This window comes from Protomyctophum parallelum (assembly GCF_964188405.1).
Source record: "Protomyctophum parallelum genome assembly, chromosome: 1".
NCBI lineage: Eukaryota > Metazoa > Chordata > Actinopteri > Myctophiformes > Myctophidae > Protomyctophum > Protomyctophum parallelum.
Genome location: NC_139697.1, coordinates 76,907,212 through 76,967,915, shown reverse-complemented (window position 1 = coordinate 76,967,915; position 60,704 = coordinate 76,907,212). Strand labels below are relative to the sequence as shown.

Genomic DNA, 60,704 nt, shown 5'->3' with positions numbered 1-60,704 from the left:
CCCTCCTGTATCTCTCCTGTCCTCTGTTTTCCTCTTGATGATGATGATGACAAAATTAATTTGCATATCTTTCCTAGGGAACACTCATTAGAATGCATAAACTCGTAGCCTTCAAGTCTCCTGAGCAGGCTAGCATTCTGTCATTTGCTTCTTCTTGATGCAAAATGGGGCAGGGACAGAGTATACACACAGCATGTGGCTTGCGTACGGGTTGTGATTGGCATTTGAAATCAGTTTATCTGTCCCATTCTTAATCCAGGCATATAGGAATAAATTATGCGTCAGCCATTTCCTTTGTTTCTAAATCAGTTGTCACGCACGAGCATAATACGAATACGCCTATATTTATTTGGATAACATTTAGTCTAATTTACTTGAAATCTCCAAAATAAATGTTTAAAATTCCATACATTTCACAGTATTTAAGTTTCACCATGAAATAGGCTAGAAAGAAAGAACACACGAGCGTGCACGTATAGCCACGCACGCTCATGTCATTAAACATAATAGCCTACATTTTAGAGCATAGGCTATCATTTTGCTTCCATATAAAATTCTCTGTGATTATTTGTCATTGAGTTGGAGTCTAAACTTGAGGTCAAGATGTATGCTAACTGGTTACAGATTTGAATTACATTTATTATGTATTACTTTATTGCAACGCATTCAGATGATAATGAGTTGTCTTCCCTACCTTCTTGAGTAAACAATGTGCTGAAATAATCATTGCTAAATTATATATTTATTTTATATAAACACGGACAAGGGCATAACTTTAATGACATGACATGCCGCACCGCATATATCCATTACTTGACGTGTATATGCTACGTGTTTGACAATAATAGCCTCCATATAGCTTATAAAAAATCACAGAACATTTGAATAAACACATGATAATGACAATACACTATAGCTAATTAATGGCATTTCTGGCAGACACAGACATTGAACAGTATAGCCTATTGCATTGTGACGACAAGAGATAGATTCCGATGTGTTTAAGCAAGAGAGGACAAAACATCGATCGATCAACCATGAAGCCTGAGTTGGCAATCAAATGTTAAAACAAAATAAAAAAAACAATAGGTTATACAATATAGGCTATCATCATTATTATTATGTATTATTAGTAGTAGTATTTCAGAGAAGTTTGAGTTCACATGTTTATTTGAACCAAGTGACATCAAGTCGGCTCATGTAGTCGGTTGGAAGGTTTAGATGGGCACTGCATAGGCTAGAGCTAGACTGTAAAAGGGATGGGCACTCATACTCCCTAATTATCAACGATGAATCGATGATACACAATACAGTTGTTAGTTACAGTTATGTAAATAATCTCAATAAGACAATGCTTAAAGAAAATAATACTAATCTATAGTCAATAACGTTTATACTTTATATGCTTAATCCTCTAAAATGGTACATATTAGGCATATTCTCATTATAGCATGCATGGCAATCCTTAAGAGAGAAGTACATTTGATGGATACAAACAAACACACGCTCGTTCATGCCCAAGGCCAAACTGTCTCTACATATTACAATGTTGTGGGGGTCAAAATCATTGCCAAATTATGTAAACAATCACATTGTACAAGTCCCCATGCTCACATCAGATTTAGCATTCACGCTCCTGATTAGAATTTCAAAAACACGATCTTCTTCTTTTATGTAATCAAAGTACTAATTTGCAGGCATAGTTAACAATGGCTGAGGTGAATGGACAATAGTGTTGGCTGGTGGTGGGAAACGCCCACCAACACACTCCCATCACAGTTGTACAAGTGTTTTTCTCACCAGGCGATCCACTGTATATTGTCTCATTCATGTACTCCTTGCCTACTGTAGTACACTGGGGCTCTCCATAGTGAATTCAATACTATGGCAAAACACACTACTACTACTACCAGCGTGCTGCTCAGAGCGAGATGTTTTTGTATCCACGCGCCCCAGAAAAGTTACATGACGTTCCACAAAGGCGAGCCAATGGCGCATCGTGTTCTATTAGAACAATGAAAAGCTTCCGTCCAATCGCACGGGCCCTACTCCAGGCGCCGGCCAATGGGACGCGAGCCCCACCGGGAGTAATGTTAGAGAGTGTCGGGCTGAAGACACTGCGTACCGCTGCTGTTTGTTCTCTCACACAGCCATTGCAGAGCATTGAGAGATACATACAGACCATACAGACATACACCTAGTGGTAAGTATCCCATACCAGACAATTCAAAGTGTCGGGAATGATGAAAATGGCGTTAACATTCATGAAAAATCTTAGTCACGCGTTAATAGAATTCAAACGTGAATGCTTTTTCAGTTTCGAATTTTTCCGTTTTAACGGAACGTCAAAAAAAATAAAGAAATTAATTTCGCTAACGCTAAGCAGATACATGACTCCGACGGGGAGTGTGGACCGAGGAGCTTTGTGAAAGGAGGAAAATGGAAACTATTCATCGGCTCGAGCCAAAACGTAGATTTTTGTAAATAAGAATAATTTTTAATATTGTTGTCATGTGCTTTGGCCAGTATCGTGGCGATTCGCACGGTAGTAATCGTGTAAAAAATAAGGAATGTCGAACGGACAACTGGGCAGCGCTCAACACGGTTTAGCTAACTTACAATGCTAGCCATTGGCATTGCAGTGTAATGAGTATATTGCGAGGCTGAACGCCTGTAAATGGTGAACACTGTAAAAGCATATGGGAATTTAGGTAAGAAATACGAAACGTGGAAAAAGACACAACATCCTCGAATATATATATAGGGTGAGTTATTTGACCAAATGACTAAGTGAAAAAGATGAAAAAAATTCACCGAGAATCTGCGCTTTACTGTAATGGCTGACTGTATTCGCATAGGAAACAAGGCAGTCGAGGCGAACGGGAGAGGCGCAGTTGTGGTCCAACTTTTTCTAACCGGGTTTTCTAACGAAACCGACACGAAACTATGAAATGTAATAACAGCGAAAAAAAGCCCAGTCTTTCGTCGTTGCAATGGCGGCATCGCGTTATTTTTCCGATAATTTTAAAGTGTCCAAATCGCTGTTTGTAAAGAGGTTGGTGCGCCGCGGTCGCTCTGCCCTCTATTGCAGTGCAATGGCTGTGCGCTGCCGACACAAAGACAAGGAGCCATATTCTCCATGTTAGTGGATGAAGACAAGCGGCCATTCCGCGCTCATAGGAACCAACTCACTACAACATAGCCCACTGTATTACTATACAACACGGTCAGTGCAATGGGATTCTACCGGGGAAATTTGTTGCCAGCTTCGCGGGCGTCGTGGACGTGTTTGTCGAGTTAAAAACCGAACACGAAGACGGAGGGAGACATTTGAGGGGGACTTTCTTTCACGAAGAAGCCTTTCTCCCAAAATGGAAGAAGAAATATTGCCGTCGTGTTTGACCTCCTTTTCCTCAACGAGAAGCCTATGCGCCATTACTAGTTCAGACTCCACACATTACTTGCGAGTTACATAGCGGTTAACATGGACAGGGAGAAATATTATGAAATGTTAGAATTTTGATCAGATTTTGAAAAAAAATATCGAAATGTACTCGACTAAAAGGAAAGACGACTCGTCATACATGATGATCACGTAATAACAAATTAAGAGGTTTATATTGTTTTTTTTCTTCTTTTCTTTATTTTTTCTTTCTTTTTTAATAAACACATTTGTGACGTTTCCTGGTGTGATTCTTTTTCAAACGTTTACTGAAGCGAAAGTTATGCGCATTCACAATGCTGTTGCTTTATATAACACTTTGGGGGTTTAAAACATAATTGCGTAGAGAAGTCATTTGTGCTCTACTCTTGAACTTCATAAACTTTTATAGTTTAGCGCAGTGAACATGACTTTAAGTGCACACTTTATGTTCTAGTTACGAGGAAACAATTATAATATAAGTAGACTATTAGTGATTTTTCTATAGTGAGAGTGTCGTCATGTCTGAAACAATGATGTTTAGGTTTGACAGCCAGTGAATCACTGAGGTTTTTTTCCACGTAATGATGAGAGAAACGGGAAACAACAATGACAAGATGGTCGTTTTCATAACATTTTCCACCAGACCCTCCAAATCAGGATGTGTTTATTTAACGGTATGTTTACTGGGTAGTTTGACAGCGGGGAGAGGAGATCAAATTGTAGGCCGGCATAGTCCATTAATAGTGGATACATGATCTACTTTGGTGCACATCTGAACATGAGCTGAGCTGTAGGCTTTATGAATGTTAGGGTAACAATGAGAAAATCTACTACAGGGAATGCTTACATGTGCTTCCACAATAATAATAAAAAGGGATTGAACCTGAAAGGATCCTCTTTTGTTTAAAAGTAATAATAGTAGGGCCTACGAGGAGTACAGACACAAAAGTAGGATATACATAACTCAAATAGTGTAGTAAAGTGTATATAAATGAGAAATCCAGTTCTATCTTCAACCCTAAAGAAGAATGATGAGAGTAGGCATGATGATTGCAACGTAATTATATTACTTGATTTGCATCTTATTAAAATGGCCATATTTGTTTTTAAGGTACGATGGGTAAGATGGGTAAAGATCCGACCAAGCCAAGGGGGAAGATGTCCTCCTATGCCTACTTTGTTCAGACCTGTCGGGAGGAACACAAGAAAAAGCACCCAGAAGCCTCAGTCAACTTTGCAGAGTTTTCCAAGAAGTGCTCAGAGAGATGGAAGGTGGTTGTATGTACAAAGGAAGTTTTTTTACACATTTTATACACATAACCATAGTAGATCATTATTACACCTGATATATCTAGTGTATACATCTAGAGTAACTATGGGTACTTTAATCGCCATGTGTTATATGCCTTTTATAGACCTTGTCTCCCAAGGAGAAGGGCAAGTTTGAGGACATGGCCAAACTGGACAAGGCGCGATATGAGAGGGAGATGAAGTCCTATATTCCACCCAAGGGAGAGAAGAAGAAGCGGTTCAAGGACCCCAATGCCCCCAAGAGACCCCCGTGAGTCCAGCTGTCAACATTTCCTTTTGACTGAGCCTCATCTACAATGCAAGAGGCTGTTTTAAACACTTAAACCCTAAATACTTCTTCTTACTGCCCTCCTTTGTTCCTCTCTACACCATATCGCTTTGCCTAAAATAGTGGGCAATAATTGGAAGCTTTTGGATCTACTGTTGATCTATTTTCACCAAATGTTTGCATGTTTTTTTGCATGTTTGCATGCCCAGAATGGGGACTCATATGGTTAGAAAAGCCATATAGGTTAAGTGACACCTGCTGCCACAGCCCGCTCATTCTTGCCTTTTTCTTCAGATCTGCCTTCTTCATCTTCTGCGCGGAGTATCGCTCCAAGATCAAGGGTGAGACCCCTGGTGCGACCATTGGAGATGTTGCCAAGAAGCTGGGAGAGATGTGGAATGGCACCGCATCAGAGGATAAGGTGCCCTTTGAGAAGAAGGCAGCTAAACTGAAGGAGAAGTATGAGAAGGTATAAATAAATGGTCTTACTTTACATGGTCTTACAGTGTACTCTGCATTCTGCATGGTTTAAGTTGTTTAGTAGACACTTGTTTTTGGAAAGTAGGATAGTGTGCAGTGTTCATAGAGTAACTTATATTTAATTCCCGGCACTACAGGAAGTTGCAATTTACCGCGCTAGTACTGGTAAGGGGGGAAAACCAGGCGCTGTACCAGTGGCGAAACCCCCACCCAAGGTGGAGAAGAAGATGGATGATGATGATGACGACGATGAGGATGATGATGAAGATGAGGATGACGACGAGGATGATGACGAGTAAATTCAGTTACATATTGTGCTCAGTTCCTTGTTTATAAAGCATTTAATCCACTTGTACACACTTCACTTAATGGATAAAAAAACTAGTTAGTATGTTGGGGGAAAAAAACAAAATGAAAAGGCTGTGTATATCAGTTATTTTTAAGCTGTACAGTTGTTTTTTCTCCGTTTTTGTATAGTTAACACTACAAAAGTAACGTGTCTGTATCTTTCTGCCAGTCTTATATTTTCCAGTGGTAGTTCCTAGACCACTATCCCACCTGGTACAGTTGAAGGGGTTATAGCCCAGGGACAGGTGGGCTCAGTATTTACCCTAGCTAGAGGTGCACAGCACAAAAAAAAAACTTTTGAGTTCAGTCTGAGTGTGTCTTTTCCCTGTGTTCTTTTTTTCATGGCATATATCAAAATTGACGTATTCAAGTTAATTTTCTTTTGAGTACCACTGTAATTTCAAAAAAAGAAAAAAAAATACCTTGTTTATTGTTGGAATTTAAATTGCTTATGATGTCAATAAACATTTTGTAATAAATCTCCTTTTTATTTTGTTTTAAAGGCAGGACTAAATTATAGTTTTGGTTTCCAAAGGTTTCACGATATGCTTTTGAAAGAATGACATTCATGGCGTGCGAATTGCAGCAACAATGAACTGTCACTTGATATGTGTGTGGCGGTGGGGGGGGGGGGGGGGGTCACTATAGGCTAGATAAGATAGAAATAATAAAATATAATACACTTGTAGATATCTTTGCAATGACGTAGTATATTTGGCCAGTAACCTAGTGTTCCAAAACATGTTGGGCGTAGGCACATGGTTCTCGCAAAGAATGTTGGGTTTTTCTTATTTGTTTATGTCTGCAAAAAGCTGTCTGAGTGGGAGATGTCATTACCGGTACCTACTGTTATGCACACCATGTCCCGTGAAGCTGTTCTGGGTGAACACAGCCCAAATTGTACTTCGCCGTACGGTGGTGTGGTTTGAGCAAAACTGACGCACGCTCACAGCCATGGATGTATTGTTCACGAAGCGTTCTGCTTCGTGAGTTGAGCTTGTAGATCAGCTATTTTCGGCAAGTGAAGTGACACATAATATCATGGAGTAGGCTAGGCCTAGAAATGGGAGTGAGCCCGGGGTGGGCGGGGCTGTGTAATGTTCATCAAAACAGTCCATCAAAAGAGCGTCAAGCGAGGGATGGGCAGACACGATAACGAGCAGCTTACATTAATAGGCTATCGTGGTTATTTATTTTGCATTATTATATTTACATTTCTGATTTCTGGAGTGTGCTCTTTCTGTAAAATAGCCTAATCATCTGGGGCTGATCCCGAAACCATGAAGCGTGACACTCAGTAAGTCATGATTGAGAAAGATTGCAGTTTATTTGATACTTTTTTTTAATTGGGTTTAAAGACACAGCAATAGCTGCAAAAAAGTTGTGTCGACCGTATAGGTCTACTAACGGTAGGTTATATTTTGGGCATTGGCTAGCCTAATTACCACAGGATAAAGAAATCAGAAATGCCATTTCATCATAGCCTCGGATTATTCATCATCATACAAATCATACCCGTAGAGAAAATCGGAGCCCGGTCAGGTCAATGCGCCGCGCTCTTCAACTTTTTCTAAAGGTAGCCTACACCTGCAGCGACGGAAGAAGAAAGTCAGTCATCTACCATGCAGTAGAGTAGTCGACAGTGAAAGTCTATTTTAATCGTAGGTTAGGTTATTCTCAATTAGGCTATATGCACAAAGGAGCATTATTGCTTCCACGAAGACGTAGCCTTATCGACTCTACAACAGTATTTGTCTAATGTTGTCTATATAGTCTATATATTAGCCCATGTAATCACGAAATCGGTGGTCACTTTAATCATTCTGGATTTCTGTCCCAGCGCGTTCTTCTGAGGGAGAGGAGTCATAGCCTACTCTGGTCCATAGCGTTTCCTCGCCATGGACCAGCTGGGACAGTGCATGGGATGGGACATAGGCCTACAGTATAGTCTACTCTATACAAGTCATGTTATGTTACAATTTATTTAATTTTGATAGATTTAAACACTATACAGATGCTTGTCTTGTCTTGATTTTAAACGGACTTGCACCTCCACCACTGTACCATATAGATCGAAGGGACAGTGGTGCCAGAATAACCAGAGGGGACTGCGAAGTGCCAACCAGATGTAGCGTGTTTGGTAAAACAGTCTTCTCTGTTAAAGCTTCCCATCATTGGAACAGTCTCCCTACAGAAGTGAGAGAGATCTCCAACTATTTGACCTTCAAATGTAACCTTAAGAGGTGGCTTAAAGCAAACCACGAGTAATGTATCACTTTTTACTGTAAATGCTTTGTCCTCTGTGTTTATACTTATTGTGTATTGTATGTTTTTTGTATGGATACTTTTATTACCACTTTTAAGAGCCTTATGGATAACTGATAACTCTGGCTCATTTACATGGATTTGAAAAATGACATGTTGATTAATGTGCATTGTCCCTGATAAATAAATACACAAATAAAAAAGAAATATGATCATTTTGAACAAGGTAACAACAATACCTTCACTCTCCTCATGTGTAGGCTATTGATTTAGTTAATATATGCCATGTTTAAAATGTACCTCTAAGCGGTAGGCTATACAAGTCAAGATTAAGAGGTTCATGGACCCCAAGACCTACTGGGTATATGTGCCATATGCCCAGTATATACTGTCAGCATTTGCATTTGACTTGTCAAACAGTGCATTTGAACAATAAGTGGGTGAGTTTTGACTACCGTAGTTATGTTCTTTTAGGCTGATGATGAGTAAATGAGCAGAAAATGACCACAGTGCCATTGCTATTTCCCACCCTTTTATCAGATATACCTGGCCCGGCTGGATTTGTGAGATGTGAGGTCCCTGTCCTAACCAGAAGTTGCTAGAAAACTGAGAGATGAGAAGAAGACTGCTGAACCTAAAGAGAAATACGAGATGGTAGGTACATTAATATTAAAATGTTGTTTTATTATTGCTCCCATTTAACATTAACAAGAGGAATCTCAGTGCATGAGAGAAAAAACAACATGCTGTCCTTCGTTTTGCACTCTTTTTGATCAACATTGTAAATAAGACTGGACATCTCAGCACTGACAGACAGGCAAAACACCTTACTTTTCAGGAAATGAGAATAATAACTTGTTTCAATGGGTTCAAAAGAGTAAAAATAGCATATCTACAAGATCACAATGCATTGCATCGCTACATTGCAACCCTAACTACATTGGATCCATTAAGCCTTAAAACGGCTTTGCCTTTTTTATATTAAAATACTTAAATACTTAGCCAATAGCCAATCTACAAGCTCACAACTTGTCGGCTATAGTTGAACAAAACTAGGCAAAAATAGGTCCCAACGAGAAAAAGTGCCCCTCGGGGCACAGGTCTCCAGCAGGGCAGGTCTGCTGCACTATGTAACTTTCCTCTTCTACGATTTGAACCGGGTTTCCTGTGCAAACGTGACAGTTTTACCATTGCGCTAAAAGAGCCCGTCTTGACAATCAGGCCAAAGTTCGTGTCAGATCCTGCGGTGACACATGACCTTTCACACAAACTAAATGTCTCAATAGAAGAGCAGGGAGACAAGATACAACCACGTATATACATTATATTGTATTAACATACTCTACCATACAGATTATATATTTTTAAAGTGCAGCTTTAACTGATCAATAGTACTGATGCTCTGCATCATTTTTGTCTCCACCAGGCCGAAGGCATGGGGAGAGTAGCTTATGTTTTGTTGTCTCCGCCAGGGTGAAGGAATGGGGAGAGTATGTTTTGTTGTTTCCACCAGGGTGAAGGAATGGGGAGAGTATGTTTAGTTGTCTCCAGACTCCACCAGGCCGAAGGCATGCGGAGAGTATGTTGTGCACTCTGTCCGTCCGTCCGTGTACAGCTAATCTCGGGCACCGTTGGCCCAGCTCATGCCAAACTCTGCACACACACTCCTTGGATGCCAATGACTAACCTCTGCCCCAAATTCTGAACAGCGCCACCATGAGGCAGATCTTTGCTAAACACATTGCATTACATTATTCATACACATTTCATCCATACATCACGCAAATCGGTATACACTATCTCTATAGTCATGTGATCTATCCCATATTGCTAAAATTGTTGCCAAAAGAAAAACATGTTTATATTACACCTAAACATTTTGTCCAAACATTATAAACACTCCTATCCTCCTGGTGGAGACCTGTGTCCCAAGGGGCACTTTTTGTAGTTGATCATCTATTCCTTCCACTATGCAGTGAAAAAATAAGCAAAAAACATAAAAACATGAAACATGGAGCTGCGCAGTTTTGGCCTGACTTAAAATATTAAAATGTTGTGGATGATGTGTCTTATTCAGTTCAGATGATGATATGACTCATTTGTATGTGTTTATGCATGTCTGCTTTTGGCGTATAATGCAAACAAGACGTGCGTTCAGTCTTCTTGCCTCTATTAGAGGTACATTAAGTTGTAATCTCATATGTCTTCTCCACGTCAATGCACATCACTGACTTCCTGTTTTATTTAGAAACAGCTTCCTCTCTATCTCTCTCTCTCTGTCTGTCTCTCTCCTTTCTCTCTCTCTCTCTCTCTCTCTCTCTCTCTCTCTCTCTCTCTCTCTCTCTCTCTCTCTCTCTCTCTCTCTCTCTGTCTGTCTGTCTGTCTCTCTCCCCCCTCTCTCTCTCTCCTCTCTCTGTTCCATTCAGGATGAAAAGAGTCCATTTATATAAGAAGGATTATAAAACCCAGTGACATAAGGATATATTGTGTATATAAATACACTCAACTACTGTATACAGTGCTGCAAATCAGTGGTTCTCATGTCAAGGACCATTAAATTCATATGTATTTGGCTGCACACCCCCATTTGAAAATATGTTATGCCAGGGCGCCTCATAAGAGAAGTCTTGTCAGCATTCATAACATTGTTCAAAAGCTGCAGATCTACAAGCTCACGGCGTGGCACATCGTTGTGAGCTTGTAGTTGGGCAATTGGTTAAAGTGATTCCTCATTTTGCTCGGGACCCTCTGGAACCCCCTCAAAGACCCATGGGGCCACTTTGAGAATCATTGCACTATAAATCACAGAGCTCAAACCAAATATCTTCTTTGACAGTACAATGTCTTTGTATGACTGTCTCTTGAGGTATAAATCAGGAGAACACTGGCTTATGTGGTGTGTGTGTGTGTGTGTGTGTGTGTGTGTGTGTGTGTGTGTGTGTGTGTGTGTGTGTGTGTGTGTGTGTGTGTGTGTGTGTGTGTGTGTGTGTGTGCGTGTGCGTGTGCGTGTTTGTGCGATAACTCACGTTGCCTCTGTCTGCAGACGGCTGTAGGCTACTACTATCTGCTTAGCCTTGGACTGCTGAAAAGTCCTTTTGATATCAAACTGTCTGGGGAAAAGCAGACGCTGGGCTACTGCTGACCTCGGCACTGCTTTGATAGAAAAGAAGCCAGTCAGTCACTGGAGCTTTAATTGGACACTGCTGTTCCCCATGACTTCTTTTCACTCCTATTACGATTACGATTATGTCATTGTGCTTAATAGTGGAAAATTGTATTTCCGATTTAGAGGGATATGGCTATAGTGTCATCCAGGACAACAATGTTTGCATCTGGATAGAAAAGATTGTCTACTAAATTAATTAACCGCTAAAATGATGGGTACATTTTCTGTTCACAGATCTACTCTGGGAGGAAATCTACACTGGGAGGAAACTCTGGGGGAGGCCTGCAGCTGTGCAAATCGTCCGTCCGACCTGGGGCCAGGGGCGAAAGACTAATCGAACCATCAACCATTTAGTAGCTGGTTTCCTCCGAAGTTTCCCTCAGCAAAGCCCTGCTTTCTCATTTGGCAAGTAGAAGATGCTATATGTCACAGTCTAGACTAGTAAGGGAATCATGGCTATGGCCGCAGGCAAAGGGAAATAGATTGTTTGCTGTGTAGTGGCTGCCATCATCTGTTGATAACTAACTGTATAGACTTGTATAGAACAGGCAGTGCAAGAGAGCGGACAAATACAGCAAGCTTAGTTGCACAGCAACTCTCAAAGCCTTGTTAATCCTGGCCACCTGGACTGGTAGGTCTACTCTGTTTCTGGTGTCAGAGTGACATCTAGTGGTGTCATTGCTGCAACTGCATGAGCAAATGGTCATCACACAGAAGTCTTTCTTGAACTAGGGCCCACAGATAAGTGATAATGATTAATTGGAGCCCAGAGCTATATGGGGCCCATCATCATCCCCATCACATCTACACTATACAACAAAGACATGAGAAGTGTTTGTATATCTAGTGTTTAGTATCAAGACACCTCATGCTTTTAATACAGAACTACTGTACATAACGATCTCGTTTTAGTTATTATTTATTTTAGACTAGGCTACTAGATGTTCTGCACCTGGATGTTTCTCACCACTTTAATGACAGAGAAATATAGTATAATTTCTTTATTTTGTTCTTTGTTTAAAGTCCCTCTAAAATAAGTTAGTTATTTAACACATTATTCTGTATTGTGTGTGAAAGTTTTTGCTGTTCAGAATGAACTTCCAAAATGAGATCAACAGACACACGCACTATGCATACATGCATGCACACGCACACACACACACACACACACACACACACACACACACACACACACACACACACACACACACACACACACACACACACACACACACACACACACACACACACACACACACACACACACACACACACACACACACACACACACACACACATTCAAATTGTAACAATGGTTTTGTTCTGAAACGCCACTGTCCAGTTTGTTTGACTAACCTCTTCTACCACTTGGTGGTGCTGTTTTCAAATAGATACTTTGTTTGTGGGACATTACCCATGAATGCAGACCAGCCCCCAATGAAACAACCTGGATTTGAAGTGAACCAGGGACTCCCATGTGGAACCGCTCATCCAATGTCCCTTGGGCTTGAGGCACGTGTATTCTACACTTGCAAGTTGCAATATGCACTGATTTCACCCTATTAGAGAGTGACAAGTGGCTGTTATAAGATATCCATCTACCTGATGCCTAAGCTACGCTCCGACACACAACACAAATAGCCGATCTACAATCTCACAATATAATGCATGGAGAGCTTTTAGATCATCTATTGTCGGTGTCCAACACGAGGTATATAAAACCAGGCATTAGTCAGAGATACCCATGCCATGTTTAGCTTATGACAAACCATAATCATGTTTGAGCCTGAATGATCCACCCATACACCTCCACAGAGAGATTAAATGTAGCAAAACATGAGACTGTGATACTTATTATGTGTAATGATTTAGTTTAAGGGAAAACACCCGCAGCTCCTCTGGAGTGATGAGTGTCAGCCATGTGAAATCACTGTCTCAGTGGCCATTGTGGTTAGTGTCCTACCCTGAGACTGGGAGGCCGAGGCCGCATTGAATCCCTGGCCGACTCGCACAAAGACTATGAAAAGGAGACCCAATGCCTCCCTTCTTTCTTGGCACTCAGCATCAAGGGTTGGATACTAGTGTCATGTCGAGGGGGTATTCTTGAATATTAAGCTGCCTCACACTAAGGAAACAGTAGATAGGCCCCTGAACTTTATGCCCACATGGCTCGAGAAGCCTTGGTTTCCAAGGCTACTAACATATATGAAATCACAGATATTTCAGTGACAAATTCAGGAGAATATCCTGTTGTGTACTATATTGTGTATTTATATGTGGTCATAACATTATACAGCCTCTGGGAACAGCAGTCATAGTCTTATCTTATCCTCAAATATCAAACATCTGATAATGACACAAGTCATGAGACAAGATAACTGTCATTGTACCAGAGCCTGAGGCCATCTTTAAAACAGTAATCCATCTGTACTCACAGATGGCTCTATTGTCCAGAGCAGCCAAGGGAGGATGGTTTAATGTCATACACGCCCGCACATGCATGCACGCACGCACAGTCGCACACACAGAGAATGAGCTGTCCCGGGACTTGAGTGGTACAGTAAAAAAAAAAAGAACAGTCCACCGTTTTTCTCTGTGTGTGTGTGTGTGTGTGTGTGTGCGCGTGTGCAGAATAAAAAGAATAGTTGTATTCATGAATAACCCAGCCCACACTACGTCCATTGTGTGTACAGAGTAAGACTGGGCAGGCAGGGAAAGGGAAGAGAGAGAGAGAGGGATGAAGCATAGAGGATGAAGGGAAAAGAGAAACACCAACTAGAATTTCAATCAAGGCTAAAGGCTACGTCGACACTTTCTGTTGGACACATCATTCGAATGTAGTGCATTTAGTATGCACATGCACTGTAGAAAATAGTGTTGTTTTTTAAAAGAATAGGTTAGCTCTGCTAAGGACAAGGTGACTGAGCATTAACCACATACAGTATTCAATACACTGTACAAATAAATACAATAGATCATAGCCACTCACAAGCAAGCTCTCAATGTATCACAATGTATTTTAGCATCATTGTACTTTTAGCTGTTAATATAATAAAGTATTCAATCAACATTTTCAAGGTGCTGTAAGTGATAGTTTTGGCTAAAACATGTTTATGTTGTTGTTAAAAATGTTAAAAGCTCTATATTCTGATAGTAATCATAGGCATAGTAGTTGTTCAGTAACCAGAGTTTTCCTGTCTCTCCAGCTTTTTCATAAACTTAAAATACCAGGTTGGTCACCGATTTCATCCAATCAGGAGTGTGTGCTTATTGTCTGTTTCATCACTTCCAATTTATGGCTTATGGCTGTATCCTGGATGAGTTCTCTCTCCCGATTGGATGAAATTGGTATCCTGACCTGAAAATGAATTTTCTGTTTACGTAAGGGCTGGAGACGGGGAGGCCCCTGTTACTGAAACAAAACTCTCAATGACACTCTCAATGATTAATGTGGGATTATGAGATAATTACTCCTTTAAACAAAAAATATATCTTACAATCTGTGTGCCAGACAAATGAGACTTAATTCCAATGGTTTACATCTAATAACGGAGATATAAAGCTTGACGCTATAGTTACCTCACAATCAATCGTGACAAAGGCAACGCACTTCAATAATTTTTATTTAAGTTTAGAGATGTAATCCATTTGAAGTTCTTTAGAGGGAAAAGGGGAGGCATTAGTGCTATTTACAATTGGCTTGAAAACTTTTATTTCTGTACATTTTTGAAACCCTGATCAATATAAACAATATTCTTAAGACCTAGTGCTGTTACAAAGTGATTCTTTAAAGCAAAAAATAAAATACAAATTACATTAAATTATAAACAGCTGAAAATAACAAGACCAAAAACAGAGCACAGAAGAGAAACTAAAAAAAATCCGTCTGTCAATGATTAGGGGCGCTTTTGCTGCTGTTAAGTACAAGACATTGTCAGCGAATGAGAGTAAGAATTGGCTAGAGGCTAACCATATACACATTTGTAGACTAAACATCGATATACTGTATCTCAACAAGATCTAGAGTCATCATGTTCTATATATAATATTCATATTAAATATATTCTACATTATGTTACCTTAGTCTGGAACATTATTCCCCCATTGGAAAAATATAAAATAAAATAATATTTGTTTTTATGTACTGTATATATTTTGTATTCAATGAAGGAGCACATGCTTCGGTTGTGCAAAGAAAAATAAAATAAAACTCAGAGATAGAGGAGTAAAAGTAAGTGAATTTAAAACTAAAAAATAATAAGGAACATTTCATTCCAAGTTCATTTCCCTGCTTGGATTGCAAATGTCAGCAAGATCAACAACACTGTGTTAAAATGAGAAGATAATAATAATAATAATAATAATAATAATAATAGTAATGGAGAGATGTGTGTGTTCCTTTTCTTCCTACTGGGGAAGACGGGGATAGATGGATGGACAACAGTGTGAGGGTAGAAGGCCCAATTATACTCTCTTCTCTTTACTGTGGATAAAGAGAAGGACAGAGCTAATGCGCCCTTACTTGTCCGTGTTCATTTCATGTTGCATGTGTTGTCTGAAAGCTTACGTAGGCGCAATATACGTATCCGTAAGGTGCAATACCGCAGGGGACAGTGGGCATCCCATGCCAGACGGACACATAAAACAGTACACAGCGAAGACAAAATAAGGTAGAAGGGATATCTGCGTTGGCACCAATTACACTTTCCACCCCCGCTTTTTTGCCTCTTTCTCAGACGATACATCCACATCACCTCCTGTACCAGTCCCCATGTTTGTGTCAATATGGACGTACATGGATGTATAAGGGCATGTAGCATTACGGAGGAACTGTGTAGGGAGTAGGTCGTTGCCCTATCCTTCCCTCTTCTGTGTGAAATGGTTGAACCTCCATCTAGACACTAAAGTATGGAGCAAAAGAATGTGAGGAATACTGCTTGCGTTCTGAACGCATACATCGATGGGATCCATTCTGAACAGGAGTATAAATGGGCCAACAGGGGGATGGATTCAAGGGGACGAGGGTTGGAAGCTGGGTCAGGCATGAAAGAAGACCGACGAGAGCTTTCCCCAACTCAACACTGGTCGGTCAGTGATCTGTCATTGAAGCAACGTCACAGGCCAGTCAAAACAATGACAGCAACACCGGTTGTGTGTTTGTCTCGCGTGTTTGTCAAGTCTGTTTTACACGTATGTCTTATGGCCGTGTTGTGTGCTGAAAATAGCACGTCTACCAGCTCCCAACGCGTCTCGATGCGACGCGGTGAGAGCTTGTACATCTGCTATTTTCATTGCGCGGCACCGCCGACAGTCTCAACACTGCCGACAGCATTATGCATGGCCAAGTAGAATCGGCTTGTTCCGCTTCAAGCTAAAATCTATCTTTACTCTCGTGTGCACGTTAAGGGCACATGCAGAGGAGGGCAGTAGAAAAGGACACGTGTGTAAGTGTGTGCAATCCTATGTATGTGTCTTTGTCCGAGTTGTCTGGTCAGGCACATTATCGCATTATCAGTTACACCAAGCACATACGGCGGACAGCTTCTGAATATCTGTTTGTGTGCATGGATGGATGTCCGTGTGCTTGTGTGGGTGTGTTTTGGAGGAACTGTGCGTTGGTCAAACAAAAATCCTGATGGTCAATATGAGAGAACAAGACCAATGCACGCGAAAAGACCCTGGCAGGACTGTTACTACAACAGACCGGCTGGGGTTTGCTAAAAGAAAGAAAGAAAGAACGAAAGAAATAAATGGATTGCGAATACAGTATGTGTGTGTGTGTATGTCTGTGGGTGTGGTTTTTAGAAGGCTTAAAAACGTGTACACTTGAAACATAACACAACATGCGAAAACTCTACTGATCCAGTTCTTCCATTCCTGTCTGATAATCAATGGAGTAGTTACAACAAAGAAATCAATTCCATCATCAATGATGAATGCCCCATTCCTAAATCTGTGTCCCGGTGTCAGCCTGAGCCTGCCTTGTATGTGCTGTGCTGTGTGTGTGTGTGTGTGTGTGTGTGTGTGTGTGTGTGTGTGTGTGTGTGTGTGTGTGTATCCGTCAGCATTGTGGGACAGGCTGCAGAGCAGGGGCGAGCTTGCTAGGTGTCCAGGACTGCGAGGAAGAGGAGGAGGAAGGTGGTGTTGATGGCGGAGGTGTGTATTTACAGAATGACACAGCAGTTGCTCTCCCCAGTCTTTTCTCGATTCCTCTGACCTGCGAACACACACACACACACACACACACACACACACACACACACACACACACAGTCAGATCAATAGACCAGTGACTAAACATAAGGTCACGACCCATTCCCTACAAACGTTTCCTTATATATTATATATACTAGACCTTACTGTTCTGAATATATGAACACCAAGTTATTTACAGTGTGGGTAATGTGATATAATAGATCATATTACTGATTGGGAGGGAATTGTCCTATAGCGCACATAGGCTACTCTATCGCAAACATAGTAGATTTATCCTCTGAAAAACATGTTTTTGCTATAAACGTTTAAAAATTCCGCATTTGCGGAGCCCCCTATGGATGAAAATGGAATTGCTTTGGGCTCTCCGTTGGTTAAACCACCCTCGACATGTGAATGAAATTTGGGGTGGATTGGACATTCCGTTGGTGATTTGTGTCATTGTTTTGTAAAACAGGCCCCTCCCAATGCCGATCACAGCCAAACGATACGACTATGAATGCGAAGTGTAAAGTGGGCTGTTATAGCTCCACCATGAGGCCAACTGATGTAATTATTTATTACATACATTTTAATAATAATTATGAACCTCCCCTCCAAGTCTTAATTTTTTAAACGTTGTGTTTGCCTATAATGACAAAGTCGGGATGACAGGTTGAAAGTGATATTTGTCATAACTCGAGAATACAGAATCTGTCTTTTCTGAAGAGGGTTGAAGTGAGCAGAATTATTTTTTGTTCACATTTTAGATATTTTTATTCATGCACGTGAAGGGGGACTGCATACATTAACATTTACAATGAATATAGAAGAATACTGTACTTTGATCAACAACTAAATACTATACTGTAAGCCCCCCAATCCCAGTGCTGCTACTGTACACATTATGATTCCCCCTGCCCCCCCCCCCCCCACACACACCCCTGGCCTGCTGTAAGCAATTGACATACAATTACCCAGCATGGTGACCTTACATAACATTATGAATTCTAGACACCATGCTATGTCCCGCGGATACATTTGGAGAAACTGGTTATTTGCAGCAAAATGACTGTTGAGGAAACAAAAGCCATGTGTGGAGAGAGAAATCATGGCGGAGAATAGAGTGCTCAGAGTTGTTTGGCGTGTGAAAGGCATGCTGAAAAGAGAGAGGAGAGGGGGGGGGGGGGGGGGCTATAGCGGCGGTGGAAAGCTGGTTACCTTGGGAATTTGGCTCAGGCAAGGTCTCTCTGGCGACTAAGTGCATCACTGTGGTCTTCCCCAAGGGCAGTTTGAGAGCTGGCAGAGAGAGAGAGAGAGAGAGAGAGAGAGAGAGAGAGAGAGAGAGAGACATGTGATGAAGATGTGAGCCACATCCATGATTATAAAAGTCATACATCCTCGTCTATCATCATCTGACGCACTCACAATAATGCCAGTGACGCATGTGTGCGTGTTTATGCGTGTTTGTGTGTCTGGCGCAGTTTGCTGCCATTGTTGGACTTTGTGTCTCAAAAAGATCCTAACAGCGTGATGTACACAGCCTTTTATGGCATGGGCTAGACATCAAGAACATGGTTCGTCTTCACAGTCTGTTTGTCTGTCTATAGTATATAGCGGCGATGGTGTTACATAAGACTCTGAATGGGAAATAGAGGGTGGGAAATGGAATTGGAAGGGTTTTCTAATAACTTTGTAAAGCTACTACTGCCTTTTCTTGAAGTATTGCATTGTGGGTTTGAGCTGACAGGTCCTTTTTGGTGTCAATCAAGTCAATTTAATTCAAGTGGCAGATGCCAAAAATAGTTATTGTTAATATATATAAGTTATATATTTTTAGGGGAATGTCATGTGATCTTCCTTTGTAATCTATCTACTTGTAGATCATGATCTACCTTTTGGGCACCCCTGGTATACAGTGGCTTGCAAAAATATACTCACAATGCACTGTGGTCGGATGCCTTGTGAGCTTGTAGATCCACTATTTGCAGTAGGACTTTTCAGCAGGACTTTGTATCTCAAAAAGATCCTAACAATGTACAATGTACAGCTTTTTATGGCATGGGCTGAAGACATCTATCTAGAATATAATTCTAGATCTAGAACATGGTTCTAGATGTCTGCATATCTAGCAGATCTATATAGACAATCTGTTTGTCTATACAGTCTGTTTGTCTGTCTGTTCCCTGAGGAGTAGACCAATCACAGCTCATGCTGCTACTTGCGTGACAACTCAAAACAGATGGCCCAATAGATGGCTATAAATGACGGAGCTGGGAATGCTCGGTGAAGTGAAAAGTAAAACTCATGGGCACGCGAGCAAAAATAAAATTTTGAACCACATTTTGTACTTTGTTAAGTATTTTATACTAAGGACAATCCAGAGAAGCAGCCAGCCTGCGTAGTTTGGCTTCCAGACTGAACAACGCATTGTGACTCAGTTTAACCCATAATATGGGAAAGCGTCCGTGTCATTTTAGATTTTAGTGTTGGCTATTCAAAACAAATAGCAGATGTACAAGCTCACAGCACGACACTTTGTGCCACGCTGAGAGCTTGTACATCTGCTATTTTTTAAGTCAGTGTCAGATTGTTCAAACAACCCAATGATAAGGGAATCAGTTGGTAGTGGCAGTAATGCGTCTACTCAGCGTAACAGGGTTGGTGACTAGCCAGCGACATCCTCATTTGCTCTATTCTTAGATCATACACCCAAACCCAGCATGACGGAAGAACAAAAATGGCCGACGTGTGAATACTTTCTATAGTCCGTCAACTGAAAGCATAAAAGCAAAGTTTTTTTTTTAAACCCTTTGTGTTAATTAATTTATGCATTTGTAGAGTGTAGAGTGTAACCAAATGGATGCTTACGGCGGGTGCATTTGTTTCCATTTGTGCTCTCTCTGAGTTAAATTAACACCGAGGTGTGTAGAAGTGTAGAAGTGAGGCCCAGGCAGCTGCTTCAAAAGAAATGGTAAACGCTTGCATTTCTATGGCGCCTTTCTCCAAAGTGCTTCACAATGTGCATCACACGTCGTTCACCCATTCGCACACCGATGGTCGGAGGAAACCACGCAAGGCAACACCCTGCTCTCACTGGGGCTTCAGGGCTTCAGTGCTTTGCGCACACTTTGACACACAGCCAGGAGGAGCCGGGGATCCAACTGGGAACCATCTGATTCCAAGACGCCTAGAGTTGTTCCGATACCGATACCTGCCGATACACTGCCGATAATGCTGGTATTGGCTTCGATGGGTATGCCAGTCTGTGCCAATGCAATAGCCGCGTCATTTTTCACATGATAATATTTCATTTACAGTCACATTTATAATGCTTCAGTTGATGTTGCACTACTGTTTTATACTCTTACTGTACTATTTAGTTATTATATTACTTATAGCTGCAACACGTGAACTTTTAGATCAATTTGTTCATGTTTTTGTTTTTGTTGAAATCGATTGTTTGATTAATCAAAAAAGTAATCAATATAACAATCACTGAAGACAACAATGGGCACATGCCATTTTGAAAAGAACTTGGGCCCCTTCTCTACTTCCTTCACAGGTGTTACCGATGATACTGATGAAGGCTCTGTTCCATGCTGGTCAAACAGAGTCAGGGTGCTGCTATCGTGTATGTTGGCTCACTGGAAACACTGCTACACCTGTGAGTCTCAAAGTGTCCTTGAGTAGGTTCCAAATGGCCCGTACGGGTGTGTAACACAGAGAGTGTACAAATGGACCCGTAAGGGGTCTTTGAAATTAAAAAGTTTGAGAACCACAACCACTGTACAGTAAATGGAACAGAGCCTTAATTAATATCATCGGTAACACCTGTGAAGGAAGTATGGACGTGGTCCGGGACCGGAAGTAGAAGGAGTTATTCTGTGTGCATAGTGCCTATTGCTAGCCGCAGCCCGATAGTCTCCTGTGGTTCAGTGGCCTGCAGCCTGACGTCTGCCTAAAAGCCCTGCTCTTCCCCCTTTCCTTTCCTGAGCAGCCTCCTTCCTCTGTGTTTCTGGATTTCCTCTCTGCTCTCTGTCTCTCTTGTCAAAGCAGGCTTGTCTACAGCACTAAGGTGCCTCTGTTCTGTTCCAGGGACCAGGAAGAGACGGGGAACTTTCCAGAAATGCACTGCTGTGTGCGTGCGTGTGCATGTGCGTGTGCGTGTGTGTGATTTCTCACCTCCTAGCGTTACATTGCCATGTAGAAAACGGCCCTGGTAGATGAGTCTCAGGATGTTCGGACTGCTGACTTGTTCCTCCTCCCAGTCTGAGAGAGAGGGGAGGGAGAGGATGAGTACATATACTGTATCCATTACCATACTGTACATATACTGTACCCATTACCATACTGTACATATACTGTACCCATTACCATACTGTACATATACTGTACCCATTACCATACTGTACATATGCTGTACACATTACCATACTGTACATATTACCACTCACTCACTGATTCTTTTCCTTATGATCATGAAACAACACCTGCATCATTTTAATATAGTATCTTTCATTCCTTCATTCATTATTCTTTTTAATTTATCGTTCACGTATAAATCTCTGGGATTATTTTTCACACTGCAGTCTCTCTCTCTCTCTCTCTCTCTCTCTCTCTCTCTCTCTCTCTCTCGTCTCAGGTGTAAAACTCTCATGTCCAAAACGGACTCATATCATTAAGAAAAATTGTAAAAGTAGCAAAGCGACAAGCTCTTGAGCTTGTCGCTTTGCTACTTTGGCTGCTTTCGTGTGTCGCTGTAGTATCACCAAGTAGAGCGTTAATTTACGAAAAAACACAAAAAGATAAAACATGATGGGAGATATGCATGCGAGGTTCCTGGCCGACACCAACGATAAACTAGATTTAAAAGAGACAGATTGTAACAGAGAGAAGGGAGGATCAATAGCTCCTCCATCCTGTGTTCTGACTGCCCTCTCGCCACATCCTCCCCACTCGCTTGTCTCGTTCCACTTCCTGTGTGACATTCACGCTGGTGATGTAGATCGGCTACTTTCAAAAGGCCAAAATGTCTGCAGGGCTGTAGCGGTTAATGTATGTTTTGTAATGATAATCCAAATCTACAAAGTAGCTAGTACCGTAACTAAAGCTTCAAATACATTTAGTGGAGTAAAAGTAAAGTACAAATACCACAAAATTGTACTTAAGAGTACTTTTTTTAAATTTACTTAATTTAGTTACTTTCCACCACTGTCCATCTGCCATCCTCTCCTTCCCATCATCATTATCCTCATTATCACCATAAATCATTATAATCACCAAATTCCATTCAGCCAGTAGATTTGAACACATCTGGGACCAACATGTTGGATGGTTGGACAGACGTTGGATTTCTGTCATAAAGTAATTAAGTAAGTCAGAGAGACTTATAGTTGGTATCATCCCCCAATTCAATGCGCTAGACCAGGGGTTTTCAACTGATTATGAACCAGGGACCACCACCCTGATTAAGAATCAACCTGGGGACCACTGTTGTGTTGGGTGGGGGGGTATGGGTGTGGTGTGGGGGGGAAAGCCGGAAATTAAATATTGACAGTTAAGGGATTTGTTTAATTTGTTCATTTGAGGTGAATTAAATCAAGCCCTTAACAGTAATTTAACTGACATAATGCTAGTCGTCCGGAGCTATTCCTTTCCCATGGTTGCCCTTACTCTGTTCTCTTAACCTTCCATATTAAACTCATAGATAGCAGACACATGTGATTGCATGATTATATGAGAACATTTCCTAATAGACTCAACCAGTCAATCCACTACACTTTCCCTTGAAATTCGAACACAGTTCTTGACATCCGACTTCTCAGTAACTGACAAAATGATGTCATCATACATCACCAAGTAATTTAGTGAACTAGTTTGTTTCCCAACTAGTGATCAAAAAACGAATAACTAATATGATCCACGGACCACCAGTTGAAAACATCTGCGCTAGACCCCTGGGAGATGGAATGCTGAGGTGGAGCGCAACACCTATACCACCAGCTCCCAGTACTTACAACAACACCTATACCACCAGCTCCCAGTACTTACAACAACACCTATACCACCAGCTCCCAGTACTTACAACAACACCTATACCACCAGCTCCCAGTACTTACAACAACACCTATACCATCAGCTCCCAGTACTTACAACAACACCTATACCATCAGCTCCCAGTACTTACAACAACACCTATACCATCAGCTCCCAGTACTTACAACACCTATACCATCAGCTCCCAGTACTTACAACAACACCTATACCATCAGCTCCCAGTACTTACAACAACACCTATACCATCAGCTCCCAGTACTTACAACAACACCTATACCATCAGCTCCCAGTACTTACAACAACGCCTATAGGGATGTCAAACTCAAATACACGGTGGGCCAAAATAAAGAAGTTGGTAGAAGTCAAGGGCCGGACTGTGTTTCAACACACGGGTAACGCGGTCAGGAGGACGTCCCAGGCAAATTAGCAAAAAAGTAAATGCATTTAAAACTGAAAATGCATTATTATTAAGCTCAGTTTCCTGTTCTATGATCCTCACAAAGCAGGACTTGTATTTTATTATGGTGGTCCGTGCAATATACCAGAGGGCCAGTTCTAATACTAATTAAATATCATCCCGCAAGATAATTCCCCCCCCCCCGGGCCTTGAGTTTGACATATATGACCTATACCATCAGCTCTCAGTACTTAGCGCACAACATCAAGCCGTGCTACTCATGCGCTGAGTTGGCGGTGTCTGGGATCAAACCCATGACCTTGCAGCTGAAAGGCGAGTGCTCTACGGACTGAGCTACCCAGACACAAAATACTGTATTTCTGTCAAAATACTTTCTTAATGTCCACATTCACAACACTAGAGGGAGTTCAACAAACCACGTGCAACCAGATTTCAAATAAACTGTAGTCGATTTAGTCGACAAAAACCCCACGATATTTAGTCGACTAAAACTAGACTAACACTAAAACATTTCAGATGACTAAAATATGACTAAAACGAAATTAAATTGTATCCGCAAATTGACCACGACTGAAACTAAATCAAAATCTGCACGGAAGGAGAAAGAACGGGCAAGAAAGGTCACATGGAAAGAGACGGAGGAGAGCCTAAGACAAAGGAGTAGGGTTTAAAAGCAGAGGGAGAAGGGAGCAGGGGGGGGGGGGGGGTCTGGCCACCAGATGTGGACTCTCTCCAGACTCAGTACAAGGTGTTAGTGTTTCACTACAGGCTGAAGTGCAGTGCTGAAGAACCCAACTCTAGGCAAAAGCAAAACACAGGGCTTACACTGTGCGTCAATATGACTCTGAAGTCACTAATGGACGAATTAACACAGAATTCCGCAGTGCACTTCCCAAAACCGACCCCGCACATCGGAAATGGGAATCAAATTGACCCCGAGCCCCCGATGCAACGTGCAGAGGGCAAACGCTATAATCTCATTGAGGCTGCAACGCTTCCTCGCTGGCTGCGCCAATCGAGTTTATCCTGACTTCTTCCGAGCGCATAAGCTGCCTGAGCCTAATTCAATGTCCTGTCATACTCCAACTACCTGCTACTCGTCCGCCACTGAAAATGTCTTCCAAACAATGAATTATGTTTTAATTTTCTTGTACAAGCTGGCACGGGGTCAGCTGCACAGGAGTGTGAGGAGGAGTAGCGTAGTAGAGCATAGTAGTATTGTTTCCCAAACATTGTTATGGGTCCCCTTAGTTTGTTTCCTACAATTGGTTTTTAATTGCGACGGTAGGTCGCAGATTACTATGAAAAAACCTGTCAGTCCGTCACGCCACTAATATATATGGCTGTAAGTCCGTCACACCTCGTGACACGTCACGCCACCATATATGGCCGTCAGTCCATCACGCCTCGTGACACGCTCCATAATATGGCACATCTACAACGTGAGCTTGTAGATGTGCTATCATCAGGCAAACATATAACCTCTCTTTTCTTCAAACATATACCGGTAACCTGTCTTTTGGGTCACAGGCTAAAAGGTTTGAGAATCACTGCTGTAGAGTGTTTTTGTAACGATCACAACCACACAGCCATACAGTAGTAAAAGTTAAATAAAGGCTCTATAGTTAATTTCCTGTACAAGCAAATGAACCACTTAAACCGTATATACTTTGTTAACCGGGGCCCCCCAGGGCTCAATACTAGGTATGTTAGTAAACTTAATTGCCATTTCTTACTATTTTAAAACATTTTAAAATAGTACAAATAGCCGATCTACAAGCTAAGATTCGAGATTGGCTAGTTGAACTATTTTTAAATGTTTTAAAATAGTAAAAAATGGCAAATACGTTTAGGGATAAGGGGGAAGGGGTGGCGCAAGATGGAGAATCTGTTCGCCCAAAATAGCCCGTCTACAAGCACACGACACGTCGAATTGCGACACGATGTGTAATGTTCTCCCCATAATAGGGAGGCTAGGGTGCTGGTGGGTTTGGTTGCTTGAGACATGCTTGAGGCAGAATATTGTTTTGTCACATTTATGGGTGTAATTGGAATAGCCATAAAACATAAATATTGTTGACTTTGTGACCACTGAAACTTGCTTTTCCTGTGTAGGACAGTGTACTTGACATTCGTATATCATTGACGACACCAGTTTTTCCCCAAACAATGGGTCGGGAGTCTCGGGACACGGTTTTGCGTCACAGACACGTTTTTATTGGGTTGCGAATAAATATCCCTTTTCATTTTATGTTTCCTACAAAACATTTTAAAGAACAAAAAGCTTGTTCAGATTTGTGCAAGTGAAAATAGCATATCTCTTAATCGGGTTTAAATGACTAATAATCTCTGTCGGGTGGAAACCGTTGGAAACGGGTGAAAATGTCCAAAACTGTTATTTTTCAGGATTCAGATAAAAAAATAGCTCAAGATGTTCTATTGTTGATGCTTTTGTGTGACGCTGTGCTGTAGTATGATCAAGTAGTAGGGCATTAATTTACGAAAAAACACAAACCTGGAGATTCCTCCCGACAGCAACCTTAATGTATTTTCTTGTCAGTTTGGATTCCTGGCCGGGGGTCGCGGCACCACATTTTTTGGCTCTTGAGATTAAAAGTGTGGGAACAATTGGACTTAACAGTGGTCCCCAAACGTTTAGCCGTGACTCAAAACAGAAATGAGATATTTGACTGGAACCCAAACTAGTGAAAATAGCAGATCTACAAGCTTGTAAATCAGCTATTTTCACTAGTCACTTAAATATTTGTTCTAATTTATGGAATTTCTTAGATTTAATGACATTACTGAAAAAAAAAATGGATTTTCCTATTAATTCATGAGAACTTTAGCTTTTTTGGGAATGTTCTTTGAAAATGTATTGAAATTATAATAATTAAAAAACAAATGTACGTAGGAAACAAAAACTAAGGGGACCCATAACAATATGTCCGCGACCCACAAATGGGTCCCGAACTCCCGACCCAGTGTTTGGGAACCATTGGACTACAACACTGGCCCCCGTTACTGCTATTGTTGTGTCAGTTCTAAACTTCTAACACTGCTCCATCTACTCACCCATTGGCCAGTTGTCATAGACATGTTTGGCGATGTCTGCCGCCGAGTCGTTCGGAGAGAAAAGGAACTCTTTTGTCTTCCCGCTGACCAAAATGAGCCGTAGATTGATCTGTAAAGTAGACAAGATAGGCACATTAATAGAGTACTGTGTGCGTGCGACTGTGTGTGTGTTATACTGGGAGTTGTCGGGGTTTATGGTTATTATGGTTAACCACGTTCAATCTGGACTCTTTTTTGGGCATGTCATTATAAAAATAAAATGCAAATACTTGCATGACAGCACAAAACAGAATCCCCTCCAGCCATGAATGCTGGGAATGCAGATCTACAAGCTCACAGCGTGTCGCATCAAGGCGCGATGTGAGCTTGTAGATCAGCTATTTTCACAATTGTATCATTTTGCAGCTTACTGGAACATGGTTACATCTGTGTTCCTGTCCTGTCAAATGTAATCTGTCAGGAAAACAGCAGACAAACTTTACAAAAATATTTTAAAACATCCTTTGGATCTTGGCTGGGAATCAGATCACATCTTTGCCAGCAGTACTAGATGACTAATACTTGATATTTACTGGCCATTGACAAGCGAGAGATAACGGTTTACTTCAAAAGGTATCATTCAGGGCATCTCAAAATGTCTTTACTGGTAGCACTATGATCAAATACGTGGACTTCAAATACTAAAGAATGTTTAAAGATATGTTGGGGGATTTTTGCCTTTATTGATAGATGTATAGTAGGTAGACAGGAGCCGGCCAGATTAATGGGGGGGGGGGGGGGGGGGACGCCATGGTCATCGGGATCGGACTCGAACCCGTGACACGCTGTGTGGACGGAATACCAGCCTAGGTGCCTGGACCGCTAGGCCGGCCCGGCCAGAATGAGTTTTTTTATATACGTTTTCTATATATATATACAACAAACTGATTAACCATTTAAGTATTATATACTTCTGCACACAATAATATAGTTCTCTCTCTTTCTCTCTCTCTATATATATATATATATATATATATATACACAGTATATAGATTAGCTTGACTGTTGGCCTGTGCTTAATGGCTCTCTGCCTTTAAGAGCAAGAGCAAAGGTCTGTCTGTAGTGCGTTCGCGCGCACGTGTGTGTGTGTGTGTGTGTGTATGGCTTGCTCTCTGTGCATGGCACAGGCACGTGTCATTGTTCCTAGCATTCCCATGTGCCTAGTCCCTGTTAGTCCACTACATCACTGCCACCCCCATCCCCCCATCCCTTTGGGACACACACACACACAACACACACACACGCACACACACACACACACACACACACACACACACACACACATGCATGCACGCACGCACGCACAGCCGGCTGCAGTGATGTAACAAAGCTAACGACGGATTGAAAATGAGATCTTTCTAAGCACAAATCAGCTTATGTGTCTACGCAACCTTTCCCCTATGCACAGTAGGCCTACACATGATACAGTATACTAAGACTAGGGTTGTCCCCAGGGCCGATCACGTCATTTGCAAATGATCGGAATTGGAAAGGGGAGCCAAAAAACGTGATTGGCACATCCCTAGTATCAATATTTTATCCATATCAGGATATTAGACTGGATATTGTCTGTGATTGTACTATCGGGAAAAATCAGTATCGGCAGATGCTAAAAATCTAATGATCTGAATCGGATTGGGAGCAAAGAAAACGTGATCGGGACATCCCTAGCTAAGACATAATCAATATTAATCAATAGCTTTTTTTCCAGAATTGTCTTCTATACAACCATAGTAGAGCAGGAAAAGCCTGGCCAACGACAAAACGATGTTGATCGCACAATGCAAAAACACAGACAAGCGACTTTTGCTGACTTTGCAGTGTTTTAACTGACAGAGGTGATAAATGACATCGCGTCTCGCCTGTGGCTCTACCTGCCGCAGTCGTGGCAGATCTGTTGATAAGTGGCTGCGTGAGAGAGAGAGTGAGAGAGAGAGAGAGAGAGAGAGAGAGAGAGAGAGAGAGAGAAGCGCGCCTTGTTGTGGCATCAACGCTCAAGCTGTCAGTTTGCATGGACGTGCACTCTGTGCCTGCAGACTGCACCACCGGAGTTCAATGGATCGCTTGAGTTTTGTAGTTTTGTACTGTTTCCCAAAAACAAAACTAAAACTCAATGATCTTTTTTTCAGTAATTTCAGGAAGAAATAAAATAAAAATCTAAGAAATGCCATACATTAGAAAACGAATGTTTAAGAAGTCATGAAAATAGCCGATCTACAAGCTCATAATGCGACACGGCACGTTGTGAGCTTGGAGGTCTGTTATTTTCACTAGTGTGGATCCCAGGGAAACGCCTAATCTCTCTTTTGGGTTACGGGCATAAAGGTGGTTGCACACATGACGCGTTTTTCGGAAAACCGATGGAGAAACGCTGCTAAAAATCTGAAAAACGCTCTCTGTGTGCAGGGACCTTAGACGTTTGGGAATCACTGATTTAGGGGTTCTAGCCCGAAGTGTTCATTTCTTCTGCTAGCATTTTAGCAAAATCCTGTGACGTGACGTGTCATTTGTATCATGATTGGAAGTTGTGTGCATTTACTTGCACACAACAAACACGACACTATGATTGGGAGCGATAATTACAGCAGAACGTTTTTCCACTTTGAACCCAGTCAGACCGCAGGAATGCATCCGTGGCATCTTAGATGTCAGCGTTGGCTATTAAAGCAATAATCATTTAACATTTTAGAAAGATCTTTAAAGTGTCAGAACTACTGTAAGAAGGTATTTGTAGAATCGGCCTCAGGTCTTTATGGCTTAAAAGACAGAAACTTGCTACAAACATCCATCTATCCTCACTCTACAAGTCATCATCATCATCATCAAGATTTACTGTCTCACTATAATTTTCTATAGCTACAACCATTTCTCTATGGAATGGAAAAAGTGGCGCCTCTTTAGATAAATAGAAAAACTGTTCTTCCACCAAAGACTCTCTTCCTGGTGCAACGCCTGATGGTTGCCATGGTGTCACCTTGACAACAGCCACCTACAAGGTGGAACACACACTCCTTTCATGCATGTGCGTGCTCACGCCCACGCACACGCACACACACACACACACACACACACACACACACACACACAACATCAACATCAGTGGCTTCTTTTAAGTCGCTTTTGAAAAAAAAAAAAATGTTCCCTATATATTCAGATCTAACTTTGTTTTCAAAAGCGGGGCTGTCACGATTACAAAATTGACGATTAATTGGCACACTAATAATTGCGATTAACAATTAAATTGTGTTTTTGGAATATATGAACATTGGAATATATAAATGTGAATGTATTTTCTGTTTGGTTTTTAGGCTTCATAATCACAAATTGTACAGGGCAGATATGTCAGATAACTTAAATTTAATAATAATTTAACTTAAAACAGCGGAAATAGCTGATTTACAAGCTTACAACACGTCACAAAGTGACATGTTGTAAGCTTGTAGATAATAGTTTCTGTCATTACTGGAAAATATCTGAGAATGTGCGATTTCTTTCCCAACACGGAAATGATTATGACAAAAATAATTACAATTATGATTAAACAATTATGTGATAGTTGTGACAGGCCTAATTGCAGAGGCGTATAGCTTCAGTCCAGGAGCCCATAGGCTGCCCTCACTGCATCCCACAACCTGGAATCAACTTGGTGAACTTCATCACACAGTGACTCCGTCAGTCAGTCAGTGACATATAGAGCTGGACAGCTGATCCTCCCTCGCAGGTCCAGACAAAAATAATGTTTCACCGTCTTGTGAATTTCCTGACAGACAGTTCACTCTCCCTCTTCCTCTTCCTCCATAACCTAAGGGTGCAGTCCTGCCAATTATTGTTCTCATTTCCTTATATTATCCTCCATTCTTGCCATTTTTTTGCCTTTTCACCCTGAGGATGTGTCTGAGTGGCATTTATCTTGCCCCCCCCCTCCCCATCTCCCTCAGGGAAACTACCTTCTCCCTGCTCTCCCTTCCACAGTGGGACCCGTAATGAGGTTTCACAGCCAGAGCAGGGAAGTCTATTCAATTAAAATATTTTCTCTCTTAACAAACAGTTGAGGCCACAGGGAACGGACGGGACAGAGGCGAGAGGGAGCATACACAGTCACGCCGCGTGCCCGTGCACACGTTCGCACACACATCCCATCCTTGCACACAAACATAACATATAGCACACGCTACACCCACATAAACACGTACATGCAAGTGCACACACTCATGCAAAACCCAGATGCACGCACAGGCACAACCGCACACACAGCTTGTTTGCTCTTCCACAGGCAGGCTCATGCACGGAGTGGACCTGAAGCAGAAACACAGTGTCACTATGCAAATGAGCTGCTTCACTCGCATCCGTTTATTCAAGGACAGGTTATTCATTAGCCACTAAAACTCGATATGCTTAGTTTACCAGCATCCCCGAGGGGTCTGTACTTGGCCTCCTTCTTTCACAACGCGTTGGTAAAGACAGAAAGGTATAGTCTATACCCTTCTGTCTTTACCAACGCGTTGTGAGCTTGTGCAACGGCTATTTTGTCTGAACGTCCGCCTATTTTCACCAAATGTTCACCTATTATTATGACATACCCAGAGCAGGGATGCAAGGGTTCATGTGGTTATAAGAATACATTCGCATGAGGTTGTTGTTTGCCATGAAGAACAGATCTACAAGTTAACACCGTGTTGTGTCGTGATGTGAGGCGATGTTATAGCTTGCTTAGCGCTGCTTGCCATGCCGCAAACAAACATGTGCTGGGAGTAAGTACTGCCTGGATGGATGGATGGGGTTCATGCGTGTGTGTGTGTGGGGCGCGTGTGTGTGCATTAAGTAGTGTGTCACTGAGATACAGCACTTTAGACCTTCTCTAGCAGTCAACAAATTACAGAAGGCTTCCTGTGGGACCTCATAAATTCATTCATACATTCTACATACAGTAGTTAATGAGCCGCTGCTGTGAATGTGGAGCTCTAACCTCTGGGACTGAGCATGAGCAGAGGAGGTGGATGCTGCATGGATGATGATGCATTATCATCATACCATATCAAACCATTTAAAACAGCTCTCGAGCCAAAGAGCCTATTGGGTAAGAGGTGCTCATTGACAAAATAGAAGCCCAACAAGGTGCTTTCATTACAAAGTGATGGGAAGGGGGGGGGGTCTTTTTGAGGGGCGCTAACCCTTCTATGACTGTCCCGCTTTCAGGGTCTGCATTGAAAACAAAAGTGTGTAAATACAAACATTGAAGACAATAGTGAGGACTTTTGTGTAAACACAAACATTGCAGACAAAAGTGAGGACGCAAATTGTGATTGGCCTGAATGACATTTGTGATGATTTTATTGGTTGAGCACGGAATGTGATGTATGATGTATGTGTTGAATGATGAGCGCCCCTCACTTTACACGGGTGTGATTCTTTTAAATAATGCCCTCCGGTTGTGGACAACCACACATATCTGTTCTGTAGACAGCTACACATTGAATAGCGGTGTGACGCAGGCACAGAGACGCCTGCTAGCGAAGTTTACAAAATCCCTCACAAATGAAAAGGAAAGCCAGTTGTTCCAAAACTATAGTAGACATAGATTACAGCTAGCTCAGCAGGCTTACTCGGCAGGTGATAGCAATGCGCAAGAAAAGCCTCTGAATTAATTTAACTCCGAAGAGTGTAGGTATCTGTGACTTCACTGAGCCACCCAAGGAGAGGATGGAGGCCGTGCTGGGTATGCACTTATATAAGCAGTTGATTGATGAAAAGTGTGATATTGAAACAATGCCTTAGGCAGCGTTCTGGGAGTGTATAAGCTCTGTTTTCCTCTGGGGGAAAAGAGTGTTTGCAGGCGAGTGTGTGTGTGTGTGTGTGTGTGTGTGTGTGTGTGTGTGTGTGTGTGTGTGTGTGTGTGTGTGTGTGTGTGTGTGTGTGTGTGTGTGTGCGACGTGCGTGCATCCAGTGCGTCATGGAACAGCTTCCATTGCAGCACCTATCTATCATCATGGTACAGACTTGGTAAATTGTAAATGGTGCATTTATATAGTGCTTTTATCCAAAGGGCTTTAGATTGTGCATTACATTCACCCATTCACACACACATTCACACACCAATGGCAGAGGAAAACATGCAAGACATACAGACTATGACTAAAAAGATATTTGCTGTAAAAAAGAAAACACACTGGGCTGTATTTGCAAATGTTCCTCCCAAAATATGGAGGTTCCGGTGCTTAACCAATGATTGATGATTGATGATTGATGATGACTTATCATCCTGACAGGTCCCTCCTCGGTCAGGCTCATGCTTCTCTGACCCACACTTACCAAAGGCACATTTGCAAATGATGTTATGATGTTGACATAATAATCAAGAAAGACAAGATAGCCGATACGATGAGGACGAGATTCATATCACGACTCGAGGCGCACTGTGAAAGCAAAGCCCCAGATATCTCTGATCTGCACATCAGAGGTATTTCATTTATCAAATGTGCTCAGCTTGACGTTGCAAATTAAACTCCATAGTGAAATAATTGGTCACACACGCACGTAGGCCTACGCCCTACAGTATGAGCAAAGCAGATGTCACTGTGTAACTTAACATAATCCAATGATTACAGGAATGTGACATGAAGAATGAGGAAGTCTCTGATCAATTTCCAGGTACACACCGAACATGGCATCTACTATCGGTTGTTTTTGCTGGCGTATTTGTCGTACGGTGAAATATAAATCTGGCTTCACTGCCAACTCAGCTTTCTACTATATCAACCTGGCCTCAAAAAGATACAGTAATGCAAAGCACCCGACTGGTAATCCAGTCGCAGTGTGCCGCGGGTTCGACTCCCGAGCCCGACACGGCCTTTACTGCATGTCTTCCCCCATCTCTCTCCCGTTTCCTGTCAGCCTACTGTCTGTCCCTTCAAAAAAACAATAAAAGGCGTAAGCCGCAAAAAAATATCTTAAAAAAAGAGGGGAAAAAAAGTAATGCAAAGCATTCTGGTTGAGCTAAATGAGCTTAATGACGCATTTGTCTGCTCTTCGCTCACTCAGACAGAACTCCAGGAGATCATTAACTAAGAAAGGATGACTTAACTGAAACTACATGACGCATGATTCTACTACTATTCTAGAGACATGAATCATGTCATGAATGCATTCAGAGAGACTGCATGAGGACGTTCATGGCACTATCATAGATAAAAGAGTGTCTACATATGGTACGTTAAAAGGACTTATCCTACACTAGGATCATGTCAAGAATGTGAATATTGTCTCCTACAACTACAAGTATTTATGCCACACTTACGTTCTCAGTCACAGCCCAGTGCTTCGATATAACATGCTTCACGGTTTGCTTGGCTAGAATTTGTATACATTTTCATGGTTTACGTCTTCTGTAATTGAGCAAAAATAAATTTAAATTGTAGTAGGGTTCAGTAGTAGGGATGGCAGGAAATGCTGCCACGCACGCACGCACGCACGCACGCACGCACGCACGCACGCACGCACGCACATCTACATCATCACGTTAAACCTATAAGCAGTATATAACCTCTATAAAAATAACCTTTCACCTAAATCTATAAATGCACCAAGTCTCTGTGCGTACGTACGTACGTACGTACGTACGTACGTGTGTATTTCCAACTTGCATCGTCCCAAGTAGGCCAGTGCCCAACGGGCACCGCTCTAGTCCGTTTAATTTGGCTTCATGGTAAACAGTTTGTTTTCCCCTCTCTCACCTATACTTCCAACAAAGCTCCCCGTCTCTTTTTCTCTCCCTGTCAGACGTTACGATGTCTCTCTCTGCCTCATTCATCACACGATCGGCCCATTCATTCATCTATAAATCGCTCCTTCTCCACCTCTAAACCTATCATCTCTCCTGTCTGACAACTCAGATCGCTTTCTCTCTCCCTCTCTCTCTCACTGGAAACACTCACAGCTGAATTCCTCTCGCCTGACAGATGCCTGCAGGTAAAATGCCTTCGATCACGCGTTCTCCTGTATCCCTCCCTTTCTCCATTGCCATGACACCAACCCTTTCCGCTCTAACAGCCTACTGTGGCGTGTAAGAAACGGAAGAATGACAATGATGGCCATGAGTGGGCCAGAGCGCTGGAACTGGTCACATGTACATTGAGGGGCTGTGTGCCGCAGAGTGGCAGTACAGTATGGGAGTGAGAGTGTTCCAATAAAGAAGCCATCTTTGGTAGACCTTATGAATGCAGCAGTACTTAAGTGTCATCACTTGATAGCCAATGGTATGTGCTATGTCCAGTATTCCATTGACAAGATAGACATGTAACTGTAGTGTATTCATTGTACTACAGAGGGCATACAGAACACTACAACGGCCTTATACACCTTACAGTAAGTGCCCACTGAGACAGGAAACACCAATAAAACTCTCAGTTGAATAAAGGGTTACAGTGTATTAGTAATACACTTCAAATGACTGCTCAACACTCCTAGAGAAGACAAATTAACACACTAAGTGTTGGCCGTGCCCAGCTGCACTGAAACATTTATTGCCCCGAAGGCTATTCACAGTACAACCACCGCTGTTCAAGCAAAAGTGAAGGCAGGGACTGTTTCACAGTTGGCTTTCAACTGTCTTTCAACGGGCTTATTACACAGTAGATTGATTTATAAGATTGTCCTGATTGGCGATAGAATTGATAATATGTCACAGATTTAAGGGAACATCACAATAGGTTTTTTTCCCAAGGTGATATTTAACTAAGAGTGTTCTATAAAAGCTAGTCTAGAATCTGCACACCTTGTCAGACTTTAAAACAAGTAAAAGTACTCGTTGTGCAGAATGTCCCAACGTATAAAAAATCTTTTGAAAGTATCAGATCTACAAGATCACAATACGTTGCGACAGACAGTGTTCAAATAAATGTAGTGAATTTTTGCCCTGAAAAGTAGTGGAGTAGAAGTAAAAGTATTGGAAATTAGAAGTACAAATACCTCAAAATTGTACTTAAGTACAGTACTTAAGTAAATCTACTTAGTTACTTTCCACCACCGCAAACCAGACCCCCACACAACCACATCTCCATTGTTCACATGCCGCCTCGCCAACATACGTATGGATGGTATACGTACATGTTGCTGTACGACCCACACCAACACTGACTTTTAAAATATCGCCCGTTTTACTGTAAGTAAGCCACAGGTATGTCCATCTTTGTTTCAAAACCAAAACACATGTAATACCGTCCACAACCCACATTACCATATAATTCCTCTAACACTCATGCATGGGTAAATATTTACCTAGACGTATATGACACTACCTACATGACCCCTCCTACTCCCGCTGTCCCCTAGCAATGTTATTGTGTATCGGACATTTTTAATGGCCACGAATCACAATATGAAAACAGAAAGGATCGCCCAAGCCTATATGTGCTCTCCCTTGTGTTTTTTTAACAAGCCATTTATTTTACTTTGTAAGTTGTTTTGACATTATTACCACAGGAAACCACTAAAGCGTCTTCTCCACTTCCATGCTAGGGCAGGAAACTAATGGTCATGCCTGGGTGTACAGCACACAGTAAAATCCCTGGTGCAAATTTTAGGGGGAGAGAAAAAACCCGGACTCAAATGAAAACCCAGTCTAAGCCATTTGGGCCCATGTTTTACACTTTATTTTATAATAGTAAAGAAAAATCCTGACCAGTAAGATCTCTTGACTGAGAGCTAAGCTTTAACACAACTCTTCACTTCTGATGGGGAGGGGGGTCTGCGGCCAAATACATATCATTTTGGGGGTCCTTGGCACGTAAAACTTTGAGAACGACTGATTTAGAAGGCAATTTTGTAGAATAGGCCTCAGGTCTCAACGAGTTAAAAGGACACAGTCTATTTGACAGTGTGTTAACAACAACAGCAGGTGTCGGCGGGCTCTGAGAGCCAGTGGACCAGCACAGTAACAGGTGTACACTCTCTGCAGTGTTTAAACCGCTGCCAAGCGTGAACGTCATAAACTTAACGGTGCCCTTGACTCCTGAGGACGAAGCACTCGCCCGTCACACGTGTTCTTTATCTCGCCGTTGACTTTGAACACGGAACACCTCCTCGTAGGAAATATTAACCACTTAAACCCTATATACTTCTGTTCTGACTATTTATTTCACAGAATGTTGGCCTGTTTCCCCCAAATGTCCGCCTGTTAGCACATGCCCAGAATACAGACGCTATACGGTTCATCATGTGGCTATTAAAACATCACAGACACATGATGCGACAAACAAAAGAGAGCAGAGAGAGAGAGCGAGGGAGTCAAAGGAACCAGCAAGTCTGGACAAAAATAAAATCTGGCTGCGACACTCAGCCATAATAAATTAATGTCCCATGATTTACTGAGCCCAGCGGCGGCGTCATCTCATATGATATGAATGCCCAGTGTGTATGTGTGTGTGTGCCCTACTGGCTCAGTTAACACACATACTGTACTATAATCATGTTATTATGTGTTCGAGTCCAGCACATGACCCATATTTCATGTCATCCCCCCTCTCTCTCTCTCTCTCTCTCTCTCTCTCTCTCACACACACATTTATCGTCACTCTCCACTGAGCCGTGAAACATCTATAACTTACTGTAAATCCATCAATTCACAATCACAACAGTGTTGTTGAGAGAACAGGACACATACTACCCCAGATCAGTTTTTTCTACTGCATAATACTTGCTCTGGACTGTGTAAGAGAGAGAAAGAAAACAATAATGATAACTTAAATGATACCATGAATATGCAAACGGTACTGATAGAAAGAAATAAGGAGTGCTGAAGGATCAGGTGGTGTCTGAAGAGGTGACTTGAGGTTGAAAGACTCTGTCTGCAGTCATCGAAATGTGGCCACTTAAAAATGTACAAAACGAGACAAATTACTCAAAACGTAGACGTGCCCTCCCTTGTTCCCCACTCCCCACTGTGGCAGGTTTCAGTTCAGCGAATTCATGGAGCGCTCTGCTACTAGTCTGACAACAAGGAAACCTGCTTTATGTCTATTTCAATGCAATGCATTATGCAATACTTGTCTTTTTGGATGCCTGGAAGCTAGATGAGATCAGGTAAGAACTTCATAGGTCCCGTGAGGGAAATTCAGTAACCAGAGGCAGCACAGCAGTTCAGATACAGTTAGAGGGCAAGAGGAAATACTGTAGCTCACTGGTTCCCAAACACTGGGACACACATTTTTATGGGTCCCTTTTATTTATTGTTACCTACATTTTGTTTTTAATTATTATTATTTCAAAAGGAATGAAGGAATGAAAAAAAGAGATTCCATAGAATTAGTGAAAATAGTCAATCTACAAGATCACAACGCGTCGCTTCGCGTCACATGTGAGCACTAGTTTGGGTCCCGGGGAGGTATTACATTTCTCTTGGGCTAAAAAGGTTGGGAACCACTGCTGTAGATGGGGTAAAAAGCTACGCGGGCCATCCATGTCACTGTCACTGGTCTTCAGGACGGACACACAAGAGTGCTTTTTGCCTATCTGTTGTGGGCTATGTCAGTTGTCAGTATAGGATTTTAAAAGATTTTCAAGATCCTTCTTGCCGTGCGAGTATAAATCAAGATGTAAAGCAGTTAAAGGGAGTCGAACACAGGAAGGAAAGTTAATGACATTATGAGACATGAGACATGAAACGGGAGGAAATGAGGAAACGCGTGTGCGAGTGCGCGCGCGTGAGGAATCCATGAAGCACGTGAGGCCTAGAAGGAAGGGAGAAGCGAGTGTCATTTTAATATTTCCACTGGTTTTTGCTCCGACGGGGCCTTCCCGGGTCTGCGAGTGTCGGCCATCTGTAAGAGTTTAAGGAGCGAGGACACTCTGTGCTTTCCACATCACAATACCGCGCTCTGTCAGGGGAACCTCCTTTACAATCCAACGCCATTACAGAGGAGTTGGATAAAGAACGTGCGTGCGCAGAGGGTCATGCCAAAAGACGGAACAGGAATGAAAAAGGACGGCAAGAAAGAATGAAAGCGAGCGAGGAAGAATGGTGCAACATACAGTATCTACATTTACTTAATTATTGTACTGTAAAAGGTATTTGTACTTTACTTGAGTATTTCCAATTTCTTACTTCTACCTATTCTTCTCTGCGGCAAATCCTTACTCCACTACAATTATTTGAAAACTTTAGTTACTGGTTACTTTGTAGATTTATAATATTATTACAAAACGCACTAACCACTTCAGCACTGTATACCGGCATATTTCGGCTATTTTCAAATGATTTTTTATTATAAGTATATTTTGATGCCAATACTTTTACTCAAGTAGTACTAAAGTATTTCTATGTTGCAGTATTGATACTTCTACTTAGGTAAAAAGGTGAGTACTTTTTCCACCACTGCAAATGGATAAATGACCACTGGGGAAGGGGAGGACAGCACTGGCAGTGCAGCACAGGTGTGGCTGAAGCTGACGATGATGAGGACAGAGGAAGTCCCGCCCCCTTTCATGACGACGCCAGGCCCAGGAAATAATTCCCAATGCATTTTTCCCATAGACATTTCAAAAAGTATTTATTTAAAGACCTTTTAAGTGTCGTACAAAGCCAACTCGAGTCGTGACAAATCATGACATTAAACACAATATTTTGGACCAAACAAATAATTACAAAGAAGAAAAACAAGGGAAAAAAAGTGTTGTAACCTACCAGTCGTTAAATAAATACTTTTTGAAATGTCTATGAGGAAAATGAACGACAGACAGACAGACAGACAGACAGACAGACAGACAGACAGACAGACAGACAGACAGACAGACAGACAGAAAATAACTTTTATGCTTGGCGTTTAACCACTCCTTTTCTGGGGGGAACATTCACCAACTTCCACCAAACCACAGGTCTCCACCAGGATAGGAATGTAGGACATTGCAGCTTGCCTTCATCTGGTGGTTGGATAAAAGGGCAACAAAAGTAAACTAGGGAGTTGGCATACAAAGTTATCCACAGATCCGTGCAGTTAGAGGTAAAAACACTTTTCGGCCAATTATAGCGCCACCTTGAGGCTGAGTTGAAATTGTTCATGTGGCATTTCTTCCTCGGCCTAGTGGGAATGTGCGTGCACAATTTCACGGAAATCACGCGATGTGTTCATGATTTGCAGCATTTTGTTTGAAACTGAGCACTCCTGTGAACTTTGGAAGCCAATCTTAACCAATCAGGATGGAGTCTGAGAAATCTGAAAGACCCGTTTCGTTGAATGGCTCTAGAGAGACTGTGTACCAATTTGCGCGATGTTTGGACAAAATCTGTAGGTGTACTGTGCAAAAACCTGTTTTTGCACAAAGCGGCCTCCTGGTGGCGCTATAACAGGCCGTTCTGGAAAGTTTGGGGCAGAGGTTCATCGTTGGCATCCAGGAAGTGTGTGTGCAAAATTTGGCATCGACCGGGTTAACGGTGGCCGAGATTAGCTGCTCACGGACACACGGACGGACGGACACACACACACACACGGACGGACGGACGGAGTGCAAAACATACTCTCCCCCCCATGCCTTCGGCCTGGTGGAGACAAAAATAGCAGATCTACAAGCTCACACCCACGTTGTGAGCTTGTAGATCTGCTATTTTGGGTGAAGAGACTTGGTGGACTGTACTCTGAAAAAGAACGACGAGAAGACAGGGAAGAGAAACGCAAAATTGTATTTTAACCTTTTGGTCATCAAACAACTGCATGGCATTGTGCATGCGTACGCACGCACGCACACAGCCTCCTGGGCGTTTGCTGAGACTCCTGTCATTGAAGCTGTGGAGCGGGACATGGAATTGCTCTCGTATGAGTTGATCGACTTTATTCTCCCGTCCCTCGTTATAGCGTCTAGACTCTCTGTCCATCCCAAGCTAGTGAATGACAGACAGGAGAGGTGATGGGAAATGTAGGTGGCACAGTGTCACGTACAGAGCCAAACCCAACGTTTATCCATTTGTAACAGCAGCAGTGCTGCAACAATAACATACCGTAGGGCCTAAATGGAACAGCTCTATGGCTCTATGAAACTGCGGTCTTCTTTCTGTTGATATAAAAGTAACTGCTGAGTGGTATCTTTGTGTATAATTGCTGTAATCCTAGCCACCGAAATGGTCTCTTTAGCCCTGTGTGTAGGTGTCATGGGCCTGATTTAACAAAGCATCTGGAATGGGAGGCACCCACTTGGGAACTCCAATTACTCACACAGCCAGCCACACTCGCCCGCTTGCATTTTGTCTAACTTGCACAGCAGATTTTAAAGGGCCATACTGGCCGTCTGTTATGTTTAGCCCACGGAGTACAACTGCTGCAAATGCTTTTCACTGTGGATACTGGATAGATTGCATATTCCTTTTTACTCACTGATTGTATTACTGTCCATATTTACTATAACACTAGTACCCACACACTAGTGGTAATAAAGATTGTTTATGTATACGGTACTTATATACATCCATTTAAATGATATTACATTTATGCACGTTTCTATTCATTCCGGTTAATAGCTTGTGCAACATGCATATCCCGAGTAGTCCAAGTGTGGAGTGTGAAGCAAGGACCCTGAAACTCCTGTGGTTTTTTACTAAACTATTCCTAATCCGTATAATTTGTCCTAACGTTACTGTTTACTTGTTTCACAATTATGTTAGTTTAATCCTTAGTCTTTCATATCTGTGAGTACAACTCAAGTAATACTTGGCATTACGAATACTGGCAAGCATTTCCCAAAGCATACCGTGCACAGTCTGTTTGATTTCTGAGGAAGACATTGCATTCCATTCATCTCTGTATGGTATGAAAATATACATGCAGAGACTTGAAACTTGCTTGAGATTGGTAATCCAATACAGGTAACTTTTCATGGCACCTTCATTTTTGTCAAAGTATAGCCACCTGAACTAGTCTGTGGAGAAGATATTTATTTAGTTCAAGGTTTCTTTATTGCTATATTGTGTATGGGCACATAATAGTAGGCTACGTTTATATTTGCATTTACGAATGAAATAAAAATGTCCATGCCTTTTTAACCAATGGTCTTTGATTACGATACTTCTGGCACTATCCACTTTCAACATGCCGTTCATATCATGGGCGGAGCTTGAGGGGGTTCAGGGGGTGCACTGCACCCCCTGGCAAAAAAAAAGAAAAGAAAAAAAGGTGTTTTCTTTTTTTCTTTTTTTTAAACTTAACTTCTGGCTTCTGACTGTAGTTTGTAATCATCTCTCTTATCATGATATGATGACTCGCTGTATGGCTGTAGTGCATGTGTGTATGTGTGTGAGCTGCTGTACTACCTAAATAACTCATTTTTAGGGGTTAGGGCATTGTAAAAATGCTAAAATAACGCGTGCGCGCGGGTGTCGTTGGCCAAGCAGTCGCACCCCCAGGCGTCAAGTTCAAGCTCCGCATATGGTTCGTATTGTGGGCATAATAGGCGAAAATGTTATATTCTGATAATTGAATAGCAAACATAGCAGATCTACAAGCTCACAACACGCCGCAATGCAAGTTAACACATTGTGAGCTTGCATTGTGGCTATATTCCTGCGACACCTTCGTATGATGAAGTATAAACTAGGGCAGTGGTTCTCAGAGTGGGTTCCACGGGGTCGCCAGCAAACGTAAAATACAGCGTCACAATCATGTTAACCCCTTTATCCATTTATCTGTTGGATATTCAAAAATAGCAAATATACAAGCTTGTACATCTGCTATTTTTGAATTTCTTTGACATTTGCAAAATATTGATTTCTTTCTTCTGTTCTCGGGGTCCTTGGCACAAAACAAAACAAATACACATATTGATTTGGTGATCGTGGAGTTGGAAAAAGACTTGAGAACCACAGAACTATAGGGCTTAAGTGGTTAAAGTGCAGGTAAGAAAATAAATAAGCATAACATGCAGGCAATAATATAACTACATAATAACTGCATAAGTGCATAACTACAGAGCAAAGTCCTGAGAGTTCATTTGACTGTGAGAGTTAAAGCAACAGTCAGAAGCATAAAGGGCAACATGCGTGTCAGGGATCAGATGGTGTTGTGGTGAGAAGGACGGGACCACACAGCGTGAGGAGGATGATGGTGATGACAGGACCTTCTGCCCCCCCCCTCTCTTCTCTCTTCCTCCTACCCCTTCCTGAATCCATTTCCTTTGAAGCCTCTCTCTCTCTCTCTCTCTCTCTCTCTCTCTCTCTGCTTCACAGGGCATCGAACCCACCGTTTCCCAAACAGTGGGGTCAGGAACCATTTGTGGGTCTCTTTCTTTTTTTGGTTTTCCTACATTTAGTTTTTAATTATTATTCATTTAAAAAAGAATATTCCCCCCCAAAAAAGCAAGACATTTCATGGATTAAAAAAACGAAATCCAATGATTGGCTATTTTCACATGTTTGGGGTTCCCGGGGAGACATGTTTGGGAACCTGGCTGTTCTATTCCATACCTCCCCCTCCACATGTTTTCTTGACCCCCTGCTGAGCGAAACCCCTCGAGTCGAGTCAAACCCCCTCCCCCTGCGTCCCCACCACAGAGAGAACAACATGCTGTGTGGTGACCTCTGACACGCACGAACACACGCACAGCTCTTCTCTACCCCAGGTGGTCTCCGCAGTCAGGATTAGCGCAACCTCCAGGCTTTCAGATAATCTATATCAACACGACCTTTTCTGTGTACGAAAACATCCACTAATGAGCATCAATTATTTATTTCATTTTAGCTTTTCTTTTTTTTTGCAAATTCAAATAAAACAATGAAATGGCCTCTTGAGAAAAAGACACAGAGCAGCGCCTCTTCCGTGTGCGATCTGTAGCTATGTCTAGGTCTGCAGTTTCAGCAACGAACATACAGGTACATACATAACATAATACAGTACAGGCATACATAACAGTACAGGCATACATAACAGTACACACACACACACACACACACACACACACACACACACACACACACACACACACAAACCCTGTTCTAGATGGCTATCCCCTCAATTGGCACCATGCACAGTGCAAAAACCTTTGAACTCTGATATTTTCTACTAGTAGAAATGAATGCCTACTCCTATCCGGTCCTCTGAATGGGTAGAGAGGACGTCTGGGAAATACAAGGTGCCCCCCCCCCCCCCCCCCCCACACACACACACCCCCAGCCCCGGGACCAGGTCTTTATGTCCCAGAGCAAGACACTTAACCTCTCTAACTGCTCCCCGGGCGCTGTATTAAATAATAGCACTCACTGTTCCTGCTATAGCATGGATATGGAAATGCAGAGGACAAACCTCACTATGTGCAAATGTGCAGTGACAAAAATACCCCAGAGGTAGTGGGGACCATTATTATGATATCATATCTGCAGTTGGTAGGCATTCTAATCTAGGCAACTAGCTTCTTGCAAAGATGCAGCCAAACATTCTAACCCCTATTACACAGGTTATTTAGGGTTGCAAAGCCCAGGTTGAAAAAAATGTTTGCTCTATGAATTGAGAAACGTCTGTGACCCCTGGGCTTGTCAAATAATATGTCGATCTATGGACAAACAAACATCCATAAACATTTCACATTTCTTTAGCGGAGCCTTTTCGAGCAGCAGTGGCAGAGAACACCCTTTAGCTTTCCCTGAATTACTGCTGAGGCTGCTGGAATTCTACAGAAGAGAATATTACATAATACATGAGGCTGAAAAATGGAAGAATGGAAGATAGACGGAATGGATGGTAGACATGTTCACTACAGTGCATTCTGTGTGTATGTGTGTGCCCTTTCAGGACAGTGTCACCCTGCAGTCACAATCCATGTGATGCTGTGTGTACAACAGTCAGAGAGAGAGAGAGAGAGAGAGAAGGAGAGAGCTAGCAATCTGAAATGCCCTCTGCACTGGAATTTACCAGATGGCATTACACAGAAACAACCTGGGGGTTTATGAGCGTGCATGGGCACGGGCGCACACACGCACACGCACACACACACACGCACACACACACACACACACACACACACACACACACACACACACACACACACACACACACACACGCACGCACGCACGCACGCACGCACGCACGCGCGCGCGCGCACGCACGCTCTCTCTCTCTCTCTCTCTCTCTCTCTCTCTCTCTCTCTCTCTCTCTCTCTCTCTCTCTCTCTCTCTCTCTCTCTCTCTCTCTCTCTCTCTCTCTCTCTCTCTCTCTCCATTATCAAAATGCTGCAGTAGACCTACTTAAAAATAGACCCGTTAATTTCCTGGATTGTTCCAATGACTGTCACTCACACCCTCTCTATTCTATGATATAGTATCCCATCCACACATACAGCACATTTACTTACAGCCAATGATGTCTATAACTATTCAGTTGTCCATGCTGGCAAATTGGCCTCGACAATCTAATAAGGAGCAAATACTGCCCTTTCTTTTCATTATTAGTCTTGGTGCATCTGCACTTCATTAGCACTTAAGCCGTATATACTTTGTCGTACGACAAATACCCAAAAATAGACTATCTACATTCTGCAAGCTCACAGTGTCACACTCAACTTGTAGATCTGTTGCTTTGGAAATCGTCACTGTGTCGGGTGGAAACCCTCATATGACTTTCAGATTCAAAAAAAAAATAGCAAAAGTACCAGATCTACAAGCTCAAAAGGCACTCGCTTCGCAACCGTGCTTTGAGCTTGCCGGAGCTGCTACTTTTTTTTTTATAAACTCTTATTTTACAGTTTTTCATATGACACATGTACACAAAATACCATACAAACATACAGAGCTGCTACTTTTGATGCGTTTGTGTGTGCAGTTTGAATATGGAGATAGGTGTTTCCGACCCGACCACAACGACATATACTTTTTAAACATTTGCCAAACATAGGGACGTGAGGGTGAACCAGTGGTTAATTAGTCATGCTACACGTTAGATGCATGGGAACGGAGGCAGATGCCATGCATCACATTGTGGATCAGTGCCGCTGGGGCTGCAGGAACTCAGAACACACACGGCAGGGCAGGCAGGCAGCCTGCTGAGTCTCCAGATGCCCCACCCTGCCACCCCCAGCGGCTTTGGGACATTCTCTGCAAAGCAGCAGGGCTCACCTTTCTTTCTCTCAAACAAGAGACACACACAACCAACCACACGCGTCTCCCTCGCTCTCAATTCAGGACACTCCACCGCATCTTCTGCCAAATAACGTTTCGTTCCAAAGCATCCACACTTTAAACACTCCTTCAAACACTTTCACCTGCGTTGCTTATTTTGGGGGCATTTCGTTGTAGGCAACAACAAAAAACGTTCAAAGACATTCGAAGCCGCCGTACGACAAAGGTTAAGCGGTTAGGTACCATACAGAGTGTTGATAGCAAAAACTGCCCACAAAATGTGGAACTGTTTTAGAGGTACATACTGGACCCATTCCACATTTTATAAACACGGAATGAAAAACATGCGCTAATGACTTCTTGGTAATTGACATCTTGTGTCTTGGGATGAAACATATTAAATATACTGTAGTGCAGGAATAGAGACCTGTGAGTCACTGAGTCAACTATGGTGGTAACATAGTAGTAACTGAGGATAGTACAATTGCTACTAGAACGCAAAAGTAGAGATTAGTATATATATACACAAATTCTCTACTTTTTGCGTTATATATACACACTGCGTTAATATATATTGCACACACACACACACACACACACACACACACACACACACACACACACACACACACACACACACACACACACACACACACACACACACACACACACACACACACACACACACACACACACACACACACACACACAGTTCTGTGTCAGAAGGCTGTGGCTGAACCTGAATTTACATCACAGTTGCAGACAATCTTCCTCCCTGTATTAAAAAGAAGAAGAAAAAGCTCCAGCTAAAGACACTTGGGCAGGTTTGTTTGTACACCGCAGTAGGAGGATTAAGTACCACTTGGTGAATTTCCATCAACTGGTTACAGATGTGAGCAGCTGGTTGCGTTTTGTGTTAACAAAGTGTTGTCTTTGAATGAGGTAACAAGAAAACAATGTCTGCCTCGATAGGGGAGAAGATCAGCTTCAACTAATTACACAAGCAACAACAGGAAGGAATGGAGCCGGGGGGAAGAAGGCAGAGGAGAGGCTGGGGACCCAATCAGGATCTATCGCAAACATCTTCCCATGCCAAAGCCAGCGAGAAAGTATGCCCCGATGACGTAAGGGACGGAGACATAAAGGCATAGTTGAGGGTTATCCCCAAGGAGACGGAATGCGAGGCGGCAATATTTATAGCACTTGAATCGACGGTATCACAACAGTGTGTTGAAACAAGTTGTTTCATTGTGTATCCCCCGGGGAGGTTCACCCGGGAGGGGCCAGGAGTACAGGGGCAACCGGAGTGGGTTGCTCCACAGAACACAAGAAAAGTGCCAGTTTTAACAACTACAGTAATGCATTGTCAGTTAGCAGGAGCTAACCTGACACTACCATTATCTACATAAAACCTGCTTGTCCGCTATATTTTTGTGGACTGACTTGTGATATCACTTTAACCTGGCATCCCTATTTTTGGAATGGTATTCAAAATTGCCTATGTGTGTGTGTGCGTGCGTGCATGCGTGTGTGTGTGTGTAAATTATATACACCATGTGTTGCACAGCAAAATGCTGTCAGGCTTTAAAGGTTACATTTATTTAGGTAGATTCGGTTTGGTTGATGACATTTATTCCAACGACTCTTGGGTGGGGGGGTAATAAATCTGCGGCTCTATTTATGACATGCACCATTCTCCTCTGTGCAAGGTGATCTCCTGCAGCTGGAGGAGCCGCGGGGAAGGGCCTGCCACTCTCCTTGAGATTCAGCAAAACATGAACCTGATCAAAACACTGTCCTCCCGAGGTCCAGCGCTTCATTAATGCTCACCCATTTAAATAGGTGGTCTCTCACACGCACGTGCACACACACACACACACACACACACACACACACACACACACACACACACACGTGTACTGTGGCTATTCATATTAGTCTCATTTGTAGAATCCAGTGCATGATGGCAAATTTGTGCAAGACTACATGAAGGCCAGCTCTAACCCGTCTCCAGCTCTCTTTCACTCGCGCATGTATGTACGTACGCACGCACGCTCGCAGACTTCGCGCACGCAGGCACACGCATGCGTGTGCAAACACACGCGCACACACACAGGCCAGAGGGCTGTCTTGTCTCTGAGCTTCATCTTTTAACTTGCCGGTGGCCTACTCTCTCTCTCTCTATCTATCTCTCTCATAATCTTTGCCTCCAAGCTACACCGGATCCATGTTCAATAAAGCAATGCCTCTGGAACAGCGATGTAGGCCAGAGCAACTGTCTTCTTCATATTCTACTGCAGCCAATTGTAATTGCTCCCTGTCAACGGAAACGTGCTGCATGATGACATAGATCGATTTTCTTGAATACAAATGTGTATTACTCATCTTAAACATCATCAGCACACTTCATCAGCACGCTAAAATATGTATCTAAAAACATTATAGATTAGAAATAAGCCACGTAGTAGCAAAGCAAACATGCAGAGCTGGCCGTCTCTCACTTGCAACAGGATCTCAATCACTGCACCCGTGTGCAGCAGAGCTAATGTACTAACGTCCCATAGCCTGAAGGGATGGGGTGCTCTGATTGGTTCAGAAACGTGCAGGCTTCTTTTTCAGACTACTTAATTAATAATAAAATGACCAAAAAAGCCATTGCAGTCTGACTTTAAGGCAATCACACAGCGTGACATTTTGTTTGCACATATAACTTGAATCATGTTCATCTGGAAACAATGCTCATTCTACACACTGTGATGATAAGCATAGAAACACCCTGCTCACGATCATAGAACTACACATATTATTCACATGATCCGGGAGCTTCCCGGTAGTACATGATCTTCTAGTGTTGCCCACAGAGCATCTCTACTGGAACAAATAAAGAGTTGCTCCAGGGCACTTCCGCAGTTACTGAGGAGAGGGAAGAGCATAATTCTAACTGCAGTCAAGACAAAGCCTCTATTTCTCCCCCTTCTCAAGGAGGCTATACGGCCACCCCACAAATATCAAAATCTTAGTCAACAAAATGAACACTGCACTGCCTGGCCTTGACCGGTGTCGACTGTAGACAGAGACTTACATGATTGTGAATGAGGACCGGAGGCCCTGAACGGTGAACGCTGGCTGATCCCACTGTTGACATGCAGCTGATCAGCCGTGACCCTTGGCTGACTGTTATTGTGGCTGCTGCACACAGCTCTCTCTCTCTCTCTCAGTCTGGGACCCCGCGAGACTCAATCTGACCCTGTTAATGGACAACTCCAGACTAAATAACATGTGAGCGACCTTACAAAGAAAGTGACCCCAAATCACCTAAACAAACACATTTGCAAGTCATCTTGATTGACTGACTTTTTTTTTTTTTTTTTTTTTGCCTAAACATAATTATAGGTACAGTTATATCCCAGACTTCCCAGTAGCCTCGGCCCCAGCCTTGCTCATCTGCGAAGAGAAAAGCCTGGTCACAAACAACCTAAGGCAGAGAGTGTATATCGCCGGAAGTGTCGGGCCAGAACATCCGTCAGATGTATTTCCCCTGGGTACGATGTTTCTCAACCAATCATAACACATGTTTCATTCACGGAGAATGTAAACAGATTTGTCAAGCGTCAAAGTAATTTCCTTGAGCGGTAGTTCCGCCCAAATCCCGCTACTTCCGACAAATTCCAGCAATGCACTCAACAGCGTAGGTCTTGCCCAGCGTGATATCCCAGAGGGCAACACGATTAAAGTGATGAATGTGCATGAAATGTCAATATAATGCACTTAAATACTCAGAACAGAACAGTACAAAATATCAGCCAGACATTGATAATTGGCAGTCTAGGACAGTGGTTTCCAAATGTTAAACAAGTTAAACAAGACCCAATAGAGAAATTAGACGCAGACCCAAACTAGTGAAAATAGCAATCTACAACCTCTGCGCTGTGTTGTGAGCTTGTAGATCTGCTATTTTCAGTACTTCTTGAACCTTTTTTTAAATTGTTATTTATTTTTTCATAGCATACTTTTTAAAAACATGGGAATTGTTTTTAATTTAATTTTATACCTTTTGAAATAATAAAAATATTTTTTTTAATGTAGGAAACGGAAAAAAGGACCATAAGAATTGGCCCTTTGCAAGACTTCTGTAATCATAAACTACTAACTAAAAGGTATCACAGCTCAGTCTTGGGATCATGTAAAATAGATTGACACTGAAGGAATGTGCTCAAAAGAAACGCATCAGCGTTTCTTACTTTAAGAACATGTTGTATGCTCAGTGCTCAGTGGTGGGGGGTGGGGGGAGTGGAGACAGACCAGCTCAATAAAGAAGCCATTCAGCTGTGCTGGAAACAATTTGCAACCGAGGAACACGTTTATATTAAAGCTACTGTGTGCTAGCATAGTGCGTGTCTCTCTCTGTGTGTGTGTGTGTGTGTGTGTGTGTGTGTGTGTGTGTGTGTGTGTGTGTGTGTGTGTGTGTGTGTGTGTGCACATGTTCACTAGTACGCGACAGCATAGAATACCTCTTCAAATATTACATTTTGTGGAAGACTGTTATTGCAATTTGCAAAGTAATTGAAAAAATAAAATCTGCCCGGATATTCATCAAGGGCTGCATGCCCACACCAAGCACCATAACTCTAATAACTATACCTATGTCTATATTGTTCACCGCTGGTCGCTGTTATAGTTGTTGTGCTTGGTGTGGGATGGCCCTCCAGTCGAACAGATAGTAAGCACAGAATTAAAGAACTCCAGACTAAATAACATATAGGCTCATTTTCCTACTTTATATTCATCCCAAAATTGACTTGCCATGGGGTCTATCCAGTTTCCCCCAGCAGACCCCAGCAGCCCTCATAGAGTGGAGCCCATAATATATTTGTTGCAGTCAAAAGTGATTTTCTTTTTTCATGAATGTGTTATTAGTTGTCATTACAAACACATCCATGCCTTATTGCCTTGGTTGTCCCACACAAGCCAGCGTAGTCTAGTAAATCATGTTTTGGGGTGAACGTCTTTTCCGGGACTTGACATAACACATAACAGCATAACATCTGTTTAGCAGACTGTGGTGGCTTGTGTGGGACAACCAAGGCATGGATGCATGTAACACATTGATGGAAATAAATAAAGTAAAGTAAAGTAAAGTTTGACTTTTGAACACAACTAACAGCATAAAAGCGATATGCTTATGCTCCGCTCTATGGTACTGTATGAGGTCTCAGGGTATCAGGGGCAATTCTACAAAATAGGCCCCATGGCAAGTCATTTGGGGATCACTATAAGTAGGACAATGAGCCTATTTAATTCTTGTGTGTCAAAAACTTTCATAATTCAGTCATATCACAAATCGATAGACGTCTCGCTCCTACTGTAGCTGTCACATTGCACATGATCTCTCAAGAACAGCTTCCGAGTTGCGCAATAGCAAATCTGTGGCCAGGTATTATTATTATTATATATAAGGGGTATTCAGAACGTGTATACATACATTGTTGTTAGTAGGAATAAAAACATAGGCGCCCCACTGGAAGAGGGCTGGGGGAGGGGGAGGGGGACCTACCGGGCCTGTTATCCATGTTCTATTGGCCGGCGCCCCCAGAGGAAAATTCAGAAATGATGTGGATGAGCCTTTGCTTTGCCTTCCCCAAACAATATCTGGCATTTTTTCCTGTGGGGCTTAACTGATAGTTTCTACTTTCTACTGTAGCCGTCTCTCAAGTCAGCGTGTTTCACTCTACAGCGTTTTCACTCTGAAGGAAGCATGGGGCACAAAATGGCACTGTGCCGAGAACAGTGGCACAATTCCACTCCATGCGAACAATGGTCTTTTGACTTGATTCTAGTCTGTATTGTGTTCTAGTGTGAAGCCAGTAAGAAATCTGGGTGTTGTTTTGTTGTCAATGTTGTGACGTTGGCTAAGCACACAGCAACACGGCACAGTTAACAGGAAGAACAGGTTGGGGCATTTGTTGGTTGGTTCTTTTCATTTACATACAGGTTCACACATACATATAATGCAGGCTGAGGCAGCACACAATGTACTACACGAGCGTTTGTGTTCAAACATAATAAATCATTAACCCCCAGGTTAATTACTTTAGAAATAAACCCCATGTTTTCCCTGTGAGCGTGTAGATCTATTTTCATAAATGTTTGGCACTGAATAGGGACGCTATAGAGTTCAATAGAGTTCAATATGATAGCTACTAAGAGAGCATCAGCTTTGAAGGCATTACTCACACCGACCATTTACTTACCCTATTAGCCTGAATATTAGACTACGTTCTTTTCCAATGGAAACATCCTAAAAAACAGGGTAGTATTATAATCGGGGACGAGACTATTTGACATTCAATGTTCTTTTTCCGCAAATGAGTCTTGAAAAATGGGGGTCGTCTTATAATCAGAATCGTCTTATATTCGGAACAATACGATATTTCATATTCTATACTTGGCCTGTGCAGTTATTACACAGGGCATAAACGTTAAATACGTGTTAGTAAATCCACACCTTCACCCAGATAGACAGGCAGTGAATGAGCAGGTGGTGACTCACCCTCATTGTGACATCAACAGAACAGATTGCTGATTGTTTGTTACAGGGATCAAACCTGTGGCTTTCCAATGACGGGGCGGTCTCTCTAACCACCCACTCCAAAAGCTGTCAATAGTCAAACTACATCTTATTATTGGCTCTGTTGGCTCACAAAATCATAGATCAAGGGTCTTCAGGGTAATACTGGTAAATATTAATTATTGTTGGGACTGATCCGACAATCAGTGCATGTAACGTGGAGGCATGGCCGTCATTGTGGTGTCATATGTCATATTCTGTTTCTTGACCTGTACATCTCTCTCTGTCCACTATTTACTGGTCTTACATAGACCATAATAACACTTAGCGGAAGTAGTGACCGGTTTAGCGCTAACCCCACTTGTCATTATAAAAGTGCCCACAAACTCCTTTAATTCCTTTACAATAACATATTTTCCAGTCCTGTCAGGCCTACCTGTTACTGAAGAATCCAATGTGTTCATCGCGCAATGAACAACACCATCCAATGTATTGTTAATTAAATACACACTAAACTGGAAACTTCTATGGAGAGTGGAGACTACTATTGCAAGGCAATGAAGGACAATTGTGAACTCTTATTATATTGTTTCATTGATTAGTGTCATAAAGTTGTTCCATACTGTACACATTTTACTGTATATATCTTTTTAGCATGGAAGTGTATATTTGTACGGACCCTGATGTAAACAAGTGCTTTTTAAGTGGTTTTATCCCTGTGGCAGTTTTTGTATTGACCTGTACTTTCATTGAAATGTACCCATTCTACAAATACCGTGAATACAATTTTCAATGAGAAATGAGAACATGTCAAGTGCACAGCAAGAGACTGGGGGGTGAAAATAAATATTATGGCGTATAGCACATGCAAAGACACATGCATGCATAAACACACACACACGCAAAAATGCAATAATACACACAACTATGCATACAGAGAGTTACATAAGCAATCGATGCATTAGAGTGGGCCTAATTCAGCTTTCCCCCATGGCATCACAGAGATGTATCAATATCACCCCTCTGAGGACTGCTTCAACAGGACAATGACAATGGTTCATTCAAACAGTCCAGCAGTGGTCATTGGTCAATACCCATTCTGCAACACTCGCAATCTTTGTTTCGCACAGAGGGACAGCATGCTCTCACAGAGCACGTTACAGGCTACAGGGCATTCTAGCCGCCGACATTTCGATCTTTTGCGACCGCCGTCGATTCAGTTTCCAACTTTCCATTCAATTATCTCAACATGTACTTTGGAAAGTACTAGACCTACCTCTTGATGTCACTAAATTATGCCTACAATGCATTCCACTTACTTGCCTTATGCCTGAGGGTGAGCTCCATATATGGAGATCTAAGGGTGGCAGCGGGGGCAGTGTCTTGAATGTACAGGGTTTGATGAGGACCCAGGTAGGGCTGGGCTTTCATTTTCGGGCCTGTTGAGAACTCTAGTTTTCGCCGGGTGCACAAATAACTTTGGGGCAGGCTCGTCTAGAGTTTAAATGGACAGGTATCAGTCAAAAGGGAGACATCGAAGAGGAAGGATGGATGGGGAAGGATCAACATATGGAATGTCAGAACAGGTTATGACATATCCATATATGCAGATCTATGGGTTTGAGGTTTGAGGTCAGATGTAGAGTTGCTGGCCAATATTGATGACATCAGGGATCTCTATATATGGGCTTAACTGCGACAGCAGGTCACATTTACTTTGGGCAAGATTGATGACATCAGGGATCTCCATATATGGACTTAACTGCGACAGCAGGTCGTATTTAATATGACATCAATTAATATCCATCCCTGATGATGTCACGTGATGTCACGATGACCTGGGCACCATATATGGGGGCTGATGTCACGTGATGATACCGATCATGCCTATTTCATCTCGTTTTGAGCCATAATGCAAATAAAGTCGGCGTGAATGCGTGCACACAGGGATTTTATTTTGCCCGTTTTTATGTGGACGCTAGCGGTCGTTAGCTTTTGATTATGTACTCATTTTGCTGGGGACCCCAAACCCTGTGTGTGTGTGATCAGATCATGCAGCCTAATCGCTTGATCCTTTTTTAGCTTGATTTCGTAGACCTGCCCGCTTGTTTCTCTCACGCAATCTGTCAACACTGAACCTGGGGCCGTGCATGTACACATGTGACAGTGTCACAGTCGATAAATCAGTTCCTGTGACCGACCGGTCGAATGATGTAATCTTGTTCTGTGACTCAGACACATGACGCTGGTGCCAAACGCACATTCATCATCAGTGGCACACTTCACCCGACTGGCAACGGTCAATCGTGATCCGCTTGTCCTTTTCTCTCAGTCTCCCTCCCTCCCTTGTCTGTCTCCATCCATTTATCTCTCTACAGTCTACACCCAGAATAGACAACATTTCATCTCAAGTTCTCAACCCCCATCCCACCCACTTACTATCCCACCCCTGCATGCTACGAGTGACTGCATCTCTCTCCTCTGTAACTATGTAGGCATAGCGGGACCCATTCTTCTGTTTTCTTTTCTGACACATGGACCCCCCCTCACCTCTGACCCTGGCCTTTCACCCCTTCCCGTGGTTCTATGTGTGTGGTGGTGAGCTGAGCCTAGCCCTTTGACAACTAGTAGACAACATGTCTAAATGCTTTAAACACACAAGCACAGCAATAGAACGGTAATTAAGTTTCAACTGCATATCGCAAAACAAAAAAAAGGGACTTTTAGAGCTCAATTATTTGTGTTACTTAGTTAGTTAGTACATAAAATGGCATGTACTGCATGTATATTCAGTGAGGAGGATGACTCAGGATATGGCTCTGACTTCTGCAGACTGCATCCTCATTCTAACTGCACCATGATATGAGGCAGCCGTTTTCAAAAGGAATACATCTTCTTCATCACATATTACATAATCGTAGACAAAGGCTAAGTAATCAATAATACACAGCTAGGCTGGCTATCACCTGTGCTTCAACAGTTTAAAGGATTCTCCATAACAACCCCTTGTCTTATGCAGATAAATATAGCCCTGCTGAATGGGGGTCGTGATTGCTACCTCCCACGCAAATTAACACATACTCTGCAGTAAGATGAGGTGTTTCAATACTACCCACAGTCAGTCTCAGTGTAAATATGAAAAGCTTGCATAATACCTGTAATAGATGCACGTAATGAAGACATAAGAAGTAATTAAGCTGTGTCACTCAGAAATGCAGGATATCTGCTTGTTACACGTAAAGTCATACTCCAAATAGATCTCAGCTTTGTCCACCTCAACATCACACACACACACACTTCCTGAGAACCCAGTCTTTGTGCATTAAGTATATACGTTCATGTGCATTTGTATGTACTGTATGTGTGAGTCTGCATTGTGTGCAAGCATGTGTGTGTGTGAGAGCGAGAAGAGACACAGTGATACATTTGTATTCATTAGCAGGATAGGACCCTGGAGACACAGCATCTCATTTTCAAGGGGGTCCCGCTGTGAAGTGCGTGTGTGTGTGTGTGTGTGTGTGTGTGTGTGTGTGTGTGTGTGTGTGTGTGTGTGTGTGTGTGTGTGTGTGTGTGTGTGTGTGTGTGTGTGTGTATGTGTGTGTGTGCGTGCGTGCATGCGTGCTGAATGTGCCTCTTTGCAAATTGTTGGAGTGGTTGGGCTTATCAGAAACCAAGGTAATGAATTGAGATACTTTACTGAGGTACTTTATACTTCTAATGTTTTGTCTTGGCTCTTGATGACCAAACGGTACTGACTCTCTCCTTCTCTTTCAAGTCTCTCTCACTCACACACACACACACACACACACCTACATACATACATCTCCCTGCTGCCCCCACCATTATACACATATTCGGAGAGGCGGACAGACCTGGGAGCCAGGCGTCACAGTGTTGCCATGGGGACCGGATCTGACCCTGTCAGCACTTCTGAGGCCTGCCTAGAGGGAGGCAATTTGCCCTCTCAGTGCCTGCCTGCCTGCCTGCCTCCGCTGCTGCTCACCGCTCCCCCCCTCTCTCCTTCATTCACTCCTGTCCATGCTTTCTCTCTCTCTCTCTCTTTTCCCCCTTAAACTGAACAAAATCCCATCCTCCATACTTCAGAGAGAGATTCCTTATCCCCTCTCTCTCAGATTCATTCACCCACAACATTCGCACCAGCATTCCCCTACCCTCGCCTTCCTACTCTATACAACCTCTTGAAGTGTGTGTACATGGCATGCACTGTTTCAGAAAATACAGAGCGGAAAGAGACGGGTGGAGAGAGAGAGAGAGAGAAAGGAGGGAGAGATGGAGGAGAAATGCATGTCCAATGTTGAACTCAGCCATATAAATGAGTCTAGTTAAGACTAAATTTCCCCACTGGACCGGCTCATGATTAATTTATGCTCCATTGTACAACATTGTCACTTGTCACACGTCGTAAATAGCTGATATACAAGCTCACAAGGAATTGCTTCCGTGACATGCTGTGAGCTTGTAGATCAGCCATTTTTGGCACACGACACCACCACCGTATAAGATGAACAATAAATCTGGCTTTAGTGGGATGTGGCTGACTTCATGAACATGAATTAAGCCATAAGCAGAGCTCTATACGTAAATAGGCATTTGTTCTAATGATTTCTGCAGACAGGAACTTTTTTCTTCCACATCTGTGTAATCGGCTCTCTGCTGCGCTACTGCTGCATTGAATGTGCAGTAGATGAACCCCTATCCCCATTCAAACACTCCATAGGCATGGGTTTGAGTTGACGTATGCCGTATGGGGATGAGAAGTGATTTCATGGTTTCCGGGATGACAGGAGCCTCTGAAGATTATACCACCATGCAATGTTTGGACATGTTAAGATAGGGTTTCCATCACCTTTGTGAATAAAAATCACACTTGTGTGAAATGAGGGGCGCCCACTGTATTTATATCAGCCACATGACGTCTTACGTCGTGTTTAGTGCCCTAAACAAACATTAAAGTCCATAGACTTAGCTGGCAAACGATTGAAATCATAAATGCTCCAAACAAACACCGCCCCTCAAGTTTTTTGACTGACAGACGATTAGTGAAATGTTATATATGACACAAGACCTTGACTGACCAGCTCTGGTAGCCTATACTTAAGTGACATAACCTATGAACTTCCACAAAGGGCCTTTCATCACGGCTTACACTCAGAAACTCAGAATATGGGAATTTCAGTTCATGGGAGTGTCGGAAAGTGAAGGGAGATTTATCATGATGATTTCATCAGAACTAGAACGCGCTGGACTCTGGACTTCACTGGACTACCATGGGATTCAGTCCAGTCCACCCCCGTACTTCCTCGTGACATAATCTAAGCACACCATTCCAGAATGGCAACATTGGATGGCTTTGGGATCATCAACCTGTCTACTGGAGGAGGACAGACAGGTTAGGCGATCTTAGCTGTGGATGGAGTGTGATTATCCTTCATTACATAGGCGTGGTAATCAATGTTACGGAAAGCTTGCTCGGCATGACATTGCTGGGGTTAGAAACATCACACAAGCAAGCAGACGCCGTCACATGTATAGGACGAATGCAGTGTGTTTATTTTCCATGTGTTTCCGACGTCCTCTTTTAATCTGATAATCTGTGTGATCGGTGTGGTGCCTTTTAACACCGATAATAGGGAGCCTTATCAGGCTACTAAGTACAGTACAGTACACATGCACACTGTGACGACAATGTGGAATTAAATGTTAATGTAATGCAAGTAGGCTAGTTCGCTCACTGGATAAACACTGCTCCACTTTATACTGACCGCATTTTGAATTTTTGATCATCCAACTGCAATAAAACAGCAGCCCACGGTGTGTGTGTGTGTGTTACTCTCTACTCTACTGTAGGGCAGGCTACTGAGATGAAAGTGGTCATCATAAATAAAAGACATTCTCTCATCCTACGGTGTGTTTCTATAGTTTCTACAGTAGATGAAAGTGACCATATATTTGAAATATATGGTGTATATATATATATATTGAAACTGAAACACATTCTCTATCATAATCTATACGTGCGGTGTGTTGTTTTCAAAACCCTATAGATGGAAAAGTGGCCGTTCTCTCACCATATCCGCTGGGGTTCCAGTCATGGTGAAGGTAGTCCGGGTCGTCGGCGGGGCTCACGCAAGAAAGGGACGCAAATATCCCCGTCTGCCTCTGTGTGTGTCTCCCGTGCGAGCGCTCTCCTCTCGTCTCGGAACCCTGTTATTATTATTTATAACACCCACCAGTCGACGTTGAAGACAGTTACAGTGAGCTATTGAACACAAGTTGTTATTCCCTGTTGTTTTTGTTGCTGCTTTTTACTCCACAGTCAACAAAACACTGCGAGGTATTTTGGTATAGTCAGTCAGAACAGTGTAGAGAGGCTGCCTGGTACAATCCTCTGCTGTTACAATGTATCCTCTGCTGTTAACAATGTATGCACTGCTATTGCACAATAATTTCCTTGTTTCGTTTCCCATGTGAATATTATTATGTCCATTAAAAAAAAACACACACACACTGTCAACGTTCGGCCTTTAAACGGGCCCCCTCCGACCCTCAACAAATATATATATATATAATAAATATATATAAATGTTTGCCTTTTAGAAAAGGTGCCTACGCCATAGGAAAACCAAATATTGCTGGTGGCACATCCGGACACGGAGCTCTCGCTCTCTCTCTCGTTGGCTCGCTCTCTCTCTCTCTCGTCAATCCGCAAGGTTACGGTCCTGACTAAAAGCAAATACAACAGGGTTTGTACAGTAGCGTCAAAATCCGTCAGTCAACAAAATGCACTCCTCCTCCGACGGGCGAAGGTTCCGTCCGTGTTAGTCACAACAGACCGTGGCCCTTCTTCTTCTGTCCCTTCTCGACCTGTTCAGCTGTCATCCTGCTGCCTCTCAGAACATGGCGGAGGTTGGTTCACTTCACAGTCACACACAGTCAGTCAGTCAGTCGTTGGAGCAGCGCTGAGCGAGAGGAGGTGGTGCAGGCCAGGGGGAGCGCTGAGCAGACTGAGGGGGAGAGAAGCACGGTGTGGCTCGGCTCGGCTCGGAGGGGAAACGACTGCACACGCCTGCACGGCGAAGGAAGGGGCGGGGGGAGGTTCAGCACACTCAGCACAGCAAACCATCAATGGGACGATTCTTATTAATAACCAGACTAATGTAATTTATTATGCTACTTTTAGTAGCCTACTATAGGCCACGCACGCGCGCGCGCGCACACACACACACACACACACACACACACACACACACACACACACCCTCACATACCCACACACACACACACACACACTCACACAATTTGATGTATTGAAAATGGTGGGCCCTATTGTAAACAAGTGTAATATTTTATGGTGTCGTGACCATAACAGTTGTATTGAGTTGTACAGTACAACTTGTACTTGAAATGTACTGTAATTCTGAAAACTGTTAATAAATCAATCAATCAAACAAACACACTCTCTCTCTCTCTCTCTCTCTCTCTCCCCCCCCCCCCTCCTCATTGGGGTGAATTGGTGGGATGTGGTTTTAAACCTGTAACTCGTCAGAGAAAATACACTCCTGATTCACCATAGATTTTTTTACTCAGCTTCACTAGAGACAGCACAGACATGCCACCTGAGGTGGAAAGCCTGGTGATGAGATGTTAGCCACCAATAGGCCAACAGACCTCGTGACACACACACACACACACACATTCAAGCACTTACAGTAGGCCTACACAGACATACAGTACATTGAGTTACGATTGAATGCACTGTACATTTGCATGCATCTCGTAGCCTATAGTCTTGGGTGTTCCTGTCAATGAACCAGCAAGCTAAGACTGAATATCCTCTCAATTCAATGCAATTCAAAGGAGCTTTATTGGCATGAGAAAATATACAAATACATTGCCAAAGCAGAAGTGGAACAAGACAATCAAAATAAAAAATTTATTTACAAAAACAAATATATTTGATATAAATAGGAATTAAATAAAGGTGTAAA

At 42.5% G+C, this 60,704-nt stretch overlaps 2 protein-coding genes across 2 annotated transcripts; one reads left to right on the top strand and one right to left on the bottom strand.

Annotated features, from left to right (window-relative positions):
• Positions 1-2,090: 2,090 nt before the first annotated feature.
• hmgb1a (high mobility group box 1a) lies at positions 2,091-6,310 on the top strand. The gene is made up of 5 exons (XM_083774651.1): positions 2,091-2,203; positions 4,536-4,702; positions 4,840-4,985; positions 5,298-5,472; positions 5,621-6,310. Exons 2-5 carry the CDS (start codon positions 4,541-4,543, stop codon positions 5,780-5,782), a joined length of 645 nt encoding a protein of 214 aa, XP_083630777.1. The 5' UTR covers positions 2,091-2,203; positions 4,536-4,540; the 3' UTR covers positions 5,783-6,310.
• An 8,557-nt stretch (positions 6,311-14,867) lies between these two features.
• On the bottom strand, positions 14,868-59,715 carry ubl3a (ubiquitin-like 3a). The gene is made up of 5 exons (XM_083777908.1): positions 58,785-59,715; positions 27,008-27,116; positions 21,640-21,726; positions 18,676-18,753; positions 14,868-17,479 (listed from the first exon to the last, which is right to left on the bottom strand). The coding sequence occupies exons 1-5, from the start codon at positions 58,806-58,808 to the stop codon at positions 17,427-17,429; spliced, it is 351 nt and encodes a 116-aa protein (XP_083634034.1). The 5' UTR covers positions 58,809-59,715; the 3' UTR covers positions 14,868-17,426.
• Positions 59,716-60,704: the final 989 nt, after the last annotated feature.

Excerpts from the sequence above, each read along its gene's own strand:
- hmgb1a (XM_083774651.1), top strand. The coding sequence starts at position 4,541 with ATGGGTAAGATGGGTAAAGATCCGACCAAGCCAAGGGGGAAGATGTCC. Across the intron at positions 4,703-4,839 it reads CAGAGAGATGGAAGGTGGTT|ACCTTGTCTCCCAAGGAGAA; the intron begins GTATGTACAAAG and ends TGCCTTTTATAG. Across the intron at positions 4,986-5,297 it reads AATGCCCCCAAGAGACCCCC|ATCTGCCTTCTTCATCTTCT; the intron begins GTGAGTCCAGCT and ends CTTTTTCTTCAG.
- ubl3a (XM_083777908.1), bottom strand. The coding sequence starts at position 58,808 with ATGACTGGAACCCCAGCGGATATG. Across the intron at positions 21,727-27,007 it reads CTATGACAACTGGCCAATGG|ACTGGGAGGAGGAACAAGTC; the intron begins GTGAGTAGATGG and ends CCTCTCTCTCAG. Across the intron at positions 18,754-21,639 it reads TGGCAATGTAACGCTAGGAG|CTCTCAAACTGCCCTTGGGG; the intron begins GTGAGAAATCAC and ends TCTCTCTGCCAG.